Here is a 71,714-nt window from a genome sequence, read left to right on the forward strand (position 1 = left end):
TGGACATTGCGATGTCTGCCGGTGGAAATATCGCGTTCAACAGTTGGATAAATTGGCTCACTTCGAAGATAACTCCTAGGAAGAATTCCCCTACCTGCCCTCGAGCTCCTACAAGCCCTAGTATCCCCTCCTAACATCACAATCGTCTGGACCCCAGGTCATGCCTCCCTCCTTGGAAATGAGGCAGCCCACAAATGTGGCCCGTGAACTCCGCTACCGGGTAGAGCCACTAAATAAGCTGATCTAGTGGCCCTACTACCGGGCACTCCCGACGAGACAGGGTGAATTGGACACCCTGACAGACACGCTGCACCCACTACTAGCCACCTACTCCGATATCTTATCGCACTCCCGACACACCCGCCGAAAATATTCTCCTCCAGACCCTGCACTCACCAACGAAAAATCCCGCATCTGGCTATGTCTCCAAACAAATACATACTACAACGGAACCATCCTGTCTCACATCTCCCCCAGCCGTTACACCTACAACTGCCCTCACTGCCACACCCAGCCAAAGCCCCCTCCCTCCTATTCTTCGGCCCACACCACCCCTCCCCACTCCCCCCACCTACTCCCGAGCTGTGGGAATGCGCGCTGATCAGCTCGGACTTGCAGGGCCAGCAAAACCTCATCCAACGGGCTACCCGAACAGCAAAAGCACGCGGCTACCTAGACTAAAACGGCCACCCATCTGCTCTAAATTTGAAAACAAACGTTTATTCCTCCTCCTCACTTTTTCAAAAGTCATACAACTTCCTATGGTAATAAAAAACAGGCCATTTTAAATATTTTTACAGTTCTGGCCGATTTCGTTACTGCTCTGAAGATTGCGGTGTATTCTTTGCAATCTCAACTTCTTGTGAGTAGTAGCAGAGTGCGTAGGCAGCGGAACCAAGAAGCAAATTAGGGCTTAATTTTTGATACATAGTACCTATTGGAGTTTCGCACCTTCGTATAATAAAAGACCCAGGAAGAGTGACGAAAAATCAAAACTGCGTGTTTTTTAGTTCAAGTTCTCGTAAACATTTTTTGTTTCGGTGATTACGCAAGAACCAGCTCGTTCCCTCTAACAACTTTTGCTTTCTCGAAAATCGACGAAGAAAAATTTTCACCATTTCACCATTTTTTCAAAACACTACAAAATCAGAATAGCACGCATAAGATTGGTATGCAAGCAAAACAACAACAACAACAAGAAATTGACGCACCTTTCACTACTGTTGCAAGGCTGGAGAAACAGCAGAGCTGGCGGCCGCTCTCCCTTCCTGGCTGTTGCACTTAAAATGGATTTCCGAAGTTGCCGCTGAAAGGTCTCCATGACTGGCAGGCCCGAAACGTTTTGTGAGCAGCCTTTCACATCTCTCCCAAAGTGGACCGCGTTAGCACACGCTAGAACCCGCGGCAACCGGCTTCGCGAACTCGGCGTCTGTAGTGCGAACTCGGTGTCTGTAGCGCGAACTCGGCGTCTGTACTTCCCACTTCAGACACGAACGCACTAGAAGTGGAGAGGGCAACAGCACGCGAAAGATCGCGCCCCGAACACTGGGCAGAGTGCTCTCAAATGTCGAGCTGGCTGACGCGCTCCTCACGAGGAGCACGTGCGCTCGGTATTTTTTGGTATTTTTTGTGAGCTCCTCACGGGGCGCAAGCCCACACGGAAGCCTGGAAGACGCCGGGTACTCCTCACGAGGCGCACGCTCACGTTCATTCGGTAATTTTTCTCGGTATTTTTTTTTCTGGTAGCGCTGGACGGCGGAACGAAAAGCTTCAACAGCGCTGCGGTTGAAAAAAAAATACCTTCATGGGCAACCGTAACAGTAGCACAGCTCATCTGCTAGGGCTGTTAACCGGGCACTGTGCTTATCCGTTTTTGCAAATAGACAATGAAAGGCCACCCACAACACAGGTACAGCTGCAGCAGCACGTTCCTCCCCGAAGATGAACGCAAATAGTTCGCAAAAACCATACCATACGCATTGTTCTCGAAAAGATAACGGACCGCTCCTGGCGACAAGCGCGTTAGTCTGGGTCTCAAAGCAAACTAATCTTTCGCTGCGTTTGCAGCTGGCTTCGAGCCGCTATCTTACACTGTGCTTCGGGCTGATAGGACATGAATAGCATGTCGGTAACTAGCTCATTTCCAACGCCCCATGATCTCGCCCGATTGCCTTGCCTATAAGCAAACTCCCACGATCCATACACCCATAAAAACGTGTTGGACAAAGCCAATTGGAAATCCAACGCTAACATTTGTTCGTTCTATAATTCGTGTATTGGCGCGCAATCGGAGAGCCCCACAGTTAATTTATATTTTAAAGCGAAAGTTTCTATGCCTCAAGGATGGCGTGGGTCGCCCGCGTAAAAATGCGCTGCAGGAAAACAAACTTTACACAATGGGTATCACAATACGATGATGATGATAAGTGAAGGCGCATAAAGTACCTCAAGAAAAAATTAGCAGTGGATTAGCTCGGCTATGCCAGGATATACGTAGCGTGAGCTAAGGTTCAGCTTGTTATTCTTAGCTTTCCTGGTTGTCTAGGATTAGTTTGATTATCATGCTTACTGCTGCTTCAATGACACACACACGGTATACACATTATGTGACACATGTATATTTATCAAGCGGCTCCGGCGCAGCGTCACCAATCGGCCCAGAGCTAAGCTGGTTCCACAGGCTCACGCTGGTGTTGCTGCGACGCACGACCTATCGGTTCCACACCCGGCCACCCCTCGCATGATCATCAAGTGGACCAGGCCGCCACGTGCGGAACGGAGGTCGGCGAAGACGCTGGGCGCGTGGGGTGTGTGAGATCCTCCTATTCCTATGTATTATTTCCTACCTATCCCCTCCCCCCCCACCCCCCCCCCTACACCAGCAGGCGTTCAGGTGCCCGCCCCCTAGGCGAGACAATTTACGCCTGTTAGTGGATCTTCCCTTTCCAATGAACAATAAATAAATACATACATACATACATACATACATACATACATACATACATACATACATACATACATACATACATACATACATACATACATACATACATACATACATACGAACGAAAAATCCTCGGACAGCTAGCCATATACAGTACGGAGCTACTGCAAAACACGTCCTGTGCGAAGTCAACCTGTGCGAAAGGATGCCGAGCCAGCAATAAATAGTAGCGCTCGTCCCTGTTGCGGCGGTGGTTACTGAATGAAACTAACCTATAAATCCCTTGCAACAATCGTACTCTGCAAAATTCTCCATTACAAGGTTACTGGCATGAATCTGATTCGTCGCAAGCCTTTGATTGATTCACGACCAAACCTAATTCAGAGTAAGCTTTTTCCTAAATCCAACCTGATCCCTCACTTGTTCGAAATCTAAGGGGTGTAGAAGCAGGATGATGGTACTGCACTTTGTAGGTGTGTAATCGTTACACATATAAATAATTTTAAATAACACCACTTCCCTGATGTTGCCACCCGAGGGAGATGTAAGGGTGGTTGCAAATGAAACCGTGTATGATGCAATTCTGCTCTCTAATGACCTCATTGCCCCAACCTCAAACAGTGCCAGATTAGGAAACTTTGGGGCCCGGGACTACTGCGTCCTTGGGGCCCTAATGATGATGATGTTTGTGATGATAAAGATTCCGCCTTTATATAGCGAAAGTTTTTGAAGCCGGTGTTATGCTCTCTGATCAGTGATAAACTATAAACAATTTTACGCTTTCCGGAAACTAATTTCTTGGCTTGATGTCTAGGATTATATAACGGATTTTATCAGGAGTAAAAAATAGTATGGTTTGATTGCCGATCTATCACAGATTCACAATTAATCGAAAGGCTGTGTCGGCCTGCACACGACATGGTACAGAAGAGTATTTTCTTACAAGAAGCATATTTTATGAAGCCTGTAAGGTTTTAGTTTTATTTTAGAGTTTTCCACCTGCATATATGGGAGGGCTCAAAGTCCGCGCAGGCAGCTGTCACTCACAGACATATGCCAAACAGTTTACCGCCACGGCTTACGGGCCAAAATCATGTAGGTTACCCGCGCAGACGAGAAAGCGGGGGGGGGGGGGCTCAGATGTGTCGCGCAACGCAACCTTCCTATCGCAGCCGGATTGGCACAAAGACGATAAGCAGAAAAATGTCGCTTGTTGGGCTGGAGAGCGGTCCGCTTCGTGCGTGGGTTTGCGCATGGCCGTCGACCTTTCAGCGGCGATGAACTCCTGTTGCGCAGCTGTGATGGTCTTGCTAGTCGGCAAGCCGTTACACATTAGCGGGTCCCCTTTGGGTTGGAGAGCGACAGATGAGTGCGAGAGATGGCATCAGACAACAGTTTAATAGGGATAGAATGCCTCTGCTCACCCCCGCGTTGCTGCTCCAGTCGGTGCCGCGCAACAGTTCCAGCAGTGAGTAGTTCGTTGTCGATCAGTCGGGTCGTTGTGGAAACACGCTAAAGCTTCTCGTGCAGATTCGGGGTCTACGACAGAGGCGAGTATGGGTGTACTTCTCGTTTTCGAGTGGTCAGCACGTCTGCCGCGTCCACTGTCTTCCCGCGCTCCTTCGGGGGTTCCTCTCCTCCTGCAGCCGCCGCGCACAAGCGGGACCAGATCTCCGGGCCGCCCTTTGGTCCGCGCCGTCCGGCGTCTCATTCCAAAGCGAAAGGCGCTTTCGGGGACAAACAGCTTAAAAGGGCCGCACGCAGGATGCGTTTTTAAGTGGACACAGCTTTCGTCATCCCGAAAGGAAACAGGCGTTCTTGTTGCTTCGTTTGGCGTCCACGCCTGAGCTCTTCGCACCGTCTAGGCCTGCTGATTCCCCAGCTCGAAGGGAGCCACTAGGGTCGGGCTGGCCCGGCTGCCTCTGCGTCCACACGGAGTGGCGTCTAGAGAATTACGCTACGAATGGAGTCGCGCGGACATGTAGCTTCCGCAACGCTTGTTGCTCAGACAGCCTGCAGAGGCTACAGCACAGAGGCGCTGGCTGAAGCCGAACGACCCCGGGACTGGCCTACACAACCTTTGAACATTTAAATAACCATATATACGATGACCATTCAGCGAGAAATATCGAGTCGATATCAATCACGCTTATGCGATTCAACTAATCCACTAGCTTTATTATTGAACGGGTCGTCATCGCAATGAACTTCCTTGTCAAGCGCTATGCATTGAAATTTGTGGCGTCCCTCACGCTTAAACAATTTACAATGTTCTTCACACATTATTTCATTGTTTGCATGCCTGACCCTTTTTTATACCGAAACTTGCGCGCGCCGAAACGTCCGCGTACTTCAGTGTCCGTGTACCAAAAAGACTACCGAAACGACCTGTGCCGGAAAAGACCGGAGCCGAGCTTGGGGCCTTTGTTATGTGGCTCCATAGGCCCGGTCAAGCTGTGTACCCACGACTTTTGGCCCAAGACGTCTTCTCAGTAACCTCGGGAAACAAGGAAGAGGAGTAGGAATAACTAAATTAAATTGAAATGGACTCGAAGGTCGTCAACCACAACGGGAAGGGCCCCCCACTCTTCCTCACCTGTCACGAGTTAAGTCAGCTTCGGTGTGAAGGTGAGGTTGAAGCTCTTACTTTCAACTTTCAATGCGGGCAGTGAGCACACTCAAAATATTTTTCATATGATTGAGCGGGGCCCCTGACAGCTGGGGGCCCGGGGCTGCAGCCCCCGTAGCCCCCACCTTAATCCGGCCCTGGCCTCAAAACTTCCGTTAACGTGTGCGAATGCTGTGCCTCTTGCTTGTAGCATCCACCCCAGCCCTACGAAGGACCTCACGTTTTCCTTACGACACGCTTTCCGAAGGCCGACGCTACCATGTATATATGGACGCCTCGCTGCGCGAACACTGAACTCGTGGGCGGCGAGTTGAGCGGGTGTTTCGGCAGATCGGACTGGCGACGCCATCTCCCCGCTGCTGCCGCGGCCGCCCCAGTTTACGGCATGCATGCTGCTATGGCTTCGCCTCATCCACTGGCGGAACGTGGTGCGATGCGACGGGATCTTTGCTTCTCTGTTCCTTCACAATTCCTTCACAGAGTGCGCGCCCACCTCTTAACCTGTCTGGTCCTACAGCTGTACTGTTTTCTGATGACCACCGTACCGACATACCTCGACGAACGCCTTGTTTGGCAGGTATGATGACTTTCGCTGTTAAACATTCTGGTCCTTTTTCTCTCAAGAAAAATAGGGCTTCACTGAAGAGCTGAAGGTCGAACGGGGTGTTTAAATGCTACATTCGACCAAGAATTCAGGTGTCTGCTTGCGAGTGCGCGAAACTTCCTCACGGGGAACAGACCTCGGTATTACTCTTCGTATTGCTGCCGTCGGTAGAGAGGAGCAGGGCGAACAATGTGCCGTCTCTGGTGAGTGGGACTGAGGTCCTAATGATTGGGCACCCCATGTTGCTAACGGCTGGGACAACTTGCCTCTGTCACTCCCGGGAGATTGCATTTGGAGACAAAGACGGTGGTGAGGGCAATGGTGACAGCTCATGCCCGTACGCACGTGTGTGCGAACAAACTTTGCTGGCTGGCAGGCATGGATAACACTCTGCGGTAAAAAAAAAATCCAGAATTATATGCTACATCAGGAAAGTTCGCATGTCCCGCTAGTGCCTGTGCAACTTTACGGGCGCGCACCGCCTCGTGATTGGCGGGGTCACCGTGCGGAACCATTTTCGCCAGACAACGGAAGTCCCCGCGTCCCGCAAACGTAACGAGCGTATGATGCGGGTAAGTCAGGCCATCGTCGCTTTATGCTTTGGTGCCCGACTCGCACCTATGGCCACTGCTACAGCGGTCCCGCCAGGAGCCTGTTCCGCTTCTCCTCGACCGTGACGGTGCGTCGCACCAGCGCGTCGCCCTCCTTCTCTGTCCTCTGGGTAATCTTATTGGGGTGACGTTCCCCCCAGCAGTCACTTGCGCGTGGCCGAGAGACTACAGTGGCCCGTATGGAGGTAAGCTGCTTGTTTTGGCCGGCCCCTTGTCTTCCTGGCGCCTGCCGATTACCTCCCTGTCCTGCAATTTTCGACACCCGCCGTGCGATACATTGTCGACGCTAGAGTGCCGAGCTTGCCAAGGTCGTGAAGCTATGTACGATGCTTGAGTCTGGCGATGCCACCATCAGCTCCCAACCGGAAATTTCTTTCGTGAGACTAAGGTCTTTGCTTGGACTGAACTAACTGGCTTTAATGCCATGGGGCAAAATTTCACAAAAACGAGCCTTCAATAAAAATACAGCGCATTACCTAGAACACGGAAGGAAATCATTGAGTGCGTTCTACAATGTGTTTCGTCCCCATGTTAGGTAGAAATGCGACAGAATAACTTTTGCTTTGCTGACTGCCAAGCTTAAAAATAAGAAGAAAAAAAAAACGCATTCACAGTAGCCACATTTCTGTATTGGAGGGCGTAATACAGGGATGAATGCAGGAACTCATGAGAACTTGCGATGCGTACGATTAGACTAGCGAAAATAAAAACGTCGCCGTTAAAATAGGGGCACTTTCAGTTCGTCGACAGAATGCTGAAGGCCACCCTCGGGTACTCGCGCAGGCAGCCAGTGGCGAATTCTGTGTGAACGTGATCTTTTCACCAGCCGCCACTAAGCATACAGTCAGTGTAACACTACCTCCAGGCCATGCTCCGAGGTGTTCACCCCCTTCCCAAGAGGCTGATGCAGACACGCCATGGCTGGAAACACCCAACATGGCTCCAGTGACAATTCACACAAAGAGCTTTGTGTCTTCACGGGCTCCGTCCATGTAAGGTACCTCAAGCTCAAAGTTATTGCTTATGTTCCAAGTAGCCAATGTGGTACTGGAGGACGAGGAGAGAACTGATAGAAGACATCATTAAAGCAGTCTAGTAGAAAACAACAATGACAAAAAACATACACACAACGTTAACATTGAGTCCAGTACGGTATCCTTCCGTCCTTCGTTATTTCGTCCGGCAACCTCGTTGCCTATCCTGATGTCTCATTCGGCTCAAACTACCGTGATTATATTGGCTACGCTTTTTAAAACTTACCATTCGTGTCTGCTGATGGAAACGAACAGAACGACGTCCTGGATGGCGATGCGTGAGGAGTTTCGTTCCGTCGTTGAGCTCTGATGACTTCGTTATGCTTACCAGCACATTCGTGAAAAAGAACGCATGACATGTACAGTTGCAGAAGTGCTTGGGATATTTTGGTTTACTGTGCGTAGTTGTAATTACGTTGAACTAGCTTGCATTGGATATTTTTTCAAGGAAGTCAAAGCACAGGGAAATTGCGATAAACGGTGAGTGTAGGACGTGTTTGGTATACAGGAGCACCGACTCTCCTGCTAACATGGCTTCCTTGAAAGAAACGTTCCACCGTTGGTCTTGACACCGACACTGAAAGTAGGGCCTCAGAAATGCGCGGAGCTTACTGCGTTTTTGAATGCGTAGCGTTCTTTGTCGAGTACCCCCACAGCCAGGACCGCATGACGCCTTGCAGTTCCACAAAAATGCAGGTTTGGCGGAAGTAACACCTTTAATCATTACGATAGTGTAAGTGGAGATAATTGATCGAACAGAACTTTTCCTTTTTTCTTCGCGTTTTGCCATGGCTGCTTTATAGGAACTCACGAGGCCATGGTTTTGTTATGTCATTCTTTATTAATAGGTTCTCCACCGTATCGTCAGAGAGAAGAAGAAAAAAAAACACGCTTGTGGTGTCTGCAGCGAAAAAGAAGATGCACGGGAAGGAAAAGGCAAGGCACATAGCAACGCCCTGTTCTTTTATCGCCTTCTCGTTCATAACATCGTGATGTCAGGTCGAACACACGAATAAATTATGAATTTGACCGGCGAAAATGAAGCAAAAGGCTGAACAGAAGACTTTGCAAAAAAAAAAAAAAAAACTGACAAGCGGTAACGCAAAGAACGCAATTCTGTTTTTAAGCCAACGTCATGCACTGCCGTCATCTTCACTGAGGGACATTCGCCTCCATTTACAAAGATGCTATTTTTTTGCTCTGCGTGCGTACGGGATGAAATTCTGTGGAGTACCAGTCTGTTCACACGGTGCATAAACTTCCGTCCAGTGACATCATAATTAATGGGTCGAGAAAGCAGTGCAGATAATGTCGGGTCCGTACACGTCACTCCTCGTTGCTCAGTTGTCTCCCACCGGCCTTATCAGCCGAATGGGGGCGGAGATGGGTGACGCAGAAAAGGCACTACAAAAGCTTGTCATTATCTAGATGACCTGGTTGACACTTCCTGACTGACCATGGTATGCCGCGTCAATTGGACACGACGGAGGAAAAATACAAACAGTGGCAGTGAACAATGTCTGACGGGGAGCTTTGACGACTTTGCGCACGCGTAGCGGCATCGAATAAGCTAAGGACTAACGCAGAAAATAATATCCTTTTCACCCGGTGGCTTTGAGCATCCTAAAAGCCGCAAAACGCAGACCAGTTATAACCCCTGAGCTTCTGTGACCTGCGGGCTTTTCGTCTCTCTCAATTGAGCATCGCGAAAATGTGCATAGTTGGCGGCCGTTTTAGAGGAAGCCCTTGCCGCGGTCTTTCGGGTCTCATGATGACCGTCAGCTGACTTCTAAGTTCTCGCACTGGTCGTTTTCGCAACCAGAAGAGCAAAGATGGCGTGTCAGAACGACGTGATGCTTCCAACTCGACCTCTCGCATCTGTAATGAAGTAAAAGCCGAAAAGATGCCGCTGTAACGCAAGTACCAACATTGCACTGCGAATTTACTAAGTCGAGGTGTCCTAACTGGCGGATCGAGATTTCGGCGCACGTTAAAGATCCCCAGGTGGTCAAAATTAATCCGTAGCCCTCCACTACGGCGCGCCTCATCGCCTGCGTTGCGTCGGCGCGTTAAACCCTACATTCAATCAAACCAAACTGGCGGATGCGCTGCGCGCGCGCGCACACACACGCGCACACACAGACACGCACGAGTATAGTAGTACGCGCAGTACCACTACGCACATTTTAAAAGTTCAGTACTACGGTAGGATGTACACATTTGACTCATTCGTAACACTTAGGGAACACTAAAACTAACAAATCGAGCATTGCGTTGTTTATTCACGTGGAGATCGCGACACTTCCCTTTGTGGCCAGCTTTCCCGAACGTAGATTGCTACGCAACGTGCTTCTTTACAGTTGGCTTTACCTAAAGGATTCTCTCGCGCTACGATGCTGTTGCACACGCCTTAGCGAGGGTAGTGCCCTTGCCCGAAACGTTTTTCTGCGCTACGATTTGCGCCACGAGCGGCGAAGTCTTTCGGCTCATGTGCTCTGCGCGGACGTCCCGCGAGCTCCGTCTGATCCGTATCACTGAGCCGCAATCTTGGTCTTCTAACCATCTCGATCTCTGCGCCGTGCTGTTTAATGCCCCACTCTCACGTTATTGTCGGTTCAGGATTAGTCTGTGTGCAGTACCCTTGATTGCACGTGCAATAAGCACTGTCCGCGATGTTTAACACTGTCCCTTTCTGCCTCGTTTCGCTGTACCTGCGAACGACGCACCCGCCCCAGTCAGCGCTCGCAGGGCATGCTTGTTGAGCGAGGATATCTGCGTGGTGGGAATGACGAGCCCCACTCTCAAGCTGTAGCGTCGGTCGTTGCACCTTTAATTATTGCTTCAACGCACTGACCATACAGTCAACTCGGGGAACGCGGCGCCCTCTGAAATCGAACACAACACACGTGTCTTCAGGCTGTACTCGTAGTGGCCCTGTCAGTGGAGTTTCATACGGGTTTAGGAATCTGCGTTGGGGCGCTCAAGTTTACGTCAGCCCTGTGGTTTTCAAGGCTTCCGGCTAGTTTCAGCACCTTAGACAAAGAATTCACTTGTAAATGCTTCAGTATAATTTTCCATTCATTTTAAATACATACAGGTGCGCTGATAATTTCACATTTAGGAGTCTGCGCGAATGCTTTGTGAATTTGTAGGACTCCATTCGTTGAAACCTGTGCTATCCTGTTTGTACAAATGTATTGTGTGTATGTTTACTCGTGTAAAATTGTTATTGCTTTCAACGTGCTTTGTATTGTTACAATGCAAGTGTTTGGTTCAACTGCAGTGTCAGTGTTAATTGCTGTGTTCCATGATTTATCATTGTCTATCGTCACCTACATGCCTTGTACTGGCCTCTGGGGGGGGGGGGGGGGGGGGGGGGGGGGCGTCAAGCTGTGTAATGCAGCTTTTAGCCCTGGAAGCCTTTTCAGTTTGTCTCTGGAATAAAGATTTTTTTAATTGATTGGTTGATTGATTGATTGAAGTGTAACTCTGAAGGAGTTGTAACTCTTTTCATAGCTATCTATGCCGATGAAACTGAGCTAGTGCGACTGAGTGACGGACTGTACCGACTGACTGACTGACTGACCGGAATGACTGACTGACTTACTGGACTGACGACTGACTGACTGGACTGACTGATTGACTTACTGGACTGACTGACTGACTGACTGACTGACTGACTGACTGACTGACTGACTGACTGACTGACTGACTGACTGAATGGACTGGCTGGCTGACTGACTGACTGACTGGACTGGCCGAGTGATCATTGCCCAACCGAAATCGCTGGGTCGAGACAGCACATTCCTTGTCTCAGGTAGGGAGCTTACATGTGCGCGCCTCACGGAGGCGAGCACATGTTGGCTCTATAATCATAGGCAGAGGTACATTAAGGCAAAAAGTTACCAAAATTCACTACTAAAGGTACGAAAAAAGCTCCACTTGTCTTCACAAATCCCCTAGGTATTTGTTAGGCCCATAAAGATGTCGAATTGTCTTTCGCGTCCAAATAATACTCAGACAATTATTATTGCAAAGTGACAATAAATTACCCTTGGACTCCTTTCTGTGTTAACTGCACTCCATGATGTGCTGTAGTGACGGAGACAACAAACCCGCCGCGGTAGCTCAGGAGCTAAGGCGTTGCGCTTCTGAGCACGAGGTGGCGGGTTCGATACCTGGCCGCGGCGGCCGCTTTTTTGGTGGAGGCGAAAAGCAAAAACGCCCTCGTGTACGAGATTTCGGCGCACGTTAGATTCCCAGGTGGCCAAAATTAATCCGGAGCCCTTTACTACGGCGCGCCTCATCGCCTGCGCTGCGTCGGCGCGTTAAACACTTCAATCAATCAATCAATCAATCAATCAATCAATCAATCAATCAATCAATCAATCAATCAATCAATCAATCAATCAATCAATCAATCAATCAATCAATCAATCAATCAATCAATCAGGCTGAGAGAGAGAGAGAGAGATAGAGATAGAGAGAGAGAGAGAGAGAGAGAGAGAGAGAGAGAGAGAGAGAGAGAGAGAGAGAGAGAGAGAGAGAGAGAGAGAGAGAGAGAGAGAGAGAGAGAGAGAGAGAGAGAGAGAGAGAGAGAGAGAGAGAGAGAGAGAGAATATATATACAAAAACAAACTATGAAATAAAACTTCAAAAAGCATGTTCGGGAATTTCTAATGATTTCCCTCCTCAAACCATGACACAAATTTCAAAAAGCATGTTCGCGGATTTTTAAAAATTTCACTCCTATATGTTGAATTAGTAACGCCGACTGAAAAGGGTGTTCTCAAAACTCTCACAATATCTTCTACGCCACCGCGGGTGCGTGTCACTTGCACGCGAGCTTTTCTCCCGGTGGGTTACTTAGATTAAACGGTCAGTCTTGGCTGCTTCGAGGTCCGTCAGTAGGCCGGGTGGCACAAAGTCGACTGCAGCGAGCTCTCTGCTTTTCTTTCTATTTTCTTGTTCGCAACGTACGAAGCTGTTGAATTCTCGTTTTAGTTGTACCGCCATAAATATACTCTTCCCGTTCATAACGCTGCTACTGTAAGTATTGCACGAGTAACAAGACAGCTAGACCGTGAAAGCAAGCAGGCCCCTACCAACAACCCATGCTGACATGTTCCAACAAAACCAGACTTGGCCTGGTACCCTCAGCAGTGCAAGCTTCATTCACTAATGTTCGCACCTTGATGCCAAAACACGACGAGGTTGTTTCGTTTCCTAACAGTAACTCTTCTATGCTAGTACTAACAGAAACCTGGATTACGAAATACTTCTTGGAAACAACCCTCTAATGTTTATCGAATTGACAGGACGGAAAGAAGGACGGTGGCATCTTCCTGGGAATCAAGCAAACGCTCTCATCATTTGTAACTGATACTACCAGTCTCCTCGAAATAGTCTTACTGTTTGCGCAACTCTGTTGGCTGCCGTTTTAATCAGGGTGCGTTATCGCCCACCAGCCTTCCGTCTGTCCTTTGTCGATAAACTTCCTGACAGTTTAACAAATGGCATTCGAGAGTACCCGTGTGATAACATTTACGTTCCGGCTATTTTAATTACCGACATATCGATTGGACCCATCTATCATCTTCCCGACATATCGATTGGACCCATCTATCATCTTCATTGAGGAAGTCAAAGGACTTCCTCAATGTTTTATGAGACTAATATATTTCAGGTCGTTAATCAGCCAACCCGTAGTGCGAACGTATGAAATTTACGCCCCCCCCCCCCCCTCTTCCACCACTCCTAACACGTCGATAGTATTTATTCATTCACGCGTACAGCGATCACAATCTACTCTTAGGCGTTCCACTAGCAAGGACAGGCTCGTCTGAAAATATACGGGATTACAGCAATGCAAACTACCAAGACAGGAACGTTGAACTTGAACTTCGTCTATTTCAAACATTCGTTTCCTTGTTCTTATCCCGATCAGTAAATGACAACTGGTTTTTTTCTACGAAAACGTATGCTGGCACACATGAAAAAAATAATGATTTATTTAATTGCACAGTTACCAGAAGGACTAATGGACAGTTTTACAAGTCAGTTCACAGATTACATAACAAAAAAGGCGCGCTTATACAGGAATACTATGTGAATGAATACTCCTCCAGCCCAGCTTAAATTGCCAGCTTGTCTCAAGGTTTATTGCTCGGCATTTTTACCTCGATATAAATACGTCTGTCAAGACCTGCCAGAACTACTTAAAATGCAGAAAATTTGTCATACCATATCCCTAGACTATGACAATAATCTTATTTTCTTACTCGACACAAACCATGAATGTTCATCAGAATTTATGAAATTCTTCTCATTTGTATTAACGATACAATTCCAAAGTACCATTGGTATACCTGACGCTGATTGCGCTTACATGGCACTTGTCCATAGACATCTCTTTCGAAGGGACATCAAGTGATAAACTTAAGACATCTACATCGGACGGCCTTGACAACATTAATGCCAGAATACACAGCACTCATACCAAGTGTGTTTTTATTTCATATATTCCCACAATCACCGTAGTCTGGTCACCTTCCCCGACGATTGAAAGATCCGCAAGACAGTTACGATTTTAAGGCCGTCATCAAGAACTCCCTTGACAACTGCCAGCCGATATCGCTGGTATGTATATGGGGCAAACTAGTAAAGCCCAACTGCGAATAAAGCTCGCTGTTTCTTTTGAGAATGCCTGCTATTCTCTCGTCAGTTTCCTGACAGCGGTGGTGCATGCAGTGCTGGCGGAAGCCATGACGGAGCAATGGAACGCACGTTTATGCAGTACTTTTCTGAAATAGCACATCTGTTTTGAATTATACTTAGTGCAATGAGAAGTCGCTCGCCTTAAGAAAAAAAAAAAAGACAGACCACCCACTGCCTTCCCAGTAACTGGCGCAACTTGGAACTAACAGCATTTCGGCTCCGCGCCAACGCGTAATACTTATATTGCGCCATCACACTGTACTTCGTGTCACGCTTGTGCCGATTTTCCCTATCTTAGACTCCATCTTTTTCGCTTCTATAGTCCAGGTTTCCTTTCTCTAATCTACGCCAGTCAGTCGGATTGGATATTGACTATTTTTCTACCGTAAAAGGCTTTGACTATCTTTCTACCGTAACAGCCAGCGCAATGGCAGCCACAGGCACCCTGTCTCACCTGGCAGTTCCTGCAACACCTCCCTCAGGGGCGGTGGAGTCTTCTTGCGCCTGGACAGGAGCAGCTTGATGCTCCAGGTGACCGTGAAGACGGCGTTGAGCAGTCCCAGCAGCATGTACAGAGTTGTGTATGAACCCAACACGTCGCGGCAGTAGCCTGCATGTATACAAGCGCCACTGTTTGCTTCTCTATAAGACACAGTTCCAAGTTGAAGTGCGTGAAGGAAGTATGACACAGAAGAACATCAGCATGGTCACCGTGCCTTTCCTTCTCGGAGTTTGACCTTGCCGGTTCGATCCCGGCCTGGGCGGCTGCTTTTCAGATAATGGCGAGAAATGAAAACTCCTGTGTGTCGAGGTTTCGGCTCACGTTGGAGATCCCCAGACGACCAAATTAACCCGGAGCGCACCACTACGGCGTACCTCATAGCCGAGGTGTAGCTGCGGCGTGTTGATGATGATGATGATTGATGATTGCTATTGGTTTCCCTTTTGTAGCAGGGGTGATGACGTGTCATCTTACCAAAAAGGACTGATATACCTATGTTTTATACTCTTGCTTTTACACTAGCGCTGCTTAGGGCAGGCACAAAAAACTTATTAGGCACAGGATAGTTTTTTTCCCTGTTACAGGTGGTAAGTGTGCTAGGCAATAGTCCCCTCTCTGCTTTTAACTCCTTTAACTACCTCCTCCCCCAAAGGAAAAAAGGGGATTCGGCCCAGAGTACAGCTAAGTAGCTTCTCACAACCCACGCCGAAGCCGCGCTATGAGTGGCTGAACCGAACGGGCTGGAATAAGTTTCCCGACACCATCACTTGGCGAATAAAATCTTACTAGTTAATTAATTATCATCATCAACGCGTGGAGGCAACACTTCAGTTATGAGCTAGTTGAATGATTCTGGATTAACTTACACCATCCGGTGTTCATTCAGAGCGCTGGCCGGTATTGTGACCAGTTTTTGACATTTCAACCTCACCAGAAAATACAAACAGCACAATGGAATCAAATCAGCAACATTTTTTCCGCGTGTGTATTTACGTACATGGCTTTGTCTTAACCGAAGCAAAAAAAAAAAAAAAAAACAAGAAGGTAAGAATACCATCACAAATAATCCCATCACAAATAATCCTGCTATCCTATTGGAATACCGGATGAGTTATGTGGCATTCCTGGCTTTACAGCGGGTGGTTTGCTGTTATGATCGTCCAATTTATTTCAACGTGATTAAAAACACATCATGTTGGGTGGCATAGATCTGTGCATTGAGAGGACTGAAATAAACGAAAATGAAAACGAGCCATTCGAGAACCAGTTTTGTTCGCCATATGCTGCAGGCGAAATCAGAAAGATTGGTGGCTGGCCCAATAAGACCACTGCCCGGCAAATAATGGTGCCTGGAATCCTAGGACCTGGGTGAAAAGTGTAATTTCAACTAAAACCTCACTGGAAATACAAGCTGAGACCATGAACCAGCTCCCACAAAGCGACATGGCATCGTTTCAGGCCAGCTTAACAGTGATGTAAGCGCAGACGCAAAACATGTGCGTGGACGAAAGGTATACGGAGAACCAAAACCAATCATCGCAGAGGCTTTCAGCGCTTGTACGGTTGTAATGTTTTGACGGCGTAATTTTATTCATTCATTCGTTCCTTTGATGCCTATCGCAGGTAAAAATCCTTTAAGCGACTTGTGCACAGTTCCTATCTTGCGTCAGCAGAAGGCATTATTATCGTTCTAATTTGATACATGTCCGACTTAAGGACGCAATCTGTCCGTACTGCGCACGTAAGTCTCGACCACGGTGGTCTCGACGCATAGTCACCATGGTTACCGCATGGCCCCCACGCACTTCCCACTAACCACAGAATTGCCACCGATAACCAGACGCGGAGCGGAACTATAAAGGATATGGGTCATTCGAATTTTTGTTGTTTGCTTCGCCCCTATTTTATTTTATTTCATTTCATTTTATTCTCCCTCTTATGGTTTCCTGCCTCGTTTTTGCCCATTTTCTTTCCTTCTTCGCCACGCTATACTCACTCCATCTGAAGTTGCCAGCCTCACTTTTAGTGAAAAGTACCTCATCATCATTTACAAAACGTTCTCTCTCTCTCTCTGCTACTTCCGTTAGTTGCAACAAGAAGACTTAAGGCCATGAAGACAAAATAAGTTTGTTTTATCCGAAAGAATTTGTGTTTATAGTGCCACCAGCGCTTGACCGGCAGTAAACGATGCTTTATTCAGTGAGAATTACACAATTTAAGCCGAAATTTCGATACTCACGCGGCATCCTGTGTTTTGTGACGTCCGCGATGACGTAACAAGGACAGGTACGTGAAACAAATGTTAGTATGTTGACTACGGATGCAGCCAACGGCGAAATGGTTTTTGTTACCTTGTGTGCCATTCGTCGTCCTAGATGATGCTACGACACCGTTCAGGACTGCCGTCCGCACTCATTTTATTGTGACCGGATTTGCACCTGGATTATTTTTGTCACGGTTGATAATAACCATTTCGTGAAATATTGGGTATGCTCGACAAACAGGGTCATGAAAGACAGTGTCGCTTATGCTAGTCGGCCAGTGTCGTGACAGACAAGCCCAACGCGCCGGACAGCTGTGCAGCTATGGCAAGCCTATAGTGCGCACCGTAACCACATGGTGCTAGAATTCTATGTTTTACATACTAGTTAGGAAGTTTTATTGTTTGCCCCACCATTCCCATTCTTACTTCTATAAAAAGAATGTGCAATAAATTCAAGCGTAAATAGTCCGTTCTGCAAACTTAGAATCACCGTTTAATTTGCATTGAATTAGCTGACCATAATACATCACAAGCTCAGTGCGCAAAAGTAGCTAGTTGGTCGCATGCCTATTCTCTGTTTTTCTCATCATACAGGGCCTGCCCTATGGGAGGCAGCGCTGGCCAGCTCCGACTTCGGGATTCAGAAGGACTTAATTCTTCGAGCCCGGAGAGGAGCAGAAGAGTCTGGGGCCCTGGAAGGAGGGCACCAGACAATCGCGCGACACCTCCTTTTTTTCCCTAATAAACGTCTCTCTCTCTCTCTCTCTCTCTCTCTCTCTCTCTCTCTCTCTCTCTCTCTCTCTCTCTCTCTCTCTCTCTCTCTCTCTCTCATAATACAGCTTATTAGAGGTGAAGTTTGCGTTAAAAGTGGTGCCAGTGCTATTCTAACAAGGAGATCTTTCGAATGAACCAAACTTGCATTTTGCCTTCATGGCCCCTTTAAGCATTATCCAGCTCCCATTGAGGCAATAAAGCGATACACCGCTTTGCCTCTTCGGGACGCTTCTCCAGACTTCCATTTAGGAACCATGCATTCAGCTACTCTTCCAACCTCACTGAACCGTATTATATTGTATTTAGAGTTTGATAGCTCTCTAAGAGTTCAGAAGCTGCCTTCACTGGGAAAAATTAAACGCTAACCTTTCGGGGTTTCACTTCTAGTCGTGGCCTGATCGTACCCAGACCTTATTTGTACCATCTGCTGCGTTAATAATGGGTTCGCCGCCTTCGTGAGGTTGCTATGCGCCTGCAATGCCATAAAATAAATATAGGAGCATTAGCGTCCACCGAAGCGCAGTCAAAGCTAGATGAAGGCCTCTTCATGTGCGTACAAGTAACCACTCACTGCTCCTAATGGAGTGTTAAAAAAAGAGGCAGATTTATTGGTTTTTATGTAGTCTTCCTGCATTCCCGCCTTTTTCACGTAAGAGCAGATATTGTGGTCCTAAATTAAAGCTAGTGGGAGCCTTTGTGCACCTATCCGCCGAACGACATCGTCCAGACTAAGTACGCAAGAACTTGCGCAAGCACGTATCAGAGAAGTTGGCCCGCATCCGCAACGCACCGTTCCATTTGATTTGCAACGGCCAGACCAGGAGGACCTGAGACAATCCTCCTTTGTCATCTCCCCGAATACACAATGTTCACTCCGGAGAGAAGGCACTTCTTGAGCAAGTGGCCCCATTTTTCGTTCCAGAGACCACCCCCTTCGACTATACGGTGACCAAGCTGGGCGCTAGTCGGTCCTTTTCCGATAAGAAGTCTGTGGCACCCTCAACTTCATCAGCGCTTAAGGTGGCGCAGGCACTCATACACTTCACCCGATGACGGATTTGTACAGATGGCTAGTGGCGTTCGCTGAGCTTTAAGTTGTAGCGTTTTACTGCTGCGGTGTAATCACCCTCAGATATTTTCCCTATTTTCCTGTTTTTGGTTCTATTCCCCCTTCTCACGCCTAATGTATAGCCACGGCCGGACAGGAGGCGAGCGCGCGATCCTTCAGCGCGCCTCCACAGTCTGGCCGTGGCAAAGAAAGCTCTAGACTGACTGAATCCTTCCCGACTCTCTCCTGTTTCCTTTTTGTCATGTAGTGTGAGCTTGATTTCATTTGCTAGAACTTCCCTCCACCCCCCTGTAGGTTTCCCAAACTGACGGAATGAATGCGAAGGCGTCAGTGAGGTATAGCGGTACGGGCTCACCGATGACGGGTGGCCTGATGAGGCAGGCGAAGCCCGAGAGGAAGTTCATGACGCCCAAGTTGAGCGAGATGGAGTCGTCGTCGAACTCCTCGGCCACCATCACGGTGCAGGTGAAGACCCGGCCGCCGCTCGAGAGGCCCGTGACGAAGCAGCAGGCCAGCAGGGCCCAGTAGTTCTTCTCGAAGCTCATCACGCCCATCACGACCGTCTGCATGGAGAACATCAGCAGCAGCGTGGCGCTGCTGCTCAGCACGTGCGAGTCGAGCACCACGGCCGTCGAGAGCCGCGACGCCAGGTCCCCGATGGCGTACGCTGTCAGCAGCGACACGGCGTTGTAGCCCGTCAGGCCGTTGTCCTCGCCGAAGTCCACTATGGTGATCAGCACCGTGGTGAGCGCGAACAGGGCCGCGGCGCGCGACACGCTGATGTGCACGAACGTCAGCGTCACCAGGGAGCGCAGGCTGCGCTGCAGCTTGGCCCGCCTGGAACTGCAGCAGCCGCGAAGGGGGAGCGGATCCGCCACATGCAACGAAACGACCAACCATCAGCACATAAAAGGAGTGAGTGGGTGGCACTACTACAAATTGACCGCCCAATGAAGTAGGAACGACCGCGCAAGCGTTCTTACTATCGAGTTGAGAACATGCCGCTGTATGCGACGGACGTCAACCGGTCTGCCCGGGTGGTCAGACCAACTGACTTAACTGCCCTGCGCAATGAAAAATCACGAGCTTGAATGTTTTATAATCGTATTACTGTTAAGGAGAGCGCAGTGAAAATGAAACTGAAAGGGGTCTTGAAGGGCGGTTTGAGCACATCAAAGGAACTAGCGCAATCGTTAGGTTTGGTGGTCAATGTCATCTGTGCCAAGTATAACGTTTTCACGTGCTGCGGAAAGCTCACACTTTCGTTGAAGGTATGTCGCCGCTTTCCCACCCTTTCCTGCGTGTTTTTGGGTTCCGCCATTCCGACGCATGTAACGTCGTCGATTCTCCCATGTTCGTCACGAGGCAGAAATCTTGCAATTGGGTGGCTAGGCCGACACGACGACGCCACGATGGCGCCGCCGACTTCCGAGTCGGTAGGCCATCTTGTCACACGACACCGACGGCAACACGAACACGTTGGCCGATCAAAAGTCCGCGTCGGGTGACTGGCTCGCTGACCGAAGACGCCTACAGTATCGATAGTCGCGAATCGATCGAGCAGCGAGAACTGCGCCCCGACAACATTCGTGCCACACTGAATGCGGCTAGTGTAATAAACATAGTTAAGCCCATCAAGTTCATACAGCTCAACACTAGCGCTAATGCGATCTGTATTTCGGCTTACGACGCTTCGGCCGTTCACTTTATCGACAATTCGTTCCCGGAGTGGCAAACTGCATATTCGTGTGCGAAAAGCAACACTCTTAGAAAATGACCTCAGTTAAGAGTAGAAGAAGAGTTGAGGAATGTTTGTTAGGTAATAAGAAGTCAATATCGACCAAAGTTTTTAGCGTAAAGCGTTAAACGAAAGGACGGCGAGGACTATTCCGCAGAGTGAAATCTCAGTCGCACCCGAAACAGTCCTGTTGCTGAAGATCAGATATGGATTTTGAAAGTATTGGGAATGCGATTTGCGCTGCGGATATTTGATGACAATAGTAGACGCATAGGCTCTATATAGGCCGGCGCTATCTAAGGACCTGAGTCGGTAGAGATAATGCTGTTATGTAACTCCATTTCGCTTTTGCAATATGGGGCTGCCGGAGAAATTACAGCACCTTCAAGCTTGCCATACCAACTCAACTCATGGGTGATAACTCGTCCATTCCAACTACCCATTAGTGCATCCACTCCCCACTAGTCCACTCGTCCACCTCGTCCACTCGTCCACTCCCCATTAGTGCGATAGAATGGAACTCGTCCACTTCCCATTAGTGCGATAGAATGCCACAAAAGATGTCTTTCCAGATCCTGCCACCTGGAATACCCACTTTGTCTTGCCCAACGATATTATGGACTGGTCCACTCCCAATTTGTTCCCTCGTCCCCTCCCCATTAGTGCGATAGAATGGAACAAAAGATGTCTCTCCAGATCTTGCCACCCGGAATACCCACTTTGTCTTGTCCAACGACATTATGGACTGGGCCAGCTCAATGGAGCAGGACTGTCCCAGAGAGGCCGCCTGGAAGCTGGACCTCCGCCTGTCGATGATCAGACGAGGCGGTTCGGTGGGGACGTCCTTGGTCTTGGAAGAAGGAGTGGGAAGCGCCTTGTCGACGCCCCCCGCGCGGTCGATGCGGCTCACGATGAAGCAGCCGAGGAACATGTTGAGCACTAGCGCGCCGAGGATGAACAGCGTGCTGCGGAAGCCGTACGTTTGGCGCAGGAACTCCACGGCCAGGGGGGACACGAAGCCCGCGATGGAGGTTACTATGAAGAGCAGGCCCAGGGCGGTGCCACGGAACGACGCGAAGTGGCGCGCCACCACGGAGAAGGGCACGAGCTCGGCGCACGAGAGGCCCAACCCTGCGGATGCGCCGAAGCACGAAGACGGCACGTCTGAGAATGCTCTCACCTTGCCACTGAGCAGGGTACGCAAAGATAAAAGACGAGAGGTTAGCGCACGTTAAGCTATACAGGTTATGACGATGGAATCAGCGAGTGGTCAGCGAGTTAACCATACAGGGTGTGAAAGCGAGAGCTTCGGTTTTGTTGGTGAAACATGGCATCGAGCTCTGACTACACATCCTCTAACCCACGCACAGATATTTAGAGCTGCTTTAGTCCAAAAGCTTGTTAATGTCAATTCCCTTTACTCGAACGTGCGTATTGTGCTAACTAGAATTGGGCTGACGGGCTCGTCAAGCTGCTTCTATGCATCTTTTATCGTCGGCCATGCCATGTACAAACGGCGAATAAAACCGCACGCAATCCGCTTGCCGCGAGTGCTGTGCGTTTAGAGTGGCAAGAACTTGAGACCGCTGAAATACGTGAGAATGCGGAACAGTTCATTCGAACTCTGTTGTTAATAAAAACGACTCAGCTATCTCGAGGGACATTCATGACATACGGGATACGTACCCCTGCCCTCTGCGGCTCTCGCGGATCCGGCGAAATACGCTCCCCGCTCACATTGCGGCGGATGGTGCCTGCCACACTGCATTTGTTCCACGAGCATTGCCTTTACTGACACTAGACACCCCAGGACAGTTTCTCCAAATGAAATAAGATCTTCGTCGCGCCACACGAGCTCTAATTCCACCGTGTGGAACGGACCTCCCTTGCTACGAAGTCTTGCTACGAAGTCTTGCTTACATGAAGTCTTGCTACGAAGACTTCGTGTCGGTGTAGCCCTTTCTCCCGCTGTTACCCGGAAGTTACACAGAACTGCCCCTTTTGCACGGCTCCGGCCGAAGATGCGGACACAGAACATTTGCTGTGCACGTGCCCTTCATTGGAAGCGGCCAGAACACGACACCTTCGAGATACAGGCCTCCACCCTGGCAGGCCACCTGACCTTCATCGGTGGATATGGGGACCCGAACACCGCTCCCTTCTTGCGTTTATTCGCGAAACGGGGGTTAATCTATACTTGTGACATAGTATTTATGCCATAAGGCGTACTATCGCAATAAAAAAAGAGTTTGTGCACGCGTTTATCCGAAAGCATCCACGTACGCCAGCTCCACATCGTTCTTGCAAGTGGCGCAATGTTACTAAACAATGACACCGGTGACTTTTAGTACCGACCACATTACGTAAAGTCGCGTTACCTGCGTACTATTTTCCTGTTCCGTAGTCTGGACATGAAATTACCGGATCGCAGCATTTAGTGACACGCGGGGACACTAATTTTGCGGAAAGCACTGGATCCATAACATAACAGCCGCCACGAAAACGACATTATATATATATATATATATATATATATATATATATAAGCAAAGAACTTTTTGCTTTGCGAATATGTCGAAAGGATGCGAGACAATTGCGAAAGAACGACTAAAGGGCTGTCAGGTGGACTTCTGTGCAGTGGAGATCACCTCAAACAAAGGAAAGGAAAATAGTTATGCGGAGTAGGGCGGATAATGTTGTTGTAAATCGTGTTTGAACGTCCCGTTCCCGTGCAAATGTCACGTGGTTCGGATGAGGCCCGCAATGAGGAGAACGTGAAGCACATCCAGCGGTTGCCTCACTCGTTGTTCAGCACTCACTCCTGAGGGCTGCAGTGTGCTGAGGCAGCACCCACTCGTGAGGCAGCACCCATTCGTGAGCGATGGTACGCCTCTGTGTCGGCGGCGCGAACTGCGTCTCAGAAAGGAACCGCGAATTGCGTCTCAGGAAGTGAACGCGCATCATTGTCGAGCGGACGACGGCACACGCTGCTACTGCGTCATCTCGCAGCTCGTAGCCACCGCCTAGCATGTCTCACTGCATCACCCTCATACTTTCGCCATGCGTCGCCACTGAGGAGCATCTCGGGCATGCTCAGCATACTGTCCTCTCCCTCACACTTTCGCCACTTTTTCCTCCGCCGTTTTCTTTCTGTCCTCGATCGTTCGCGGTGTCACGACACCGACGCCGATGTCAAACCCCAGTATAGCGGCCGCCAAAGTGCTGCACACTAAAAAGCGCCCTGAAAGCATTATTTTGACCAAAAAATGCAAAAAGCTCTCGCGCTCAAGTCTCAACTTCCTGGAAGCATTCATTCAACTCCAAACAATAACAAAATGTCCCAAGAGATGGCTCACAAGCAGTGCAACACGGGAAAATTGAAAAGCTTTTAGCATATTTCAAGCCTGCTTATCATAAGAACAGCGGGAAGGGAGGGTAAGAGCGTAAGGGGGGGGGGGGGGGGGGGGGCGAAAGACAACCGTATTTCGACGACATTTTCAGCGATGTGAGCAAATGCGGTGCCATTCTTACCTTTTCTCTCTCGCTAGTGCGCAAAAGTGGCTGATGCTCACCGAAGAGGACGCCGTAGAGCAGGCAGAGGACGGTGAGGCTGTTGGCGAATCCGCATGCCATGATGGGCAGAGCGCAGAGCAGGACGCCCACGAACAGGATGAGCCTCTCGGAGAACCACAAGCACAGCATGCCGAACACGGGACCTGCGCGTCAGTGGTAGCGTGAAGCACGCCCACAGCAGTGTCGCCACGGAAGATAGCCGGCAGGACCTTTACCTCTGTGGCCTCGACTGAGAGTTTTCATGATCTGAAAGACGGACGTGGCCGGGCGACGCTCTTTCTTGGTTACAAGGCATTCTTTCGCTCCTGTAAACTTGATCGGAAAGCTTCACACACGATAGAAACAATTTTAAGAGATTGGCAACCCAGTGCCTTTGCTCTAAAACATGCCGTCGACGTCCAGTCGCAATATCTGGTTAAACAAAACAAGTCTGTGCTTGACAGGCGTTGACCACCAAAAGGAATTTTTTTTTTCTACGACGCACGCTTCTGAAATATTTTCGCACTGAGCGGCGCAAGCTACCGTAACTGAATTGACAACTAGAAAAGCTGCAATCGTATAAAGAAGAATAGCAAAACAATTCCAATAGCGTCAGTGAACCAGCGAGGCATTTTCGAAGGCGTGCCCAGACTTAGGCGTTCCAACGATTACCAGTGGGAACTATGTGTTGCTTGGACGACTTGAAGCGATATGTAAAGTGTATACAGGAGCTGCACATGCTGCCGTCACGCGGCGCACTCACCGGCCAGCTGGGAGACGACGAGTGATATGCTGAGCGGCCAGGAGGCTTCCTGCCTGTTCAGTTGCAGCATCTCCATGAAGCCAACGTAGGTGACGGACTCGGTCTTCACCAGGAACATGGCGAAGAAGACGTACGCGGCTGCCGAGGCCGCTACGGGCCAGCAGGCCCGCGAGTCCGGCTCGACAGCTCGGGGCTTCTGTGGGGGAGGCATGACCCCTCACTTGCGACACTACACCGCCGTTCCCCTATCGCTTGCGTGTCTGGTGACTGGAGCCCGGCAGAGGTGAGCCCGTCGCTTCCACTGCTCCGGTGCTCCCTGTAAGCAACGGAGACATGCCAGCGATTTTACTGCTGAGCTTATACCGCCTGAAAGAGAATCACATAACGTGGAGCCGCAGCGCACGAGACACAGCACAAGACGAAGAAGGCACAGACATAGCGCTGAATAGCTTTACTTGAGAAGAGAAAGAGCGAGAAAACTAGAAATTAGGCTGAATAACTCTTTTTCGTGGCCCTGCCGCTGGCGCTAGGCTTATGCTCTCCGCTATTATGTATTCTTTGTAGTGGTATGAGTGCTCCATTTGAGCCCTTGTGACATTCGTTGCTCCGAGAAAAAAATGCGTGAACAACTGCGGGAGGGGATAAAAGCCGATTAGTGAATGTAGATACGTGTGTGCCTTTGCTGCTACGTTTGTGGCTCCAAATTAATCTTTAAATACTAGAAAATTATTCTTTAAATGTGTGGATAGCGTGTTGCGCGATATTTAGTGTTCTTTTTTTAAGGCGCAAGCCAAGCCTTATAATGTATATCTCATATCTACGTTTCATGGAAGGCGTTGTGAGCTAAAGAAAAATGTGAGATACGAAAATTAGGAGCACGAGCCGGTAAGCGCGCGCCGGGAAAGGAAAACAGCAGTGGGTAGGCCACTGCTGTACGTGCAAAACGAGCCACTTGGAGAGGGGAAGCTGCCGATGGGGGCGAACAAGAGGCTTCTGGCGGTGTCGAATGAGCCGCTATAGAGCTTCGGAGGGTACTATCCAGGGAACACAGTTCCAAAAGCTTCGCTGCACAGCACCCCTTACGTGATATGCGTGGCGTCACTTCGCGCGATGCAGAAAGTTCATTAAAAGGGATGATGAGCTGCGCCCCGATATTGAACCGGCTTAAGGAACATTAAATAACCATTATTAACGAAAAGAACACGTAGAATTGATCTTAGAAAACGAGAAATATAGTTACGCCCGCTGGGGCTCGAACTAAGGCTGTCAGCGCCAGTACTCAGAACTCTACCTCGAGGCCACAAACGCGGAACGACGGGCTATTTTTAGCACTTGCCCAATAGAATAGCTCGCGAAGTGACATCACACGCGTCACGTGAGGGGCGCAGTGCAGCGAAGCGTTTGGGAACACGCGTACAGGGTAGTGATTAAGTGGAGACCGGCGCGGGTGCAAAGATTAACAGGGAGTACATGGCTGATCAGAAGAAGGTCTAAGTAGACTTTCGCCTTCACATTACTGGAATCTCGCACACACTATGTCCCTAACAAGGACAAATAGCGCCATTACGATTGCCTAATCTGTTTACTGGCAACAGCCAGAAATCGAGCAAACTCCTCCATTTGACGTAATAGGAACAGTGTGAAAAAGTGGGTGTTGAGACATCACTATTTGGCGTGTTTTTTTAATACTTGACTAAGAAGGAGTGGTTGGCACCAAGATTGAGTGCCGGCTATTCCTTCTCACGTAAGGTGTATGGTTCTTATAAAGTCCTTGCAAAGTTCACTAAGTTATAAACTGTCGTAGAGGGGGCAATTAACTATACCAAAGTGCACATAAGACACTGATCAAAACGATTTGTGCCTTACATTAATTAAGCAAGCGGATATAAATGGGAACGGTAAGTGTAAGAAACTGCACAGAGCGGGTTCATATAGAAAAAAAAAATTAAAGCCGTTCCACTCAATGTGAAAGCTGCCGGAAGTGCAGAGCAGTGATTCACCATAATGGGCTGTAGCGCCGTTATCCGCTCACTGCTACCACCCAACGGATTTCAAATTTCCCGCCTTCCCAGTGCTCTCGCGCCCCCTGCCTGAAACTGCGCCAGCGGGAGTTCTGTTTCTTTTTGTGCTTGCTTTTCCTCCCACACGTGCCGGCGCTGCACTCCCACTTTTTTTCGCTTACGTAAAAACCAACACAAAGAGCGTTCCTAACGAAATGAATGCGAGCGCTGCCGGTAAATTACGTATATTGTGCCTCAATTGTACCTGCACTTTTCTTTGCGCTAAACAACTGGGAGATGTATGAGTAGCTTCAGTGGTTCACGAGTTTCGAACGCTCATGACTATATAAACCGCTTGGCTTTCGAAGCCTCTGGGTTACGCCGCGACGACGGAACGCCGTGTGGCTCTACTTGGGTCCAGCGAGCTTGCTACGACAAGTCGAGCCCCTAAAGTGCTGTGCACTTAAAAGCCGCCGAGTGCAGAAATACATGCGAAGTGCGTACGAGACAAGACACAATATACAGTAAACATTGAGGACATAAAAATTGGACAATAAAAACATAGTAAGAACTAATAAATACTAGGAACTAATGGAAATTAAAAAGTGGATGCTGGGCGGGTTTTTATTATAATTTAGCTTTATCTCTTGAGGTTTGCATTAGATGGACATGATAGTTATTCTGGCGGAATAATGTTTGGAAAAGGTCAAACGTATTTTGTCCTCATGACCCCTTCAAGCTATGGCGGTAACTGAACAAATGATAGTGGCACAGTGGAAAATGAGCGAGAAAATTATTCGTTTTTTATTCAAGCCAGATTTTCAGCTAAAATATACAATTTTCATAGAATGTATTGTCGGTCGTACCAGTTGATATCTGAAATACCAAACGAATTGTATCACTGGGGAGGGGGGGGGGGCATTAAATGCGAGTTAAAGAAATAAAGTCAATCTCGCCGCGTAGATAGCTACGTGGCAGCAGTATTTTCAGCGCTGGATGAATCTCCGTCATCAGTAGTGGTTGGGACAGTTGACGATCGTTCCCCAACGACACCGTCGCTGTGAACAAGGAGGCCAACCTAGTCGGTGGCCGCATAATCACTGGTGGTGTTATCGGTGGCCACGGTAACTTCGCCCAGTAGAGGCACAAGACGTCTGCTCCCGTCCCCAGGCTGTACTTCATCAGGCCTGGTGGTTTCCAGGTGTGTTTGTTGAGGAACTCGATCTATGACGCCGACTCCTTCTTGAGGAACGATAATCGATATTTCTACATGGCCTTCATGTTCAGCAGTAGTGCCCTCTGCAGCCCCTTCAGTTCCTCCAGCGCCATTTAGGCCAGAGAAGAGCAGGAAGAACGTAATGGTGACACTGGAGACCGCGATGCTCAGTACAAACGGTTTTGATATCATCTTGCCTTTGTCGAACCATGACCAATGATACACCGTCGTCACACGCGTACGGCTTTTGGAGCTGTAGCTTTCGGTTGACGACAGCTCGCTGCCACTTGCTGCGCAATCAGTCGTTGCCCATAGTAAATCCGAAGAGCTGCCCTCTCTTTCTACTGGGGCAGTGGCCCAGAAGATACGGCGGAAAAGGGAGGGGGCCTTAGGAGGGGACATTGTGGCCGGTTCCAGGTAAACCTCGCTTGCGGTGGTTTCGTCTTGAGATCGGACCGTTGAGCTAGTGGTACCTTTAGAGGCGCTTGTGGAGGATGTATCGGCAACGTCGGGGTGCTCTGCTGGAGGGACACTCGGCTGCGTGGGGTTTAACGCGCCACCGCTGGGCCCAGGTAGTGACGACATTGCCAAATCGACGCTTGTTATCGTGGGCCTCTTCGCCTTACGTGCTGTGGCGAAGCTCACGAATTGCGAAAGCACCTCTGCGGCCTTTATTTTCGCGGCCCATGACGATGTGGCTGCCGTCAGATTTTTGTAAAAAGTCGGCAACTTTGCTCGCTGTGGCATTTGCTGGCGCAGCTTTGGCAGCAGAGTAGGAGTCTTCTGCGCCGCAGCTGTGGCTACTGGCGGGGAACCATGTCCTCGGTCGATGCCAGTGAAGACGGAGCCCGGTGACTTTAACCCGTGGGCCCATAGGGCCTCAAGCGAGAGCGGGCGCGTACCCGATGCTCGCGCTTCCGCTTGGGGGGTGACAGGCACAGACGTGGCTTTCCGAAGACTTGAGGGGGATGTGGGCGATGCTTTCTGCTCTGGGAGGGACCGAGATGTCCATCCGGATTGGATAAAAGCTTGATTCATGAGATTTAGAACAGTGATGATGTCATGTAGACGGAACGAGATGGCGGTGTTACCAGTTAAATGGCTCTTGCCCACTCGGGGAGATTGGCCAGTAAATGGGTGCTTTACCGAAAGCAACTATGTAGGTTTCGAAAAGAAAAAAAATTTAAATATTAGAGTGCATTAGTAGTAGACGACTGGATAAATGAAAGTGAAGAGATTATAAATAGAAATAAATAGGTAAAAACACAATTGCATGAATATCAGGGAGTAAGTATAACGGAGGGTGTGGTATAGACTAAGCAGGGAGCAAAATGCGCGTAGGTTTGACAGGAGAATCCAGCAGGGCCAAAAGATAGCTAACACGGCAGTCGGCCTTGTTCTAGACTGAATGAGTGTAACGCACGCCAAAGAACCGTGGCAGAATACTTTCGCCCCGAATGATAAAATCAGCGTAGCAGACAGTGGGAAGTTTAGCCGGTTACAGGAAGTATCTTCGTCGTATAGAGGAGAGCCGTTGGCAGGAGAAGAAAAATAGTCGATCCTTTCTGGTTCGTTGCAGAATGCGCATAGCGGTGACTGGGCCAGATTTCAGCGGTGCAAGTAAAAATTTAAATTTGGCACGGGACAGCGGAAACTAGTGAGGTCGACTTCGCAAGCTTCCGAATGGCTTGTGCTGCACTTCCATGAGTAGCGGAGGTGCTCGAGCTCCGAGTCTTCGTAAACAGGATCGGGCGTACTTCGAAGTAGGCACAGCCTACGAAAGCGAGCCGAAGTGTTGAGGTTAATGGGCGGCAGAACCTCCGCTACTGAACCACCCAATGCCATTCCCGCCAGAGCATCCGCCGATTCATTAGGCCAGATGCCTGCGTGTTCAGGCACCCAAACCAAACGAGCTTCTCTGAGGGAAGAAGGCGATAAAGAAGCAAGAGCTTGACGAAGGGGGGTGAGGTTGTGGAATTAAGTGCAGAACAAACAGAAAATGAATCCGTGAGAATTATTGGCCTGCTGTTCAGAAGAACCAAGCTTACAAAGGGCCAAGACTATTGCGAGAAATTCTGCGTGGAAAGAAGTAATAAAATTAGACAACCAGAGGGATAAGGCCCAATCTAGACCAGGAGAAAAAATACCTACGCCTCCCTTTTCCTTCCGGACTGAGGCATCAGTTGCAATAATGGCGTGGAAAGGGAAACCATTCAGATGGTACTGTAGGAGGCCTGTCAAAAGATTCAGAGGGAGTAATTTAGCATTAGAGGGCAAATTTCATCAAATGAAATATCTAAAGACGGGACTCTGTTAAGTACGGAAGCCGAAAAGAGGGCCACATTTAATGGATTTGTTGGGTAAAGTAGAGATTGTACGAAGACCGCGTGTGGTTGTTTGAACCGCGGCCATGAACTACCGAAGAACAACGAAGGCCATGTAACGAAGATGCCGCCGTAACACCGCTGACGATGATGATCAGCCCCTTGGGGGACAGGAATGAGCGCATGCATAACCAGATTATCGAACAAAAAAGGGGGTTGTTTTACGAAAGCCTTTGGCATCCTTGTTGTATGTAATGGCGAACAGCGCTGATATAATTCTCTATCTAGTGGAAAGGTTGCACATTCTTAACGCTTTTAGGTGCGGAGTACCTTAGGACCGCACAATGCCCGTCCGCGTCCGTGCGCACAGCATTTACAATCGCAAAAAAATCACACAGGCACCGGAAGAATTCAAGCCTGTGTCTGGTAGACCAGACAGAGTTAGCGTCAGTCGTCTTACCCATTCGGCTACGACCGTGAGTTAGTACCCGAGAGGGAAACGGCTAACTCCCCCGCCTATAACAGTGCAGAGTACCTTAGGACCTTCCAATGTCCGTCCGCGTCCATCCGTGTGTACACCACCATCAAACGAAAATCAAGCGAAATTCTATTTGAGCCGTGAGTTTCAGTTTTATTTAGGGAATAATTAAGGTGCAACTCACAGCTCAAATCGAATGACGGTCGGGGCGCAACTTGGCCGACATTTCGAATCCCCGTACACCGCACCCTCGCCATCATCCACGGAGTGGAGATGCTGCCATTTTTTGTTAAAGCAAATCAGCTGGTTTTGTGTACATGCATAGTGTCAGACTCAGGTTCTAATACCTGCGCTAGCATAGGTATTAGAACCGTTAGGGTTAGTTAATTTTTCTATTCTTTTCTCTTGCACAAGATTTTAAACCTGCAAGTTCTAACGTGAAGATGTCGGAAGACCACTGCACCTGTATCACAAATAAATCATCATCATTGTGATTGTTGCCTTTGTCGACGCTGCATCAGCCAAGACGCTAAATTTGTTCCGTATCGACAAAATTTTGTCGTCTTCGTAGCAAAAACACGCCGTTTTTTATAGTGTGACAGCGTCATCGTTGAGGGGTGTTTCTGATAACGGGATGCTGCTCGTAAATCAGAAACTCCCAATCAATATACTTTCGCGATCGAGTTGTTGTGGAGTAGGTTGACCGCGGACTCCTCGCGCGTGTCACGTGGTGCGAGATCGGGGCTCACCGGGTTTGAGCGAAAAGAAGGGCAAGCGTGCTTGTCAGTTGTGTCAGTACCTACGCGATCGCTCCTTAATGGACCTTTTTCCAGTAGCGTAGCCCCCTTGCGGCGGCCACCCGAACCACACTTGGGGGATTATAGAAGAACACGCCCCTTTTTCTTCCGCCTGCCTGCGCAGTTGAGGAAGCCGTCCCAGGCGCCACGAATGGTTTTTGTGGCGGACAAATTTTTCGATGGCAGCCGTAGCGCCTATCTGTCGGCCATTTTCAGGGCGCAGAAGACGGAGTACCACTTAGCTGGCTCGGCGTTCGCAACTGGCTAATCCAATATGGCGTAGTTTTGTTTACATTTTGCCCGCCAAGAATGGCGTATCGGTCACTGGGAGCGAGAGCAGCGCATACGAAGAGCGCTACTGGAAAAAAGGTCCATTGAGCTGTCGTTTAAGTGCGCAGACAATACAAGAAAGCATATTTAGCTTCAACTTATCGCTACGGACAAGAGCACTTCGACAGAACTGAACGCCTGCAGCGAATTCTAGAACAGAGAAAAAATTATATAGCAGTTGTATAGGTCAGGGATTGATCGTCACCGGGGATGAGTGACCCAGTACTGGTCAGCTTAGCTAGTGACCCACCAGCGGCCCAGCAACTATGGAGATTTATATTTTGTTGATTTTGGTGACAGACTTACACATCGGTATGTAGAGTGTTGATCCCATGCGGACGGCTGGACACAAGTTGACGGTAATGACAGTAAACTTGCACTAGTCGCATCACACAGTCTCACTTTATCAAGCGAGGCAAACGATGTGCTAAAACAAGTGTCAGCACGGGACCGGGCAAATACGGGCTTTGCCTCTCTTGAACAACGCCTGGAGGGACCTCGTGTTAGATTACATATCATCAAGATCATCTGTCAAGTAACGTTCATATTTTCGCAAGTTCAGGAGATCCTCAAGTAATTATGGATACGTCTTTACACTGTAGCATTTCTATGCATGAAAGCAGACTTCACGGGAGTTTCCTCCAGGTTCTTTGCAGTATGTCAAAACTGTTATTCGTAACTTATGTCATGGCGGTAATTTCTCGACAATCAATAATCGATAATACAACACTAGCACTTTAAATTTAGCCAAGTATCACCCCGCATTACGCCAGGAATTTCACCTGTAGTGTACTATAGATAGGTTGACCGTACTTATTGATAGTCTCACTAGCGATAAATCGACTGTGGGTCGACCAACACCGATAGTACTCTGGTGAAGACTGAAAACGAGAATGCCAGCGTGTCGAGACACCGGTCCACGTTAAAGCGCGCCTCATTAGCTCCAGGTGTAGCTTCGGTAAGTGAGTGAGTGAAATAACTTTATTTCCTTAAAAAAAAAAATTGGGTTCCTTAGTCCAGGATCTCTTTAACGAGGCCACAGAATGCCCTCCCACCCATTCTTTTAGAATCGAGAGGACAACAGTGTTGCATCACCATATCCTGTACCTGGCATGAGTATCCCCGAGGGAAAGTGCCACTAATAACGTCTCTCTTCGAGAAAAATCATTCTTCCACTATACCAGAAAGTCGACGTCCTGGAACGATGTACTATAAAATCATTTTTACATTCGAAAACTTTTACGGAGTTTGTCGTAAGGGCACGCATTTGTTTGATAGTTAACGAGGCTCTGGGATATCTCCGGATATGAGTTTCCGTGGCACTTGCGCGAGAAACGGGTGTCCATACCGCTCAAATGAGGAACCGATCGGACCTATAGCCTTACCGTTGCTTTGGTCACTTGCGTCGTGTCGTCAGCGGTTGCCTTCCGAGCAGCGCTGTTCCAGTGATGGTGCCTAGGGCGACAGAAGGCCGCCGACGCCGTGTCCGGCTTCTTGGTGCCATGAGCAGGCCGAACATTGACGCCAATAAGGAAATGCGCGCCGCTCCAAAGGGAGCTACGCGGTCCCACTCGATCGCATACGTGGCCCTGTACAGGCCGGTCGCCGAGTACACATACCCGCGCGCATTTTTACACGCTGCTGGGACGAAACCTAAGGTTTCGTCGGGGGCATAGAGTCGAAGGTTTCAATCTCACCGCAAGGTGCTGCATGCTTTCGCAGGCTATCTTGAAGTAAAGGTAGACAAGATGAAATAGACACCGTACGGGATAATTCAATGGCAGTGCGTTTTCTACGACAATGAGGGATTGAGTAGGCAGGTAACTGCTATAAAAACAGAAGAAAAAAGTTAAGCGGTACACGCTTGTCTCCCCTCCCGCAGTGGGTCCCATTCCTTTTTGAGACCTTGGCCTGGCCTTTGACCCTCACTGAAGATGTCACAACGAGATGCGATCCAAACAGGGACATAATGAAATGCGATCAAATAAAATAAATAAAATAAACGCGAAGGGGAAGGCATAAAACTCGCGGTTACTTTAGCTATCATCATATTGTGACATATCTGCGTGGTAAACAACGTCAGCAAAGCAGTTCGGTTTTTCTTACGCCTGCACGAAAGGGTTTCGAGCACATCGTCTGCCTGTCGAGAGAGAGAGAGAGAGAGAGAGAGAGAGAGAGAGAGAGAGAGAGAGAGAGAGAGAGAGAGAGAGAGAGAGAGAGAGAGAGAGAGAGAGAGAGAGAGAGAGAGAGAGAGAGAGAGAGAGAGAGAGAGAGAGAGAGAGAGAGATACTCTTTATTAGAGTAGAAAGCCGAGATATTTCCGGAATGTGAGCTGCAAATTGCACTCTACACAGTGCACAGGAAAGGCCGCAGTCACCTGTTCATTGTGCTAGCCAAAGGCTGGAAATCCATCGAGAGTTCCAAGGGCGATAGATTCCACTGTTAACTGAAAGGTTTCGTGTAGCACAGATAAATTACAATTATGAAATTTATGTTTTCAGGTTCACATCTTCCTGTTCGCTTTCATTACTTAATTACTGCGCATGTAGGGGAGTCACAGTGAAACGAAAACCATTTGAAAGTTGGTGCTAGTTCGTTTGTTGCGTTCTTTCGTTGTGTTCTTCACTTGTTTCTTTCTCGCTTTCCGTATATTTTTTGGCGCGATCTCCGCGAATATATATGCACTATAACATTCAGTTCTAAGCTTTATTGAAAAAAAAATTGTATAATAAAAGTGACCTTGTTTATAGCGTCCACTCCTTACAGCACGCGGAACGTCCACGAGAAGCGGTACATTTTAGCCCACTAATTCTACCGGGGGCTTCCCAGTTGGGCAGGGCTGCAGTGTACTAGAAGGTAAGGTGTGTCGTGCGGGTGAAAAAAAACCGATGGAGAGCGAGGGTCTCTTTAGCGATGAAAAAAAATCAAGGAGCACAGGCGTTTCCCAGAGCACTCCTGCTGCAGCGAGCACCACCTATAAGTTTTTAAACCAAGCTAAACAATTATGTGACGGGTTTTATAAAACTTTATATTGGGAAATAGGAAAAGAAGACTATTACGGTTGATAGAGGATTAATTTAAGAAACAAAGCTTCTAAAACCAACTTGTAGGCAGCGACCGCCAGGTGCGCTGCTTACAACAGGAGTTCCTCAGCAGAAATTTTCATCGCAAAAGGGACCCCCCTAATTGGCCCCGAATGACACACCTTTCTCTTATGGTACACTGTAGCAGGGTGGTGAAATCAGGGCTATGGACAAGGAACACAAGCGGCCACTGACGGGAATAATCCTTAATACAACATCTAAAAGCTATATCACGCAGGTTAAATCTCTTCCACGTCAGAACGCTGGCACCATCTAGAAAAGGCATAAAAATGGCCGCGCATCTGCTCCTTTCGTTGCAAGTGTCGACGAAAAACGATGGTCGACTGGCGCCCCTGCCAAATAAATGCCTCCCTCCTCTTTCCCGCTCAGATCTCACACTGTTCCTCCCCCATCTCGTTCCTCCCAAGATAACATGCTAGGGGTTTGCTCAAGTCAATTTAAATTTACCGCGTTCCACTGCTCCAAGTCGGGTGCCTCGATGCCAGCGCTGCCGTATGGCGGGAGGAGCCCGTGAATCGAGGCACCCCACTACAACGTTTATAGAACCACGTTTCCCTACTCCACGAACGTTCCAAGGGGAACGTGGAACCTATCTAGTGGAACCCTTCGTTGCTGTTGCCGTACGATTTCTTAAATGACGTCATGAGAACGGGCAACAGTAGGCGTGGTTTTCTGCAGTTGATGTAGTATTTTATTTGCTATCGCAAAAACCAAGCATCCGGGAATTTTTAGATGCGAAGCAGCTTATGGTAGAGCCTGTTCCCTCCGCCGTTGTGTGGGCGCCGTTGTGCGGCGTCCACACCCCCACTGCGCATGCCTGGCCAGGCACCGCTGATGATGATTGTGACAGGATGCCCCTAGGGATTGGCCAACCAAAGAATCCACCATGAGATGCCATCGCGTTCAATCACCGTCGTCATCTTCCCGTAGGGGAACCCTGAGTACCACACCCCCACTGCGCATGCCTGCAGCCAGGCACCGCTGATGATGATTGTGGCAGGATGCCCCTAGGGATTGGCCAACCAAAGAATCCATCACGAGATAGCTTCGCGTTCAACCACCATCGTGATCTTCCCGTAAGGGAACCCTGGGTAGTATGCGAGGCATTCCTCCTCTCCTCTCCGACGCTCTTCCCCTCTCTGGCATTCCTCCTTTCCTCTCCTCTCCGAAGCTCCTCTCATCTCCGGGATTGCGCAACGAATGGCAACACCTGCGGCTCCGCGCGCGATAATGCGAAGCAGCTGAGAGTTACAGACGCGCCGTTAGCCGCTGCATACCCCGCTGGGGGCGCCACTGTAGCTCCGCGGTATAAATGACGCGCGCGCGCTCCGCTCCCCTCATTCTCCTCCCGCAACGCCGCGATCGAACTGAAAACTAATGGGAACTTGAGTCGACCCCATGGCTGCTTCGCATACTACTCAGGGTTCTCCTTCGGGAAGATGGTGGAATTTTTCGTAATAAAGGAACAGTGCAAATATCACTCATGTATTGATTTTTTGCCTAATATTTGCGTAATGTCTTGTTCTTGTTCAACAATGTTGACAAGTATGAGCATTAACACCAGACTTGGGCGTTTCGATTTAACTGTGGGTATATAAGACTACTGCGCAATTTCTACTCCACTTTGGCCTGGTGGCTGAATCGAGCCACTGACAGACAGCCGGGCATGCAGACAGACCAAAGTTTCTGCGTTTAAGTAGCCCAAGAAAGACTATCGTCTTTAAAATGCTGGTGACATTTAGAACATAAAGTGATTTTAAATGACGCGAGTAACTTCTTTTCCACTTCACTTTCAACACATGGGGAAAGATTTTGATTTGATTGTATGGTTTAACGCGCCGACGCAACGCAGGCGATGAGGCGCGCCGTAGTGGAGGGCTCCGGATTAATTTGGCCACCTGGGGATCTTTAACGTGGATCTCTAAATGTCGTACACACGGGCGTTTTTGCTTTTCGCCTCCATCAGAAAAGCGGCCGCCGCGGCCGGGAATCGAACCCGCGACCTTGTGCTCAGAAGCGCAACGTCTTAGCCACTGAGCCGCCGCGGCGGGTAACACATGGGGAAAGGAAAGGCTTTTCTCGCAGACTTTATCTTCGAGAAAGTTCTCAATTTTGTAGGTTTACAGATTATGCTGTAAAAATATCTGCTTGACGTATCTGCTGCTGACCGCCAACTACAGCTTAATGCCGGTGGCGTCACAACTACACTACTCAGCTTGAACGCACATAGAAAAGAACAAGACTTGACTTGCCACCTGCATTCATTTCCGGTTCATGGCTTCTTTAATGGTACAAGGGCTTCAGCGCGTTCTAGTAAAACTATTACTATTCATAACAAATCCACAGCGTAGTAAGAATGTCTAGTAGAAAGATTTTGATTAGGCGAACTACGCAGCTAAGAGCTCTTTTTTTAAACAAATTGCCGTATCTGTAGATGAGCCACCGATTAAGGGCCGGGATTCATATATGACCATTTTAAACAAACCAAAGAATCATTATAACAATTTTCTAATAGGACTTGCTGCAATTATGTGTGATACTAGACTTACGGAATCAGCAGCACTTGAAGAACTGTAATAGTTTTTTTAAGACACGTTAAACAACTTACGGCTCACAAAAAAAACTTTCAATGGCTCAAAAACGAATGCTTTCGCATTTAAAGCGGCATTTCAGCAGTTTTGTCCGAAATGTTCACGTTCCCAAGAAGTATACACCGGAAGACGAGAGTGGGGTACAGTTGCCCGCCGTGATACCTCTTGCGCGTTCCGTTTAAAAACACACACACAGGCCAGTAATCACCACATGTCGCACCGATCCCTAATTTCTTCTCTCTCGCACTGGAAGACATCAGCGAACTCTGATGAGTGCCGGGCCATCATGTTGCACGTGTGCGATTCCACAGGGGGGTCATCGCAGTAAAGGAAGCAGCGACTCACGAAGAAGAGCTGATCTTCCGCGAGGGCTTCGAGGTGTGGCAAGGCGTAGGTGCTCTTTCCCTTCCCAGAGGCTGCTCTTTTGTAAGCTCTGAAGAGCGCCTTGGCACCGATCGATATTGTGGCGGCAGGGCCCGAGGAGCTGTTGGCTTCCTCTGTGAAAAGATCGCACTGGTAACGGTCCTCAAAGATACCGCGTTCCTCCGTCGTCCATGGTATCGTTGAACCATTGCCGTCATACAGAATGTTGGTGGGGCGAAAAGCGCTCATCAGGTTTCGTAGAACGAGACTTCCCAGCAGGCCGTAGTTTACCTCTGGCGGAGCCCCGTAGCAGAACAGCGGACTCAGAACGGACGCCGCCGAAACGAATAGCGTGCTAGGACCCTTCAGAAAGGCCCCTACCACGTCGCTCTTGAAGTTGTTGCTTTCGAAGCTGTTGTTGCTTGCGATGATCCGATACAAGGTCCGCGCGTGAACTTCTTTTGTTTTGACGTAGTCGGCTAGAAAGACACCAGTTGCTGTCGGATAGTCTCTAAACCTTTTCTCTAAACCTGGCCAATCTTCCAGACCTGGTGCGTACCCAAGCTTCCATTTTACAAGACCGAGCTTTCTTGAGAGGTGGGCTCTCGTCTCCCTCCGGAGCCAGGTCGAACTTTCGATGCTAATCTGAATCTCTTTCACGAGTGTTTCGCTCATCCTTCGAACTTGGTCGAGCTTGCTGCTGTTGGCCGACTTGAACAAGATGGGTGCGGCGATTGCGGGCCCAAAGATGGCGTACGATATGTTGTAGCAGTAAGCTGGCCAGTGTTGGTTTTCTCTGAGAGTTATCAGCCCGCTAACGACGGCTAAATGACGTGCCAGCTCCCAGATTACATATACCGATTGCTGCCCTCCTTCTGCCCGGTACAACATCCGGTGAAAGAAAAGCGCAGCCTTGGACTTCAGCTGCAGTCGGTATGGCCCAGGCAGTGCCCCGTTCGTGTAAAGATGAAGCAGCTCTCTCCACCTGGCCACTAGCTCCGGTAGGTTCTGCCTTCTCTTGAGCCTTCCCGTCCCATCCAAAAGTTTCGACTCGGTGAACCATATTTGATTGATGAGGATGGTTACGCCGTTCGTACCGTAACCCGTGGCCAGAATTACTTGCTTGGCGAGACTTGCGAAGTTGCCTCTCCGTTGCATTGTCTTCCTCGTGTTCTTCCACTCCTCGAAAGGGTCACTGGCCCCAAGGCGCAGATATCGTGTGGTTTGTCCATACTGGGGTTGCCAGTCTAGCTCGATCGTGAAGAAGATTCCGAGACCATAGCGTAGCAGGATTTCGAGTGTAATGTCCAGGAAGCCGACTATATCACTCTCGAAGGATAAGTTGTTCTCCTTGAAGAAGGACGCCAGAGCGTGGGTCTCTCCGTTTTTGTGCACTGGCCGCAGACAGCTTTTGTAGAACCTTGCCGCCTTAAGCACTGCTTCAGAAGGCGGCTCAGGTTTGTCAAGCCCTATGGAGATGAAGTGCCGATGAATTGCAGAGGTCAGGTTTTCAGCCAGCAGGCTAATCAAAGAGCCATTCCCAACCTCATAGTAGTTGCCGCACACATATGAGTGGAAATTTTGGCACGGGTCTTCATTGATGCGAATGGAATGGCTGAGCAACCAGGCAAGGTGGTTGATATCAGCTTCATCGCGAGGAATTTGTCTGTTTATGTCTGCTGAAATGTCGCCCACCACGTTAACATCAGGACTTGGTGTCTTGTTTGAAAGTTGATCATATAACGGGGGCCCCAACGGTGGTTGATACGAAGGCACGTAATTGACTAGGACCGTAATAACCAGGAAGAAGACCACTGCGCACCTCACCAGCGGAGGAAGGAAAACTCGCGGGATATTCTTCATGGGATTTGGAGAGTGCCGCGGATGGGGTGAGCCATGCAGCCGATAGATAAGCTTGCGTAAGAACCTAAGGAACACGCATTGCAAGCCCATGACTTCTTCTTCTACCTCAACGTACCTAGCCTAATTGTTACGATACCCCAATGTCGAAAATTTCCGGAGGACACCGAAGTCCGCTTATATGTTAGGATTCCAAGCCATGAGCGTTCCACACGATGTTTGCGAAATTAGTTTACTATTTGTGCGCGCCCATTCGAACCATATCACTGGTGGTACGATGAAGATTTATTTTTGTTTGGGCAACCCCCTCTGCGGAGTCTAAAGGGAGGTGGTTGCCAGCCTACGTGAGGCCGGGGCATACCCGCGTATTCCCCTTCCACTGCGCCGCCATCTGGGAGGGAGATACCAGAGTTACTCAATATAGACTGGGAGATACGGCTGGCTTGTTTGCACTACGACGTCTTTACTATAACGCCACGTGACACGTCGCAGGCAATGGAGACATGAGGCCTACACACGTTTGGAGTCAGTCAAGCCGCTTCTTCGGAGCCACATGATGCGTCACAGTCAATTGACATTGTTCGTGCCGCCGCCGTTTCTAACTGCGGACCACTATAGGGGCCAGGGATGTCGTCCGTCCAATGTCGTTGGACGTCACGCAAGTCAAATGACGCACGCACACTAAGGAAAAGTGGCCAAAAAGAATTTGTTTTACTCATTTCGTGATAGCAAATTAAGTAAGACAAAATAGGGGAGAAGAAGAAATGATCCAGTCAGTAATTCCAAGATAGAGAAAGAAAGGAAAGGGGAGTGAGAAGAAAATATAAAAGTCGACCTGATCCGAATGCGTTTGCACGGCAGGACAGCTGTCTCTGCCAGGAATGAGCAAATGGCGTGGCATACGTTCCTATGGCAGTGACCCAGCTTTTTTGTGTCCCCGAAAGGCAGCATCACAGGAAGAGAAAATGGCAGTCCTAGGCGTCGCCGGCGAGCCTCCAGCAGCCTTCTCCGATTATTGGCGTTGTTCCTCGATTCGCGTTGCATACCCACGGGGCCGACTGGCCAGATATAGGACCATTTGAGGGGTTGTTGCACCCGAGTTGATTAAAACAAATCAACAAAAGCAAAACATCGAAAAAACCTTAACGCAGAAAAATATCAGCAACACACACAACAATAAAAACCGCAGAAAAACAAAAGCAAAACAAAAATAAACATAAGATAAACATAACATACTTTCAAGAATAACCGAAGGGAAACATCAATTGGTGAACCACTGCTCCACACTTCCGACAGCTTTCACGTTGAGTGGAACTGCATCATTTTTTTTTTTTTTGCTCAATAAGCCACCCATTCCTTCGCATAAAAACACGCAAATAACCGCGCAAGTACACGCTACGACTTCCCCATTCCACCGTTCACCGTTCTCTTTGCTGCGTTGTTGACGCTGCTTTTAGCATTACAGCCTGGGCGAGGCTGTGCAGAAGTTATACGTTCGAAAGGTATCGCTGTGAAGAAATAAAAAAATTATGCACCTCAGAAATTCTACGTATAACGCGAGGCTTTCTCGGGAGGGGTTCCTTGGTTGTCGTTTGGGTTTGGACTTGGAGACTCGCAGACGGCTTTGATATGTCGCTTCCGAGCTTGAATAAAACTAAGAGCATCAGTCAGAAACGACGCGGCAAGAGGCAAGCCCGTTTTATTCGAGCAAGCAATTGCGGATTATTATGTTTGCTTGATTGTTGTTGATGCATGATGATGACGTAGCGTCTCTCCCACCCTTAATAGCTAAAGCGTTCAGGGAAAAAGCCGTAGCGATCAGGGGGCGTCGGAGCCTTGTAGATTTTTGCAAAGTTGACAAGTGAGCTCCCGCCTGGGCTGCTTCCGTGCTATTGCGCAAAGAGGTCGTAGTACCATGAGATGAGGACGAAGCATCCTGCGATGGGGTCGGAGTACTCGCAATGGGTTCCCGCTTGTTAACTTGTTCAGAGCGACAGTCTTGTGCTTCAGCTCGTCTTCTAACTGGTTCCGATGTCGTCGCTGAAGTCTCTGTTCCGAGTCAACAGTAGCCATCCGGGATTTCTGATGACTGTGCACAATTCCGGGAATCTACCGACGACCTGACCCGAAACGGCGCACCCAGACGGGCTCGCCGGCATTCAATTGTCTTTCTCGGTCTCGGTTGGATTTCTGCCGTGCCTTTGTCCGGTTTGCTGCAGTCCATCTTGGTTTTTACCTGATATCCCAGTAAGTGCTCCGCAGGCGACTTGTATACCCTTGACAGGCGTTCGGCGATACCGGAACAAAAACAGAGATATTCGTGTTTTCAGGATCATCCAAGGGTTTTTCTTTAGCCTTTTTGTGAGAGCGCACTGCTCTTTCAGCTAATATAATAGCTTGTGGGTGATACGAACCTGTTGTGAGATGTACGCTGTTTCGTGCCAGAAACTCGCGAAGAACGGCGCTCACAAATTGCGGTCCGTTATATGAAGCTACCGTTTTTGGAAGGCCAAAGCGTGCCAACATTGGTATGAGCGCGTCAACCGTTGATTGCGCTGTGGTAACTTTTATCCGAGCTGCTGCTATTCATTTTATTTCGGCGTCCACAGCAGCCAATACCATCTGTCGTATATCGGACCGGCAAAATCTGCGTGTAGTAAGCTCCATCTATCGCCGGTGTATGGCCCCGCCAAAGGTGTCACGGCTGGTGTCATTGCCGAAGCGTGCGCACTTGTACAGCATGATTTGACAAGCCGCACTGTGTCACTATCCAGACCCGGGTACCAAAACAGAGTTCGGCCGTGCTTTTCATAGATGCCATATCGGGGTGTGTCACATGAATTTTGCCACCGCCATGGGTACTTGTTCTCCGGTTCAAGTACGGACGGAGTTGCTCGTGAGCCTGTGGTAGGGAAGACGGCCAACCTTCTTGTTGTGCCAGTCAGTTGTGCCAGCTCGCAGGCGCATATCACCGTTTCCTCCAGGCCTTGGGTATACGAAACACATGCGTTGGTGCAGTCGTCCCGCGGCTCCGTAACCGGCAAAGGCAACCGACTGAGGGCGTCGGCATTGGAATGTTCACTGCCCTTGCGATACTGCAACAACGCCCAACGCTGGAATTCTTGCGGAAGCCATCGGTGGTATAGGTTTACTTCAATGTTCAAGGTCCAAAGGTTTATTCAATAGAAAAGAAATTTTACATACATGCGTATATGTAATTGAATAAACCAGTGAGGGGCTTGTGTCTGTTACTAACTCAAATCGGTGCCCATACAAGTAGTCCTTACACAGGGTGACACCAAAGACAAGAACAAGTGCTTCTTTTTCCAACTGCGAGTAATTACGCTCGGCCTTTGTAGGTGTCCTGGACCGGAATACGCCGGGGTAGTCACCATCGTTGACACGGTGCGACAAAACAACCCCAATGCCTAGAGGTGACGTGTTGCACTCAAGTCGTAGTGGCTTATCAGGATCTAAGTGAGCAAGGAATTTGGAAGCCACAATTGCCTCCTCAACTGTTCGGAATGCTTCATCTTGCTCCCGCTCCCACTGCACATAGCCTATTTAGCTGAGAGGGCGTATAGCGGGGCCAGAACGGTGGCCATATTCGGCAGAAATTTGCCGTAGTAATTTACGAGCCCAAAGAAGGCTTTCAGCTCGCTCACGGAAGTGAGTGCTGGGGCTTCGAAGGCAGCTTTCATGTTGTCCTCCTTTGGTCGCAGGCCTTTAGCATCGATACGATGACCTAGGAAAGTGACTTCGTCTTTCCGGAACTTGCACTTCCCTTTGGGAAGTTGGAGAACGTACTCCCGTAGTCGCCGTAGGACATGCTTTAGCCGGGGCAAGTCATTTCTTTTCTCCGCGATGATAATATCATCCAGGTATACTCGCACGCCAGGAATATCACCCAGAAGCCCGTCCATCCGAATTTAGAATATGGCCGGAGCAAAACTTACGCCAAAAGGCGGCCGGTTACAACAGAATAGACCCTTGTGTGAGTTGAGGACTGTGACCTGCTTGGCTTCTTCATCCAACGCTAACTGGTTGTGAGCTTGACGTACGTCCAGCGTCTGGAAGACTTGTCCGTTTACCAAGGCAAAGAGGTCATCCACTCGAGGCAATGGATAACCTTCAATCAGCGTGGCGGCGTTGACTGTCACGCGAAAGTCTCTGCACACTCATGGAGAACCATCGCCATTTGTGACGGGCACCACAGGTGTCGCCCATTCGACAGTTTTCACAAGTGTCAGGACATCTTGGGCAACCAGCTGGTCCAGCGCATCCAACATCTTATCTCTCAAGGCGTAGGGTACCGCACGGGCCTTGCAAAACCATAAACACGCGTTTCCTTTCAACTGAGACGTCACCGCTGGTCCCTTGCAGAGGCCTAGCTCCGATGCGAACACGTCTGCGTACTCGTTAGGCAGACCTTGTAGTTTCGTTCCGGCCACTTTTACCTCTACAGGTTGCACACTTGCGACCACATTAGACAACATTCCAACGCCCTCGTTATTTCAGGAAAGGTCCTTGTAAATTAGCTTAACCTTGCGGATGCCGTATTATTGGTGAAGAACCGCTGCTATCGTGTGCAGGGCTTCATTTTTGTCCGAGTCTGTGAGCGCTTCCGCTGCCATGGAGTACAGCCCTGGCGCCATTGTTCGCACATCCGGCGTAGACACCCTCGTTTGCCGCACCAGTGGCACACCGCGCGAAGATGTTTGCATTCGTGATACGAATGCGATTCTCCACCACGTTTTCCACAGGTGGGTCGCTCCTCCTGTTTTGGGCGTGACTTCCATGGGCGGGCCTTTTGTCGGGCAAAGTGTCCCGCACCTGGCTCTGCAGATTTCACGCTTTTAGCGTTCTCAGTCGCTTTCTGTGCTGATACAACAAAGTCTTCAGCCTATTCCAGTGTTAGTGTGGTGTAGGTCAGTGGCGCCCTCCTTCGGAGCGTATGTGCACTATACTAGGATACAGGTCAAGAAAAAAGAGGCATCGCCCAGTCAAAGGCCCCCCTAGCAGCCAATGGTGTCGCTCTATCAACGTGACATCGCGGCCGACCGCCTTGCACCTGCAGGCAGAGCTCGGAGCCCAGCTTTCCTGAATGCGTCCATGCCGAAAAATAGTTCTCAAGGGCGCCTTCATTTTGAGCGGAGGTAAAAACCTTAGCTAAAATCCTTTATTTGCCCGTTATAATGCAACGCGTGAAAGAACTTATCATCAGCTGCAGTAGTAAGTTTCAATTGTATTCTTGATGGTGAATTTCTGCTCTTCCGGGTTTTCCCTCAACTGCTTGCTTCTGGTTTTATGCATTGCCGGCCCCATTTCCCGCCCTGGATCCCGAAGAAGTCGCATCTGAATGTGCCTTATCGTTCTCCACTGAGGATTGCAGTGCGTTGCCATCTACGCCACGCCAATGGTGCAATAAAAACAAAAGCGGCCGTGTCATCTGCAGCTGTGGACGGGAGATGAACCGGAAGGCGTACGTTCGCTTGCAGCATGTTCACCCAGAGCGCAGCGTTGAAGAAACGGCCGCGACAGTGAGCGATCTTCTTGGAGTCAGCGTGAGCTTGGTGATGGACGTGAAGAAGGAGATGAAAAATAACGATGGAAATGTTGCGACGCCCTCCCGAAAGCGCCCCCGAAGCGCCGGAAAGAGACGACGCACAGAAGTGTACGACGACTTCACGAAGTGCTCATTGCGGCCGTCCGTGCATCGCTTTTTTCGCAGCAATGAGATCCCGACAGTGAAGGCAATTGCTTCGGATTTCAACGCTAGCGGTGATGTCACTCCTCTCAAGCCATGGACTGTGCGCCGCCTGCTGAATGACATCGTGTTCAGGTATGATAAGAGGGGCCGGAACTCTCTGCTGATCGACCGGGACGACATTGTTGCGTGGCAGCAGAAGTACCTCTACGACATCTCCAGGTACAGGATGGAAGATCGAAAAATCTTCTACCTTGATGAAACCTGGGTGAATGCGGGACGCACGCTATCGACTGTTTGGACGGACACGACGGTTGCTTCCCACCACGACGCCTTCATGCGTGGTCTGATGACAGGTTTGAAGCAGCCGTCAAGGAAAGGACAGCACCTGACTGTAACGCACATCGGCAGCGAGGACGGCTTCGTCGCTGGTTGCCTGAATATCTTTTGGGGTACGAAGACCGGCGACTACCACGAGGAGATGGACGGCACCCGCTTTGAAAGGTGGTTTGGGGCGGTTTTGCCGCAACTGCCAGAAGGGAGTGTAATTGTCATGAACAATGCCCCGTACCACTCGCGGCTGGAAGAAGCAGTGCCTACGACTTCGCGCAAACAGGTCGTTCAGAACTGGCTGACGTCCAAAGGACTTGCTTGGGATGAAAAAATGCTTGAAAAGGAGCTCCTCGGTATTGTGGCCTCTGTAAAGACACGGTAGATCAAGTATCGTATTGACGGTGCAGCTGAAAGGGCAGGATGTATTGTGCTTAGGCTCCCACCCTACCAGTGTGAGCTCAATCCCATTGAGCTCATATGGGCACAGATAAAACGAGGTGTCGCTGCCAGAAATGTCACATTTAAGCTGGCAGATGTAGAGGTGCTCCTGAGGGAAGAAGCTGCCAAGATAACAGCTCAACACTGGGCAAACGCTGTTCAGCATGTGATCAACATTGAAACAAAGTTCAGGGGAGACGGTGGAGCAAGTGCGCATGTTCAACCTATTATAATCCATCTGGATGAAGATGAGGTGGACTCCGACAGTGACCTATCTGGTATCGAGTCCTTCCTTTGAAGATGTGTAAGATGGCCAACTATTCGCCAGTGCCGACTTAGCCCCTTTCGGTTAGTGTGGAGTGCACCATTTAGCTTAAGTAGGTGTGTTTCCATAGCTACAGCAGCAAGCAACTCCTTCAAGCAGCAGAGAAGACCAGACATGCTGTTTGTGTGCTTTATTAAGACTTATTTCTGGAGTTAACTGAGCAGCCTGTGTTAGGTGCGTAACTTGTTCATAGTTGATTGCTTTGGTAGGTAGCTATGAGAATCAGAAAATGCCATTGCAGTGTTTGGTTTGTTATTTCATTTGCCATTACTCAATGTTGTGTGCTGTGTCGTAGAGTCAACTGGGATTTCCCAGTATAACAGTGACTGAGGCAGAAGTTATTTCAACAATCGATGTATGATCTCACTTGCTGTAGTGAACCGAGCGGTGTATTGTGTAGTGCTGGCTCAGGGTTGGTTGCCTTGATATGTAGCTATGAGAATCAGAAAAGGCTGTTGCAGTGCTTGGTTTCTTATCTCATTTGTTGCAAGTGTGGTGCAGGAATTAGGCCGAATGAGTGCAGTCCTGACACGACACTGCGTGGCAGATGTATCCATAAAAGGAAATTGTACATCTCGAGCTCGAGAAAACCCACACCGTTCCAAACTATTTTCAGGAAGCAAGGCCACGCTTGCACTGTGCGATAGTTTTCTCTGCACAGGGAGTATGGCTATTCGCATGTATAGCATGAGGTGTGTGCAAGCAGAGAGTCAAGCGAGTTCACAAATTCTCTTCAAGCAGAATCACTTCTGCAGTGTGTGGCCCTAGAGCTCCTTGTGCGACACCATGTAAATGACGATAAAGGCAAGTTTCACCTACAGGAAAAGACGCTGGTTGGAGTTTTCACCCAACCTTTTTAACATTGGATGGACACTTATGCACGCATGGGATGCAGAAACAAAGTTGCAAATTAAATGCCTATGTGAAAGCATGTTACTGAACATTGTGTGCCCGCGTGGCTGGCTGAACCAAGTTGTCTTATAGAGCGTTAAGAACAAATAAATCTGCTTCAGTTTCTTATTGCTCGTTTCATTTGCTCTGCATAATTCAGCCGTGCGTCTGTTTAGTTGTCTGAGCCAAATATGACTTAGGATACTGCAGTGAGAACAAGAAAAGTTGCTTCAATGTTTTATTTTTAATTTGATTCTATTTAGCTTCTATTTGGCTATCTGCTGTCTTACGCAGAAATTAAGATAAATAGGTTTTATCTGTTTGTTGTCTACTCCACTGGATAAAATGAAAAAGCACAACGTTAAAAACAATCCCCAAAGCTTTGGGAAGGGGAAACAAGGTTGGTTTCAGTCGATCCTTCCATGTATGGGAATAATTTTATGTAGTGCATATTTGGCACGATAATAAATTTCCTCCTGAACATATGATCCGATTTTGGCTCTTGCGTAACAAGAAAAGTACGATATGCATTGACCAGTTTCAGTGCAGCGATGCCTACCACATGTGTGCTTCCATGCATCCACTCAACCGACATGTCATACATCAATCAGTGTAGATAACTTTTTATGGTACAGATCAGTAAGTAACCCTTCAAACATACTTCATTGCCTGTGTTATTAAGTGGGCATCAATTGATGTGCTGTAATTGTGATTTACACTCCTAATATATGCGTAGACATTGCACGAGTTGAGTTGCGAACAGTGCTGCGGCAAGCAGAAGCTTACTATTTGACTTGGCATCCACGATGTTGAGCACTGCTGGAGCAGCGAGCTTCTCGCTTCAGCAGCCACTTGTGACACAACAGTGAGAATGGGTGAAATGCTGACGTGTTTTCCACCCTGAATGCTCTATTTCAAATTTAGAGCACGTGCATGTAGATGACAATTGCAGCAGCAGCATAAACACAAGGCGAGCAGTGCCTATTTAGCTTCAATAATACACATCTCTCATGCAAGAACTTGATTTGGCGAACAATATGCATGCGCATATGTAGGAAAAGCTGCAAGGTGGTTCATTTGATTTTAGTACTGCGTTTCATATCTTTACATGCATTGTTGCAGTTGATCATACCGGTGAAATCTAGCTGATTGAATGTCACTATCGTGAAGCACAGCTTATTCACGAAGCATAAGCGAGACAACGATGTTGAACTTACAGTGGCAATACTCATGTAGAATCTTTTATCATAAACATTGCAAACTCAAAGCACATCCATATTCGTACTTCATTCTCAAACGCTTTTGTCCGAAACCACAACTTAAAGCACTCCAACAAAAAACAGGCGACGAAAACATGCAAGTTGAAATTAACACTTTTAACAATGGGATCTCAGCGCAACCGAGAATCAAAATAGAAAAGGAGGCATATTAAATCACATTACGCTGCTAATCTACAGCTCGTAGGCATTCACGGTCAAAAAGCGCGAACATTCAGCTTCTTATACTTGGCGACTTGATCACAATTTGGGCCAATACGCTTGCGTGCGGCATCCCGGCATGGCCTTGGGACACACGGCTCGACATATGCTCTAACGAAATGCAGCGCGCGACGTCGCGCTGTTGCTGGTGGGCTATGCGCAGCAGTAATATTTACAACTGACTGCCGCATTCTACGAGAAATAAACAAGGAGCTATAGCCCCCTGTCGCAGTCACTGGTGCGATAACGTGGGTAACACAGACACAGGAGGGGCTAAACGGTAAACTAGAAGCACTTCACGCTCAATAAATGGGCACAGGATGATGACGACTGCTTTGTATTGCACAACGTTCACAGATTCCTGTACCTGCAGCGGCGGCTGTTTTCCGGCAACGCCGGCCGAGCGCTCACAAAGCAGAAGAAAAAACACCGCAGCGATTGTCGTTACCGAGCATGTTAAGAACACTGTACACAACACGCAAACAAGGAATACGACTGAACGGCACTAAAAATCACCCTTAGAAACCCCGACGTCGCAGATGGATTGCCGCGAACAGGCGGAGGCAGCGTTAGAAGTCCGTAAGCGCGGAGGAACACGCTCTGTGATACGGCGACACCATTGGCTGGATGGGGGTCCTTTGATGTGGAAAAGCCGCATTTTTCTTGAGTTGTATCCGAGTGTTGGTGCGCCGCTGTGTTGGACAGAGTGCAATAGATGTCGCTGTCGAACAACACACGTGATTGGAGTTAGCCAATCACGTGTGTAGGCGTGTCGTCGTGGGTCATAGGCAATAAACGGCCGCTTGTCGGTTCAGTCGATTGTTGGACTCAAGCGGGTCGTTCTCGCACTCCTTGCTAGAGCCATGGCATGGTGTGCCGGCGTACGTAGTGCCCGCTCCAGCGCCACGCGACACAACAGTTAGGCTCCGTTGTGTCAGTAAACTGCGCCTCACATCTTGATCCGCCCCCACCGCAAAAAACGTGGTCCCATAACATACGCTCTAGTGACGTTCCGAAGTTACACTTCTCTTCAGGCCGTTGAATTTCCGCGATGAAATCCTGAGCCCTTTCACCTTCTTGTTGCGAGCGCCGGAAGAAAGCATGACTGGCAGCAATATCGTTGACTTGTGGAGCGTAGTGGTCTTCCAGATGCCCCATCGCTTCCTCGCTGCTGAGCTCATTAACCTTTTTCGGACGACACCACGCTTGCAGTACTCGCACCGCACTGTTCGTGAACGAAGCTATGAGCAGCAGTGCTCGCTTTTTCGTCGGCTCATTGGTGCTATGAGCTTCGAAATAAGCTTCCAGCCGAACCCAGTCCGTAGGCCACGTACCTTCTTCATCGGTGAATTTTGGTGGCCGTCCGGCACTCATTCTTGCGTGGGACTACGCGCCTAGAACCAGAGCGACCCTCGCTCCCGAGCAAATAAAAATGAGAGCACCAGCCAGTAACGACGCGGTAAGATGGAAGCCGGTTTCATTCCAGCAAGCAATTGCCGATGATGATGGTTGCTTGATTGTTGTTTATAATGATGATGACGTATCAGGATTAAACTTTGACTCGTGCAGCTTTGACTTTTATTCGCGCGCAGTTGGTACTTTTGATAGCAGAGGCTTTGACCTTGACCTTTCGCCATTTGATTTCTCACGAAGAAAGCATCGCGTCAACTATCGTAGTCATTAGATGGACGGGTGCACGATTTTTGCATTTTTACGCGCCCATGCACCCCTTTCGAAATCGAAACTGCTTCGACCGCGTCGATATGGCGCAATCAGATAGACGTCAGCTTCATAACACGAAGGACCCATGGTTTGATTCGCACCACAGAGTTTCATACTAATATATACTAGAGGGAAATCTGGCGCTGCAATCTCGGGCCGCTGTGGGCGGCGCCATTGCAGCTAGCGACGTTCCTGGCCTACTTGGCTTAGCTAGCCATATGGCTTCTTTTCTGTCTCGAAGCCAGAAAAGTGACATTTTTTTTTAGATGCGACGCTGAGAGCATCTCTTGTCGGCGGCCCTATCCTTCCTGCGTGCGTCCGTCGTCTTCGGCGTCCGCACTCTCCTCCGCTCACCCCCTCTCCTCTCCGATAGCGAACACTCTCTCGCGAGGGGCATTGGATTGGATGCGATTGGATTATAGTGGATTGTGTTGGATTGTGTTGCGTCATAGCCGCGGCAGACGCACTGGCGCCGGCGCGTGCCCAGGTGAGAGCGAACACTCTCTCTCAACATCTGCGGGTGTGCGGCCCAGCGCGCTCTCACTCCGCCGGTGGGCGGCGCTGCGCGCGGTGCTGCGCATGTGCAGTACTCTCTCTCTCCGCGGTCTCCTCTCCTTCGGGCGCGCTGCGCATATAACCGGTGTGCCGCTCTCCGGCGGCCTTTCGGTCGACGGTTGCTCTCCGCTTGCGCTTGAACCCCCCCTCAGCGTCGCATCACACCAGGGTTCACGCGAGGGTAGGTGGGCGTAATTTTTCTTCTGTATCGAGCATAAATCTTCTAAATAAGTACCAACGAATAAATGTTTCTAGAAGTTCGATTTTATAATAACACAACCAGTTTAAACAATTCTTTAGAGTAATATTGTTGCTTTTTTTGCAGCCAGAGGCAACTTTTCAGCCTGTTCAGGAGCCATGCCAAGGACAAGTGGAACGTGCCTGGCGCGTACATGACGGAACGCTCGCTGAAGCTAGCGAGGCTCCCCTAGACAGTGGCGCCAGATTTCCCTCTAGTATATATTAGTATAAAACTCTATGATTACCACCACTGGAAGCTTTTTTTTTCTTTCAGTTTACACGCAACCATCATCATCGTCAGAGAAAGTTGGCTTTTCAGCAGTGCGTTTTCGACGCGACAAACACTATCAGTAAGACAAAGGAAGCTCTAGATTCCCAGCTAGTGTAGCTACCCTTGGAAGTAAGGACATTTCGGTGCCCCTAGTAGAACTGCAGATGCTGTCTGCTCTAGTGTGGTCAAGGGTATTGACAGGTTAAACACCCGCATTATTATACATAAGTTACCCCGATAAGTAACTAAAGACCGATTCAATACCCAACTACCGCTTAAGCATAATATGAAAGTCCGTTGTAACTTGATGTCAATAGAATATTACTGAGTAGAATTATTTCGCATTGGCGAGTTTCAGCCGGGCATAAACTTCTTAACAGAGTTATTGCTGTAAGCGTTGGCAAGTTACCTAGCAGCCCGAAAGCGGAAAAAAATCGGCCCCATCCTTGGGAGGGGCGAAGCATGCATGCAGTGTACAAGAGTATTCTTGACGCCTTGGCTTTTTGCCCACGCAGATGAAACCATTGGGGGACAGAGGTATACAGCTTTGTTGTAGAAGTATCGTGTCTCTGATGCACGAAGCGTTCTAGCGTGAGGTGTTGGAAAATGAGTGTCGCAGCTTGTTCTTTTAGAACACCGTTCTGCCTACGAAGATGATACGTTCTAGCGCGAGGCGTTGGAAAACGAGTGCCTCGGTGTTTTAGTACCGTGACTGCATGCGACGACGACGACGAGGACAGGAGACGCCGACAGCCCGAGCCCGAGCCCGAGCCCGCCGACGGCTTTGCCCCGTAAAATGCCCACCAGGCTCGGATTGCTTGAAAAGTGCTGCCAGAACCTCATTGCTCGGAAAAGCCGTGGAACTCCAATCGCTCAAAGTTGGTACAAAGCCTGCGTTTTCCACGTAAGTAAAAAAAAAAAAAAACACACGCTACGTGCAAATAATTAACTTTAACAAACATTTTTTGGTGGGGTACAATCGAAGGACGAAACAATCTGAACTGAGTACGGGCTCAAGTTCATTTTCGTGCATTTTACGAAAAACTTGGCAGCGAATTTCCATCGGTGTTGCTAAGAAGAAAACTTCGATTAAAGGTCCTGCTGTTGTGAATCCATATTTATTAATTGAAAAAGAACCCACTGCTTAGAAAGCAGTGGCCGATTCCAGTTATGTGCGTGGTCTTTGGAAGTGCCTCTGTGAGCCATAAACTACTACAGTGCGTTAACACACACGGAGACAACAGTGACATGACAGCGCACATCCCGTAAATTTTGTTCAGGGAATGGTCCGTGCGTCGTCACCAAGGCAAGCAGCGACAAGAGCACCAATTCGCATAGCACTGCGATGACACGTAGACTGTCCACGGAGTTCGATGCCTCTCACCTCCAATTAAAGACATCACTTCGACGAGCTTGTACCAGCACGGTACCGGGCTACGCGGTCTTGGCTCCGGACGGGCCGCGTCACCCTCAGAGGCGGAAGCGTCGCTCAACGTCGTACAGATAGGCCCCAGCGATGATGTACACCACCAGCACGATGATGGGGGCGCACCAGCTGATCGCGGCCAGCAGTCCGAACACGGGTCCGGAGATGAAGTTCCACCCGAAGTCGTCCACGTGGGCGGACATTGCGTCAAGGAACGAAAGCACTCGACTGTGAACAGGCAGTCACGTTGAACCACTTCCGATGCTCGTGTTCGGACCAGTTTGTGTACCGAGGCTGTGCGCCTTTGCGCAGCGGCACCGATGCAGATGAGGATACATTAGAGAAAGCGGCACACACCCAAGGAGACTACCAGGAAACAAATTGCGCGGAAGTCACTCGAAGGTAAGGTAAAAAAGATTACAGGGGAAAAATAGTGCAAGTTTTTTTTTTTTTTTGGTGGGCTGCAAAAATGATCGGGGCACCGAATTTTGTGAATTTAAAAATGGCAAACAGAACGCTTTTGTCATACCGTTAATGCATTGCTTATGGCTAACTATTCGATCCCTGTGTTATTAAGTGCAATGCACTTCTTAAGCGACCCTGAACCTGCGTCCACCGGCGATGTCCGCATCACATACCCACGTGGAGGATTGGCCAGGAATCTCCTCGTCTTCCTTGGCAACGGGGGGAGATGGGCGCGCGCTGCCAGGCCGCTGACATGGCACATACCCACGTGGGGGATTGGCCAGGAATCGGGCGTGAGAAGGGCTAATGCACCCGCTTAAAGGAGTACTGACACGAAATTTCAAAGCTGAGATCCGCTCTAGCAATCAAGTACAACGACAACACAAATAGGTGTCTGTGAATAAATGCATCTTTCTTTCTTTGTAGTTGTGTGTGTGTGTGTGATCTCTCTTTCGCGAACATTACCGAACCGCGCAAATTCAACTCGTGCATTCGCACTTTCAAATTCTTCCCCTCGGGGAAATGCGGGGAATTTTTTTTTTGTTTACCTACCACCCAAACTCTAGTCTCATCTGCGACCCGGGCATGTGTTTAATTTTGAAGCCTACCCACACCACCACTTCAGCCTGGAAACTATCTTTGGAGACAGTCTGTGGTCTCGCGACGCTACTCCATCAAGATTATCATCACACCACTTTGAAAATGAGATACAATTACCATGATTGCTATTATAATCATCCTAATCCACATCCCATCACCACAGTGATTGCTCGGACATGTCACACCCGAGGTTGTGTTGCACCAATACTTTGCTGGTTGACATATCAGATATGCCGCCGAGCCCGCACAGTAGTGTCTTAGAAAGACCCGCCGCGGCGGCTCCGTGGCTAAGGCGTTGCGCTGCTGAGCACGAGGACGCGGGTTCGTTTCCCGGCCGCGGCGGCCGCTTTTCTGATAGAGGCGAAAAGCAAAAACGCCCGTGTGTACGAGATTTCGGCGCACGTTAAAGATCCACAGGTGGTCGACATTAATCCGGAGCCCTCCCCTACGGCGCGCCTCATCGCCTGTGTTGCGTCGGCGCGTTAAAACTCCACAATAAATTAGTGTCTTAGAATTCTTTCCGAACAGGCGGTGTCTAGAGTGCCGTCCGACGGTATTTTAAGCACACCTCTATATTAACGTCCACCGGCGTTTTGTAGCGAAATTGCCGCGTCTGGCACTGCATCGCTCTAGATAACGTAAAGCTAGACGACCTAACATAAACATACATAACATTACCTAACACGCACAAAGAAATCATTTAAAACAACAAAGCTAACCTATGCTTAAAAGTATAGTCTAATTAAGAGATGAAAAAAAAAAAAAAAACCAACGCAAAGTTTCGAACCACCACCCTTGGGATCAAGAAGCTTAGACGGATCCTCTACATTACACCGACTTTTTTGTCTTTATTTACTTTTTTTACATTTTTAGAAGTCAACGATGTAATAAAAAGCGCCTACCATGTTTTGGTTGGCGGAAACTACTAAAAACGTCAAATGATGTCAATTTTTGAAGTACTGGCAAGATTTCAGCGTCAGGATATTCCACTTTGTACAACTCACACAAATAGTTCACGTTTTCCCTGAAATAGGCGCTCACGGTTTGCGCATTGACATCCGCATGGGGCACCGCCATTCGGGAACGCCAGATGCTATCCAATCCCAAAAGTATAATCATATCATGCGGTACATCGTCTTCCTTATTTACACTGAGGAACCTGATTACATGGGGTGTCACCGGATACTCCTTCTTTAGGGTTCTCATCAAGATGTCCCAAAAGAAAATGGCATCCAAACACTCTATAAACACACGTTCTGTAGTTTTAGGTTTTTGACAGAGGATGCTCAAGTTGATACAAGCAGCAAAAAGACCTCGCTCTTTCATCCATGGTTTCACAGGAAGTGTGTATGTGTGCAATTTAAAAAAGAAAGTTTTCACAGAGGCTGGGATTACCATACATTTCACCCTGGACAAAACATCCCGTCCTCGGCCTGCAGAGTACACTGCTCGGTACAGCGGTACAGGAAAGAGAATTTCTTTCAGATCTTTTTTCAGACCCTTCCTGGAAACATGTGGGAGATACTGCAGACGCTTTGGCCAGTGCTATAGCTTAGTCTTAAATATTAGAGTGTCGTCGTACGGCACTCTAGCCGTGCCTGCAGCGATCAGCTACAGTGCCGTCGGACGGCACTCCAGGCACTACGTTCTAAGCAGGGGAAGGAGACAAATAACCCGTTGCGGAACTCGAAGTTTTGTCCGTCTCGTGTCCATTTTAAGGAGTCCACTTCGAGCGAGTGCCACTTGGCTGAGGGCAGACAACACGGGAGGGAAACAAACAAGCAAGATGAGGCGTTGGTTTCTGCGCAGCAATGGTGTTAAAGGGAGGTTCCCGTTTGAATTCATTCCCATTTGATCCTTCCCGCTTGATCCCTCCCGTTTCAACCCGGCGCAAAACGCCCTTACCTTTTCGTCCTTTCCCATTTCGCCCGTTCCCATTTGAACCCGTTCCCATTCCAACCTTCTCGTTTGTTCCCTCCCGCTTCAACCCGGTACAAAACGCCCTCCCCACCCTTCCCGCCCTTCCCATTTAGCCCCTTCCCGGAATAACGAATCCAGTTTCGACTCGGGTGACTCGGACCGAGGCGTGCGATTTTTGAAATTCAAGTTGCGTCCGACTGTATTTCAACCTCATGTTTCGAGTTACGTACGACGTAACCGAAAGTAAAAAATTACTTGCGTCCGCCATAACCTGACAATTAAATTGAAGTTACGTCAAACGTATTTCACCTAAAAAAAAAAAAACCGTTACGGCTAGTTGGCGGAGCCAAAGTATGCAGACGCCCAACCTGCAACTTTTTTGCAATGGTCCGTTTTACGATACACGGCGCCAATTAAAAAACAACACGTACGTTGCTGCGTTACGTCCGACTCGGTGCAGCGTATCAGCTGAAACCATGCCCTTCCGTCTGCTCCTGCGTTGGTCGAGCGGTCTGGAACGTGCTGCTCTGATGCGTACTCCGCGGCAACGGTGATGGTGCCAGTCCCTACGGTTGCATATACGAATGCACATGCACTTATAGGGTGGTGCGGCGATAATTGGAACACTTTAAAAAAAGTTCCTGAACGAACCGACGCTCTGTTCGCGCTCAAACTTCCCACGATGGTCGCATTTTGTGGTCTATTTTGTTTGACACCGGGAACAACAATGGTACTTAACTGGTTATTCTGAAATTAAATAAAAATATTTTCGCATAAGGGAAAATGGGTGGCTGATAAGGGAAAATGGGCGAGCAAGCGCAAGTTGATCATGGAACGACGGCGCCCCCTGGGGTATGCAGAGCGAAACCCACGTTTCGGATTCACGGTAGGTAGAAGCCAAATGGTGTAGCAGATGATAAAATCTTTTTCGTCCCTAGTTTACGATCATCAAAAATACTTGCATAACAGCTGATACCAATCATAATAAAATATTCCCACGGTTCATCGTTGCCAATAAACGTTGGTTTTGTTTCCTCACCTACTTTCATATTTTCTGATCGTCTGCTAACTTTACCAGGTTATCCGGCCCTGCGAAATCAGCCTCACGATTCTTGCGTTGTCCTTGTTTGTTTATTCTCGTTTTATTTGTGAAGTTTTGGGTGCGTGTTTGTGCGTGCCTGTGTGTCTGTCATCGCGAAGCGTTGAGATGAGAGCTTTTTCTGCAAAAGAAAAGGGAGCTGCGGTATGTGACTGTGAGGCTGATTTCGCTGATTTCGATGAGGCTGTGAGAATCGTGAGGCTGATTTCGCAGGGCCGGATAACCTGGTAAAGCTATCAGACGATCAGAAAATGTGAAAGTAGGCGAGGAAACAAATCCAACGTTTATTGGCAACGATGAATCGTGGAAATATTTTATTATGATTGGTATCAGCAGTTATGCAAGTATTTTTGATTATCGTAAGCTAGGGACGAAAAAGATTTTCTTATCGTCTGTTACACCATTTCGCTTCTTCCTACCGTGAATCCGAAACGTGGGTTTCGCTCTGCATACCCCAGGGGACGCCGTCGTTCCAAGATCAACTTGCCCTTTCTCGCACGTCCAAATCAGCCGCCATTTTCCCATAGGAAAAAATCGTTTTTATTTAATTTCAGAATAACCAGGTAAGTAGCGTTGTTGTTTCTGGTGGCAAACAAAATAGACCACAAAATGCGACCTCGTGTGAAGTTTGAACGCGAACAGAGCGGCGGTTCGTTCAGAAATTTTTTTTAGAGTGCTCCAATTATCGCCGCAACACCCTGTATGCAAAAAAGAAGAAAAAAGAAAAAACATTGGAGGGGAATTAACAAAATAGAACCTTTCCGCGGTCGCAGTGCCAGTTTGTAGCGTCCGTAGCTCTTGCTGAGAATGAAGTTAGTGTCAGAGCAAATGAGGCATAATTTTGTTGCTCACATCTATTTGCTTTCGTTTAAAGTAGCTCGAATATTTCACTTTTCGGGTGAAGCGTTCACAATAACTGTAGTTGTTTCAAGAATACTGTAGCCATCACCTGTAGAGCTTTAAAAAGAAAACGTGTCTGTGGCGCCATCTACCTGGTAAAGTTAGTCAATGTAAAATAGAATTTGCCCCCGCGCTAAATATTTAGGCAATAAATAAGTAAAATATTTTGTAGTAATTACTCATTACCTACACTACCTTGCCCAGCACAAGTTTGGAGGCCTGAAAGTGTACTGCGAGCTCAGAAACTTATCTGAACTATTTGAGGCGGGAGTTTTGGGAGTGGGTTGTAACGGGAAGGGTGTTTTGGGAACGGGTTGCAACAGAATGTGGCCAAACGGGAAGGGCGTTTTGGGAACGGGCGCACACGGGACGGGCCAGACGGGAAGGGCGTTTTGGGAGTGGGTTCAAGCGGGGTGGGTTCAAACGGGATTGGGTTGTTTCGGGCTACACCCGGGTTAAAAGGCCAAGCCACCGGAACTATGCACCATATTGAAACGGACAAGACTTGGAAATTTTTGAAACGGACATAGATTGATGCCCCAGGTTTTCTTCGCTGTCACCCCTGGGCCCTTCAGAATCAGACGCGGAGAGGAGAACGAAAGAAGTGACAAACTATAGTACCGTGGTTGGTCACTTCTCCCGTCCTCCTTTCCACGCTGCTTTTGTGGTGCTAAATATGCGTGCCCAATTACCGTAACGTCAAGCCTTATAACCTCTGGGGCTAGTGCGCTAAACGGAGTGATTGCCTTTGCACTGCGAATGGGTGGTATCTCAAGTTCCGAAATTTTGATGTCCAGCAATGTTCTCAGCTAGAGTAGACTGAGCACTCAGGCGTAATTCGTTGTTCCTGCTTGTGCAGAAAGTCTCGTATCTCGCGCGGTCTTCCCGCTGTGCAAACCTGCCACATTCCCGAAGCTGTAGTGGGAATGCTCAATTATTCTCGCATTCCTCCAAAGTGGTCCCGCTCTCGCGACGGGTGTCGCGGCGTGCATGAGCGGCGGGAGGCGAGACACGGCTGTTTCGTTTTCCCGTGCACCGCGTAGCCCGCGCGGGCGCGCTGCTGTCCGACGAGGGAGCGGAGGAAGTGGGGGTGATGGTCGCCTTCTGTTTCCCGCCAAAAAACCCGACGGGACGCTCTCTCGGGTCCGGACCACTGAAGGAGGCAGAAGGAGGCCACCCCCGCTCCGTCGACCAGGGTCCCTTTGCTCTTTGTTGAAGCATCCCCAGCCTGGGTAAGCCTGACCGACTTTTTTTTTTATGTTAGCGTAATAAGATCTTGCCAGTGTGTTTTGTACGTTTTAGTGATTCATTAAATGTGGTTGATAGATTCCGGATCTCCGTTTTCGCCCGAACCCGCCGTGGCCGCTGTCCAGCGCGCCGCGGGTTGGGATCGCTATCTTTCTCGCGCGAGAGCCGCTAGGCGAAGCCCGCTTCCCAGGACGAGCGAGTAAGGCGACCCCATAAGGCATGACTCAGGACTCTGTTGCCATCTACTTTCTTCGGCCCGCCGTTGTGTGGGGCTGCGCACCAAGTATACTGCTCCCCTTCATGGTGCCGCGACCTAAGAAACCATGAGACCACTAGCAAACGTCGAGAAGTCGAAACTCTATCGATACACTGCAGTCGGAGACAATGCAGTTGCAAGGACTCAGAAACATCCGCATTAAGCTTGGGAATCTTGTTACTATAAGTACAGAAGGAAGCGGAACCAAATAGTATGCGTCTCTCTTTACACAGCATCTGTTGCCCAAAGGGGACACAGATGTGCTCTTGGCTTCTTCTTTACACGTAATAAAAACTATGGATCAACCTCTCTTCTTCCCCTCTCCTCTAAGATAAAATTGTTGAGATGCTTCGCGGCGTAATCGATCGTGCTGCAGAGCCAAGATGTTGACGCCTCTACTCTCCATGGCACGTACGCTCCTCATCTTTACCTAAAGGTCCCATCTCCCATACTTTAAAGCCACCAATCCCGAGGCAAACAGGGTCCCCTTAAGCATAGACTTCAGAAGAACCTGCGGTGAGAAACTTCCCCAGGAAACCACACCCATAAGACGCTTCATGAACCCATCCCTATCCCCAATCCAAGCAATTCCAGTGTCTGAGGCTATGATGTTGAACTGTGCCATAGTATCGGTGTCGAGCCGCTTTCCTGCACAGCGATCATCAGACTTGGCCTTTCCACCACAGCCGTGATCGACTACGAATCGCTGCCCTGCCATGTCACGTGGTCCCCAACAAGAATGGATGCAGGCGCCAACAATGCCCCATCCTCCTTTAGTAATTCGCCACCGAGGCTCCACCTGGTTGAGGCAAATTTTATGCTGATGAGACCATTGATAGCAGGCATCCTCCTAGTGTAATTTCAGTTGACCTTAGCGGGCTATACATTGCCATCTATAACGTCACAGTCGTGGTGTTCAGCTTCAAGCTTAGTCCGAATCATTTCTTATCACTATCACCACAGCGCACATGACCCTAACACACCCTCAATCAATCTTCTCGTATTCATTGGTGAGACATATCGTCCTGGAGAACAAATCCGAATATCCCGACTTCTTGCAAGAAGATTAGACTTGAACGGATGATGAGGAGCAAAAAGAGAAATGAAGCTGTTTAGTCAATGATTAAGCGGGGGGTAAAAGAACGATACAGCGGACAGAACGCTGATGTGTCATTCATTCTTACAGATCGTCGTGTTGTTCGCGGCTAAGCATGTCTCAACGTGAACTAAATAGCTACTGCTGTATGGATTAGCGGACACTTCACAGCACATGAGGCAGACCTTGGGTGGTATTCCGATTTGTGTGGGTTTGAAAAAAATTAGCGGAGCTTGTCCTATTGGTGCAAGGCTTGAGAAACAGCAGAGCTGGCGGAACCTCTGGCGGAACGGTAGTCTTACTTGGGCTACCTAAACGCAGAAATTTTGGTCTGTCTGTCTGTCTGTCTGTCTGTCTGTCTGTCTGTCTGTCTGTCTGTCTGTCTGTCTGTCTGTCCGTCCGTCCGTCCGTCCGTCCGTCCGTCCGTCCGTCCGTCCGTCCGTCCGTCCGTCTGTCTGTCTGTCTGTCTGTCTGTCTGTCTGTCTGTCTGTCTGTCTGTCTGTCTGTCTGTCCGACTCGATTCAGCCACCTAGCCAAAGTAAAACAAAAGCTGCGCAATAATACTCAAATCTAAACGTCTAAGTCCGGCGTTAATGTTCATACTTGTCAACATTGTTGAATAAGAAAAACATTACTCAAAATGAGGCACAAAATCAGTACACATAGGGATATTTGCAGTGTTTCTTTATTAAAAAAATTATGGATGCTTGGTTTTTGCGATAGCAAATCAAATACTGCATCAACGGCAGAAAACCGTCGCCTGCTGTTACCAGCGCTACCTCCTGACGTCATTTAAGAAATCAAACGGCAATATCAATGAAAGGTTCCACTAAATGGGATCCACGTTGCGCTTGGAACGCACGTGGAGTAGGGCAACGTGGTTCTAAAAACGTTGTAGCAGGGTGCCTCAATTCGCGCGGCTCTCCGCCGTATGGCAGCGCTGGCATCGAGACACCCGACTAGAGCAGTGGAAGGCGGTAAATTTAAATTCACTTGAGCAAGCTTCTAGCGTTTTATCTCGGGAGGAACGAGACGGAAGAGGAAAAGCATGACAGGTGAGCTGGGAAAAAGAAGGGAGGCCTTTGCTTGGCAGGGGCGCCAGTCGACTATCGTCTTTCGGCGACATTTGCAACGAAATGAGCAGATACGCTGTAATTTTCCCGCAGCCGTTCACATCTAACCCAAAGTGGACCACGTTAGCACGCGGTAGAACCAGCGGCAACCGGGTTCGCGAACTCGGTGTCTGCTCTCCTTTCCAGCAGCGCACAATGGGAGTCCAGCGAGGCGAGCGAAGGCTGCTGGTACATGACCAGGGCTGCTCGCAAACCATGGCCCTGCGAGGGTTCCATGGAATGGCGCCCTCGGCCATACTGTATGCTCTGCCACGGGTACACCTGCATCCAACGCGGTGGAAAAAGCTGGAGATTGACCAGCGCCGGGCCATACGCATCTGCCTGAGCCTCCCGAGCACGCCCCCACTGTGGCTACCTACACAGAGGCCGGTACCTGGACCATCCAGATGCGGGGCCTGAAGACGGGGCTGCACCACATCCACCGGCTCCATAGCGCACCGGACGGGGCAGCCCTTCTGCAGCGTTACCGCAGCCACCCCTACTCGCAGATGGGCATGCTGGCGTCCATCTACGAGCGTCACATTGAGCTGCCGCAGCGTCCCCACCTCGAGACACCACCACCTGGCACCGGGCGATCTCTTCGCATCAGCACCACGCTCTCGGGGATTCGCAGCAAGCGGTCAACACCAACCGAGGCTATCCATCAGGAGGCTGATGCACTGCTGCAGGACGAGACGGCCGGCCTCCTGCAGCTCTACACAGGCGGCTTCGTGCAACCGCACATGGGCAGAGCTGGAGCCGCCTCCACGGCAATGGAGCTTGGCACCAATTGTGTGCGCTGCCTGCCCTTCCCCGCCCCCTCCACCCATGCAGAGCTGGCTGGGCTGCACCTTGCTGCAAACCTGCTCCTGGAGAAGCTAAGGGCCGTCATCTTCACCGACTCCAGGACCGCTCTCTTGCGACTGTGAGCCGAGCGGCGGACCAGCCATCGAGCTCCAGCGGCTACGTGGAGCGGGCGCTGGCAGCGAAGCTTCACCTGCTTGAGTCCCGTGGTTGTGACCGGCGGCTCCACTGGTTACCATCTCGGGTCGGAATCGCCGGCAATGAGGTGGCTGACGCCCTGATAAGAGCTGCTGCTAGCCAGGGTGGGGTCCCTGCCTCCCGTGACCTGAAGCGCTTCGACGCCGTACAACCCATCCTGGCGCGGCTGGTGGCGACGATGCACCCCGACCCCAGAGTCATCAGCGGCCCAGCTTCACAGGTCCTGCCTGTCCGCATCAGCAGGGAAGCCCACTCCATACTCATCCACATGCGGCTCGATTGCTGCCACGTGGCAGCCCGCTTGCACCGACGAGGCCTCCAGTCGTCGCCCCCATGTGCTGACTGCCCAGAGCCCGAGACCCTGGAGCACCTGCTCTGCTCCTGCCGCCAGCCCGATGCCCCGCGAGCAAAGCTTACGGCCGCACTCCAGCGTCTCGGGCTGCCCAGCCACACCCTAAAGGATTTGCTTTTTCCGACGGGCACCAGCTCCACCCGGCGGGAAGCCTTGCGGCTGGTCCTGGCCTTCCTCGAGGAGACGAACCTCATACAACGGCTGTAGCCCGATGCCTGCCGGCCAGCCTTACGCACTCCTTATCTCTTTATCTCACCTGTCCCTTTCTCACCTATCCCTTTCATTCCCCCTGTCTTCTTCCCCCGGACGGGGTTGTATGCTGGGGAACTCCTGAATGAGTTCAAAATATTCCCTGTCCACTTCTCTTCCACTTACTAAATTAATAACGCACTCACTCACACTCACTCCATTTCAGGCGCAAACACACGAGAACTCGAAGAGCACGCGAGAGATCACGCCACGAACTCTGGGCAGAGTGTTCTCGAAGGTCGAGCTGGCCGACGCCGGGGTCACGAGGCGCCTGCTCACGTGCGTTCGGTATTTTTCTTCGTATTTTCGCGAGCTCCTCACGTGGCGCAAGCCCACACGCACTCCCAGCCGACGTCGGGCACTCTTCACGAGGGGCACGCCCACGTGCGCTCCATCTGTTTTCCTGGTATTTTTTTCTGGTAACGCTATACGGCAAAAATAAAAGCTTAAATAGCTCTGCTGTTAAAACGCCCGCTCGTCCTCAGCGTTTCAAGTAGTGTCGTAGTTCCGGTTACCAGGCCTCTCATATGCACAGAAACCAACGCCCGCCATGCTCGTTTTGTGTCCTATTCGTGTGGTCTGCCTTCATCCAATCACTGCTCGCTGAATGTGGGCCCATAGAAACAAACATAACTCCGAATCCGGCCGCTGCATGTTGAGCGCTCATAACCAACAATTCTGGTATATGTCGCGGAAGCAACACACATCTGTGCAGCGACTGGGTTGGTGCAACACAATACGGCAGTATCTGCACACATCTTCGGTTCTCTGTGGATGCGCCAAGAACTGGAAAGGGGTGTGGACCGTGAAGGGTGGAACACGAGTGTGCACATGACGCGTTCTGAATCCCTCACGCTGCCGCAAGTACGGAGTACGATTTTGGCCGCTGACACAAATCGGCGGAGGCTTCACGCGTGCACGTAAAATGACGAACAATAGACAACTAAATTTCAACAACTGGCTGTAGCGAGGCTTGTCTCCCAACTTTTAATGACCTACTTGAAGCCATTACCGATCTTCCCAATCATCACACTTAACCATCCCAAGTGGCACATTATTTGGGCCCAAGGCTTCCCTAATATGTCCTCTATTGATGAGGTCAGCATTTTTTCCGTTCTGAGGGACAACTGGATGCCAGACACTGGTGTATCGTGCGATTCACCAGGTCGTTCACTCGTCTTTCCTTCTACAAGTGAGCTCCGATATTTGTGCATTCAGGTACCCGCCGCGGTGGCTCAGTGGCTAAAGCGTTGCGCTGCTGAGCACGAGGTCGCGGGTTCGATTCCCGGCCGCGGTGGCCGCTTTTCTGATGGAGGCGAAAAGCAAAAACGCCCGCGTGTACGAGATTTCGGCGCACGATAAAGATCCTCAGGTGGTCAAAATTAATCCGGAGCCCTCCACTACGGCGCGCCTCATCGCCTGCGTTGCGTCGGCGCGTTAAACCCCACGATCAATCAATCAATCAATGTGCATTCAGGTGCGTTAGCAGTTATAGTTGTCCGGACAACCAATACTTGTACGGTGGTACATCTTAGAAAAAAGCACGGAAATATGTATTGCCAACTTTCAATCGTGTTGAACGCGGACGGTACAAGGTACCGCGACGACTCCGAGGAACCACCGCTTGATGGCAGGCACATGTGCATCGACCATGCACCGGGTGCCTAACCGGGGCCTGTGCTTGTCTACGTCGGTCGAATAATGTCCCTATGTTTACAAATCTGCCGCAACCTGCAGAATTTAGTCTAGGATGTTTTTTGGCTTTTCTCAATGTCACTCTTCGAGTATGCTTTGCATTGTTCTTTATAGGAAATTTCACTGCGTAAATGCTGAAATACTTTTTGTCTTCTTCCAGTGCTCATTTTAATTAAATTGGTTTATGCATCTGTTTTTTAACGTTTACAATGTTTTGCATTGTGATTGTAAGTGACCCTTCTCTGTATAATTTTTGAAGCTGTTTCCTTTTTTTCTCCGTTCTGTGGGATTGAATTGGTGATGTTTTTTTTTTTTTGCGTACGAGGACGTCATTTTTCGGGTATGTGCTATACTGTTGCTCAAAGGACCCCGTGTGTGCTGAGGTTGTGATTTCTTCCTCTTAATATTTCCTCTGTTCAGTGTTATTGAACTTGTGCAACTGTCTTTTTACGTTTCCTCAGTGTCATTTTCGGAGTAAGTTCTTAATTTTTGTTGTTGGGGACCCTTCGGTGTGTGATTACTGATATGTTCCGCGTTTTTTTGTCTTGGTGAATGCGTTTCGTATGGCCTGGTGGATGTTGCGGGCGGATTCTGTTTGTTTCGCTTCTCCCTATATTCTCATTGGGCCATGAGGGTATTCAAAATAAATAAATAAAGCACCCTTTTATTGGGTAAAGGACAACGGAAATTGTGCTCGCTATCGATATCGTACCTCTTGAGGTGAAATTGATATAGGCGCTGTGCAAAGCGCGCTAAAAGGCCCGTTATAAGGAGCATGCAAGGGCTCTTACGTGCCCGGCGACTGTGTCTCTCGGCGACGAAAACACGTAAACACGTGCCTGGCCACAGTTGAAGGGTTGCTTTCGCTGATGCTGCTGAAGCACACTACTGCATCGCTCATAATATGTCAGGTTCTTTGGTGAACGAAGAAAATCTCTCCCGTTTGATAACTTTTCCGCAAGTAAAGCAAATAAGGAGTTTAGCATAAGAGCAAAGGCACTGTACACGCAAGTGGGGGAACCGCGATGAAAGTGGCTAGATCAAGCACGCCATTTGAGAAAGAAGCCGGCATAAAAGTAAGCCTAAGCGCTCAGCTTAAGTTTGGTGTCCCGGGAAGCTCACACGTGACAGGAATGGGGCGAGTTCAACGTTCATTCCTTCTGAAAATACCTTGCACGTGCGTTGACGAACTGTTTATTTCAGAGTAGGACAGAAAAATCGTATGTGAAGGCTTGGCAAATTTTTAATAAATCATAAATTATGCGAAAAATAAATGATTTTGAACCCAGTCTCGAACGACGGTAGTTGCTCTGGAACCGCTGCTTGTTGTTCAGCTCGGCTTCGCCGGTTGAGCTCCGCCTGAAGGGAGATTTTCGGAAAACCTCCATCAACAAACTCAGTGCGTGCGTGCTCATCTGAAGGCGCTCACTCGCAATAAACGTGCCGACTACATTCTACAAGTGAGGACTACTACACTCAATAAACATGACGACAAGGCAGGAAGAGAACGTTTCTAATATTGGAGCGCGATGTGCCCAATGCTTTTGCAACTGAGCCACCGCGTCTGGTTCTGCAATGAATTCCACTGGGTTTAATTTCTAAACGCTTAAACATTTTGATGGGGACTGAACTCAAGAACACATCTGTCCGTCTGAAATGCCAGATGTATGAAAAACTTTCGCCGTGTAAGACAACGCTATTATTAAGGCCTTAGGGGCTTCATACATTGATATCAGACTTCTTATATTGGCCCTATAAAAACGTCTACTCAGCAATGGTACGGAAGCCGACTTTCAAAGGGGCTTGATGCATATCGCGACATAAGATAGGGGTCTACGGAGGTATTTAATGAAATGCCTTTGGGCTGCCATACTGTGATATCAGACTTCTTACATTTACTCCCTAAATTGTCTTTCCAGCAATGCAATTTTGTATAGTAGTGAAGCCAACAGAGAGGGTTTTTTATGAGGGTATTTAACAAACGCATAAATGCCCTAGGGCCCTTATTACATTGGTATAATACCCCTGCTACACTGGCGTCTCGAATGCCTTCGAACCGAATGTCATTCTACTCAAATGCGAAGTTGTGCTGCTTCACTGGGTCATATGGCTCAAATGACGTTCGAGTTGAATGAGCACCCCGAGAGCCATTTGGGGCTCTAGAACGCCATTTCTTGCACTCTCGCGTACAGCATTTCAACTCAGCAATAGCTGATGTACAAAATATCCTCAGAATATACAAAACAAAACAAAATACAAAAACAAAAAATATCCTGAGTTGTGGGACTTAGTTTACTTTTTTTCACGTGTCAGTCATGATATCGAGATATAACAATTCCGCACTCTTAGCACCAGTGCGAACAAGCGACAAACAAGTGTAGCCAGACAGTTCAAAACATGCGTCAGAAGTGCAAAAAAAAAAAAAATCTTTGTGATTCAGAACTAAGCAAGAACTGCGTCAAAGCTTGTGTTATTTGTAATTTGAAATCATTCTACTGCCAAAGACTACTGCTCAATTTGATTGTTCAGCCTCCCAAATTTTTAATAATATAGCCAGAGCGACGACCGATCGGCATGTCAGCGCCTTATCCCAGTGTTCAGATTCAAAATAGGTGAGAGTACGCGCACTCGCATAGGGCTATCTGCTGTATGAGTGTCGTCTGCTGCGCTATTTCCTTGAGAGTGGTACACCCCCGCCACTGCATCTGAATAACTTTGTGCCCCAAGCTGCTTAGCTATCTTTGGCGGAAGTGAAACGGCCTTGCAAAATAAGAAAAACAGGGGGTGTGCTGCCCTGAGAAGAACAGCGGAGCAGACGACGCTACCACAACAGATAGTTTGATGCGCGTGCGCGTACCCTCGCCTATTTTGCCGGTGAACACCGGGATAAGGCGCTGACATGCCGATCGGTCGTCACTCCCGCTATATTATTAAAAATTTGGGAGGCTGTTTTTTATTGTGTAAAAACCTAAATCGATGGCCTCAGTGCGACACAGAACGGCGAGCTATTGTTAAAGCGTTCAATAGCCATTGAAATTGTAGTGGCGCACGAAGGATTCTGAATGGCATTCGAATCCCCTCATTTGGGTCGAATAACATTAGGTTCGAAGGCATTCGAGACGCCTGTGTAATAAGGTTAAAAGACTGCCCCTGAAAAATAATCTTCCCAGCAGTCCGTGTGCGTGCAGAAATCAAGCCGACTTTATAGGTGCTCAGTGTATAGCAGTGCGGCTTGACTCAGCATTTACAGTAGGACCTCGCTCACACATAAAAAAAAAAGAAACGCGAGGGAGAAACGCACTATCCGGTAAGAAACGCACCACGGGGAATTTTTAGTCTTTACAATTGAGGGCGTAATAACCGGGAAATCGTATGAAGCGAGAACGCATCAACGGGGTGCTACTTAATTTTTTTAATTTACTCTCAGGAGTTTCCGCAATATTATTTATTTTGCGGCTATATATTGATGCTCTCGGTAAATTAGCTCTGTGCCGGAAGGTGCCGTTGCGTGCTAGTACCAGTCTGCGTTTTTTTCAGATGAAATGATTCTCACCTAGTTTTTTTTATTGTCGCTGTGCGAATGCAAAAAAAAAAAAAAAGATTAGGTATAGCGCATACATATCGTCAGAACTAGCGCTTTAATGCTGCTACTAAAACTGCTAATTATATTGCAGTTAATTTATATGTGTTCGAAGATGTCTGATCATGAACAATGCCGGCGGTATATCGGGCGAATCAAATGCCGCCTGCGATTTGTACACATTTCAAGTTGTTTGAATTTTGTCCTCATTAATTGAAAGTGAAGCAGGAGCTTATTCATTATTCGTGTCGCACAACTTACAACATACTTGACAACTGCATCAGCCGGCGCCCTTCAATAAAATTAATCTATGTAGCTTCGGTACTCTATAGCAAACTTGGCGTCGGCAACTTATCGCAATCCCCTATATTGTGCCTGAGATTAACAGCGCAATTTTTAGAATTTATTGGTGTAAAAGATCACAACAAATGTTTGAGGCGAAAATATGTGAGGAGCCCCATAACGTGAGAAATACAGAACGCCATGATTAAAATGCGTTTCAAAATAATTTTTCCCGGAAACAGCACAAAAAATAATGGGTACCTTGAACCGTGACAAAATAAGAACGTAATTGTGAAACATTTTATCATTTACATTGACTTTGTGCCAGTATCAGAAAACGCCTTACCCCAATTATTCCACCAGAAACTTGAGCAAAAATAACAACAATAAACACCATGGAGCAGACCACGGTATACAAGATCGTGGACGATTTCTGTTCTTAGTGGAATTTGGTTCAAAAGAACAAAGAATACGGTAAAGTTAGGCACAATTACGATACAATCGGGTGTTCCATGCAAAACATTTGAATAACGAAAATGTTTCCAAATATTTGGTGGTCCAGACATAATGAACATGAGAAAAACGCATAGACGTGATTAAAAACAGCCGGCTTTCCGGTCAACCGCTGGGGAACCGGGGTACAATAGTATTTAGAGCATGGTAAAGCGTTACGACCACAGAACATTAAATTCAAGCATGCAACCTACAGCTCGCTGGTCTATTAAACAGTCTTTATCTGTCAAAAAGACCCGACGGCACCATCGCTGTTACCCCTCCTACCCTTCCCTGCTCCTGTGCAGTACCGACACACCCACTACACCCCACCTTTTCGGGGACTGTGCCGGGCTGTCAGAAGAACGCCGTATGTGACTACGTGCTCGTCACGCCCCTTCAAAAATAGATAGCGCCTTCGAGTGATGTAAAAGAAACCCTAATGATTCTGCGTAAATTGGCCTGGCGCACCGGTCTAGTAGAAAGGACCTAACACAAGTGGTTCACGCGCGGGGTGGACACAAGAGGGGAGATTCAACCCCTTCCGCCCTCTGGTTTATTCTCCTCCTCTTCTTCCCGTTCACCCGCACAGGACGTTCGACCTCTCCCGTCTGAATAAATTCATTCATTCATTCTTCTCTCTCTCAAATTGCACCCTGAAAGATATGCCATGGTTCCGCCTTGCCTCCCTCAAATGATCTGCTCACCCAATCAGGTTGCACATTAAATCGTTCGCACATTGCACGATTGTCCTTAAAGTGACACTGCCAACCAAGTGCAACTTTGTTTATTAGGGAAAAAAAAAGAGCCTTGGTGACTCGTTGCTTTTTTTCCCGAAGTTTCTCTACTAACAACAACAACAACAAAAAAGCCGCAAATATTAACACATTTAGGCTTAAGCGCTATACGACGTCGGGCTGATAACAGTTACCAGCGTTATAGCCAAAACCAGGCATGCAAAACAATGTTCTAGGCCTCCATTGCAACGTCGGAAATATAGGCACCATAAACTTTTACACGTAATTTCAGATGAAGACGCTCGCGATTTTAACCTACGACGGCAAAACGAAAATTGTTACTGTTTATTACGGCGCAAAGGCTACGACATTTGAACATAACCGTTCACTTATGTCATAAAATGGCTCCACTAACGGCAATTCACAGACTTAATTCAACAAGCGCAGGGCTCACATTCATGTTCAACGGACACTGTCGGTTGCTCGAGCGTCTCATATAGTGAAACAGGCATGAAAAAGAATACTTGAAAGCTGGGATTACTGACTTAGAAAAGCGCTATTCTCGGGTGCAAGTTAAAAAATCCAGGCATCTCCATGAAGTGAATCATGACGAGTGGGCGAATCACTGTGGATCGTTCTTACCGTAAATCACCCGTGAGAGTGCTTACTGCTGCTAAAACGATTTCCAATCCAATCCAATCCAATTCAATTTATTCCAATCCAATCAAATCCAAATCCAATTCAATCCAATCCAATTCAATGCTCCTCGCGTATGCGCAGCATGGCTCTCCAGGAGCTCTCTCTCTCTCTCTCTCTCTCTCTCTCTCTCTCTCTCTCTCTCTCTCTCTCTCTCTCTCTCTCTCTCTCTCTCTAACCTGTCGTTAACGTTTTATTGTGTTCCAGTTCACCTTTTGTGAACCTTTTGCTCACAGATGTTTCCATTTACACGGTGCTGAGCTGTGAGCAAGGACGCCGGACGCC

General features: G+C 48.8%; 2 protein-coding genes across 2 annotated transcripts; both read right to left on the bottom strand.

The window, feature by feature from the left end:
• Positions 1-8,672: 8,672 nt before the first annotated feature.
• Positions 8,673-33,855, bottom strand: LOC144167571 (monocarboxylate transporter 12-like). Its single transcript, XM_077696795.1, has 7 exons — positions 33,730-33,855; positions 25,200-25,515; positions 24,457-24,600; positions 21,604-22,015; positions 19,502-19,989; positions 14,993-15,148; positions 8,673-9,700 (listed from the first exon to the last, which is right to left on the bottom strand). Exons 2-7 carry the CDS (start codon positions 25,408-25,410, stop codon positions 9,663-9,665), a joined length of 1,449 nt encoding a protein of 482 aa, XP_077552921.1. The 5' UTR covers positions 25,411-25,515; positions 33,730-33,855; the 3' UTR covers positions 8,673-9,662.
• A 4,388-nt stretch (positions 33,856-38,243) lies between these two features.
• LOC144168449 (neprilysin-3-like) lies at positions 38,244-53,851 on the bottom strand. The gene is made up of 3 exons (XM_077697433.1): positions 53,724-53,851; positions 44,239-44,432; positions 38,244-39,178 (listed from the first exon to the last, which is right to left on the bottom strand). The coding sequence occupies exons 1-3, from the start codon at positions 53,849-53,851 to the stop codon at positions 38,244-38,246; spliced, it is 1,257 nt and encodes a 418-aa protein (XP_077553559.1).
• Positions 53,852-71,714: the final 17,863 nt, after the last annotated feature.

The sequence above is a fragment of the Haemaphysalis longicornis genome, unplaced genomic scaffold (genome assembly GCF_048455015.1).
Source record: "Haemaphysalis longicornis isolate Haplotype H1 unplaced genomic scaffold, Haemaphysalis longicornis Haplotype H1 scaffold_2, whole genome shotgun sequence".
NCBI classification, from domain to species: domain Eukaryota; kingdom Metazoa; phylum Arthropoda; class Arachnida; order Ixodida; family Ixodidae; genus Haemaphysalis; species Haemaphysalis longicornis.

Excerpts from the sequence above, each read along its gene's own strand:
- LOC144167571 (XM_077696795.1), bottom strand. The coding sequence starts at position 25,410 with ATGCCTCCCCCACAGAAGCCCCGAGCTGTCGAGCCGGACTCGCGGGCC. Across the intron at positions 22,016-24,456 it reads GCTCTACGGCGTCCTCTTCG|GGTTGGGCCTCTCGTGCGCC; the intron begins GTGAGCATCAGC and ends GCGCATCCGCAG. Across the intron at positions 19,990-21,603 it reads ATGTCGTTGGACAAGACAAA|TTCCAGGCGGGCCAAGCTGC; the intron begins GTGGGTATTCCG and ends CGGCTGCTGCAG.
- LOC144168449 (XM_077697433.1), bottom strand. The coding sequence starts at position 53,851 with ATGTCCGCCCACGTGGACGACTTCGGGTGGAACTTCATCTCCGGACCC. Across the intron at positions 44,433-53,723 it reads ATCATCGCTGGGGCCTATCT|AGACTTTCGCGTGACAGTCA; the intron begins GTACGACGTTGA and ends ATGAGTGTGCAG. Across the intron at positions 39,179-44,238 it reads ACACAAGGGTCTATTCTGTT|CTTACTGCTACAACATATCG; the intron begins GTAACCGGCCGC and ends AACACTGGCCAG.